This window comes from Delphinus delphis, chromosome 11 (assembly GCF_949987515.2).
Source record: "Delphinus delphis chromosome 11, mDelDel1.2, whole genome shotgun sequence".
Taxonomy (NCBI): Eukaryota; Metazoa; Chordata; class Mammalia; order Artiodactyla; family Delphinidae; genus Delphinus; species Delphinus delphis.
Window position 1 is genome coordinate 94,365,463 of NC_082693.1, and position 60,948 is coordinate 94,426,410.

Consider the following 60,948-nt stretch of genomic DNA (forward strand, 5'->3'; position numbering starts at 1 on the left):
AAGGGGAGGAGGCCATCGTCTCTGTAAGGAAAGTTGGGAAATATAGTATTTAACTGTGTACATAGTCACGATTCAGCAAAACAGGAGTTTTGTCACTAATGAGGATTTCACACCCAAAAGTCTATTGTGGTTCTAGAGGATTAGCCCCCAAAGACGCTATCACGCAGGCTCAGTAGTTGTGACTCACAGGCTCTAGAGCGCAGGCTCAGTCGTTGTGGCACAGGGTCTTAGTTGCCCCACGGCATGTGGCATCTTCCTGGACCAGGGACTGAACCGTGACCCCTGCATTGGTAGGCGGATTCTTAACCATTGGACCACCAGGGAAGTCCTGGAACTTTCATACATTGCTGGGGGGAATGTAAAATGGGGCAGCCACTTTGGAAAACAATCTGGTGGTTCTTCAAATGATTAAACATAGAGTAACCACCTGACCAAGCAATTCCACTTCTAGGAATGTACCAAAGAGAATGCGTTGTACCCAAAAGAAATGAAAATATATGTCCAGACAAAAACTTGTACATGAATGTTCATAGCAGCATTATTCACAATAGCCAAAGGATAGAAACAAACCAAATGCCCATCAACAGATGAATGGATAAAATAATGTTGTATATTCATAAAATGTTATATAGTCATAAAAAGTAATGAAGTACTAATGCACACTACAACTTCTATGAACATTAGAAACATACTAATTGAAAGAAGCCAGTCACAAAAGTCCACATGTTATATGATTCCATTCATATAAAAGTCTAGAACAGAGGTCTCCAAAGAGACAGAATGTAGGTTAGTGGTTGCTTACCGATAGCAGGGGAAGGAATTGGGAGATGAGGGAGTGGGTATGGGCTTTCTTTCTGAAGTGATGGAAATGTTCTAAAATTGACTGTGGTGATGGTTCCACACATCTGTAACTTACTAAAAACTACTGAATTGTACACTTGAAATGGGTGAATTATATGGCAAGTGAATTATACCTCAATAAAACTGTTTAAAAAAAATTCAGCATCACCACTAAGGATGAGCTCATAAATAAAAATAGAAAGAAAGGGACTTCCCTGGCAATCCAGTGGTTAAGACTCCGTGCTTCCAATGCAGGGGGCACAGGTTTGATTGCCGGTCGGGGAACTAAGATCCCACATGCTGCATGGTGTGGCCAAAAAAAGAAGAAGAAAAAAGATAATAGAAAAGTGACTGCTTAACTTACTCCAGATTTTAGTTGGTCATGACTAAATTCAGTTCTGAACCAAGTTCTGATCTGGGGGAATTTGGTGGTGGAATTTGGTAGGTGGGGGAAAGAGCACCAAGTTCATGAGTGGAAGTAGAATCATGGCAATCTGCAGCCACTACCTGCTGGACCTAGAATGCTCAGGGAGGCCATTCTGGGTGGAAACAGTATTTTGGAACTTAGTATAGCACACGTAAAGCCCAATCGGCACCTCAGATAAAGAAGATACTGTTTATGAGGATGGTGAATCAACTTTAGAAATCGAATTTATGAAGTTTGGGCGGAAGAAAGGCTGGTCTCACATCACCTGCCACATAGTCTAATACAAAGACCCAAAGCTGAGGGAAAAGTCTCAATCATCATAATAATATATACATATACATTTAATATAAATTCCCTTAGTTGGCGACTTTATACTGCATTCGAGCCCTTTTCTATCTCTGCATGGCTTGGTGTTCTCCTGCGCTGGTATTCTACCGCCTTCCTCATATCAGCGCTTGCACACATTGCTTGAATACTCTCTCTCACACGAAGGCTGGTAACTAAAATATCTTTAGAGTATGTTAGCGCTACCTGCTCTACCTGCTCCCTACGTTATACTGTTTACAGCACTTATCTGTACCTAAAGTCCCCTTACTGGTTTGTATGCTCCTTGCTATCTCCTTCCATCCCAACCCAAGTCCCACAAGAGCAGGGACCTCATCTATTCTGCTCACACTGTATCCCTATTGTTTAGCAAAGTGGCTGGCACGTGGCATATGCTCAAAAATTCTTTGTTGACTTCTTGATTAGCAGAGTACCTTTGGTACAAGGCAACAATACTTATTAAGCACCATTATTAAGTCTCCTGTTAGGTACCGGAGACACAAAAATGAAAACTGCACTCTAGGACCAGGAGCACAGATGAAAAACATGTGAGAAGGATGATGCCAGCATTCTTGTTTTAATTACATAGTATTCTTTCTGCTTACATAATGCTAAGCTTGTGCATCTGCTTCTCAGCTCCCTTCTGCCTGGACACATCACACACCTTATTCACTTCAGACTAAGGAATACAGGTATCATGTTGTATTTAATGTGGGGAAATTGCCAAGATGCTAAATCTTGGGGAAGCCACGTCTTACTTTCTGTCAAAATACATACTATCCCGGGGATTGCAACTCTAGGTACTCTGGCTTAGACAAACCTAAATTCAACACTATACCCCACCTCCCTCAATATATATACTCATTGGACAAATATTTATAGAGTACTCATAATAATGCCTGGGACACAGTAATGGTGATGAGAAGTATGGGCCTTTAATCTATCCAGGGAGGTAGGGAAGTAAACAGAGAAATACAACTTAATGCAGAGGTTACTTGATAAGAGCTCTAGCCAGTGTATTATGTTCCAAAACTACCAAAGACATAAAAAGCACACAGTGAACTTTGTGTTAGAGACATTCTTACCCAAGCTTGACACACAAATGATGGTCCTGTTCTTTTTAACATGGGCATTACTGCATAAATCATACCTGAGGGAAAGATGCAGGGACTCAGAGACTTGAAAAAGTTAAATTCTTAGTAAATATGTCAACCAAGTAGGAAAAAAGATTCCAGTTTTTTTTTTTTTTTTCATTGCCTGCATACTGAATCTACCTTCCATTTTTGGAAAAAACAGAAATAGTACTGGTAAGCTTTTGAACTTACGTGCTAAGTTGCTTATTAAACTAACAATCAAAACCACCAAGTGGCTATAATGTATGTACTTCAAACCCTGGGTCCTCTGGCGTAGTATATCCCTCAAGTCCTCCTTTGAGAGTAATAGGCTCACTTCTTCTAGGAAGACAGCATGGTGTTGTGGGAAAGGATGGGACTTGGGTCAGAAGACCTGTGTTTGAGTCCTACTCTGTCACTCTTTGTGTAACCGTGAACAAGTCATTTCACCATTTGAACCCATCTCCCCACCTGTAAAATGGAGAGCTATCATCTGCCCAATTCATCTCAGCGGTATGAAGCGAGTACCAAGTAAGACAGTGGATGCCAGATTGTTTTCTAAACTATAAAGCGACATTAAGATTATTATTCATATCTGTATGCCAGTGCTTATCAAGTGCCCAGTACGAATGTACTCAAAAATATCTGTGAGATAAATTAGTATCTTAAACGCTCCTGCGGCACAGATCAATGAGAGCTCTAGTTGGCTGCAACTTAGAAGCCTCAATACTTAGAAAATTTATTTCAAATTATGTGGTAAGATTTACTTGTTTACATTTTCTTTAAAAGATTTTTTTCTGTGGACCATTTCTAAAGTCTTTATTGAGTTTGTTACAACACTGCTTCCGTTTTTTTATGTTTTGGTTTTTTTGGCCCTGAGGCACATGGGATCCTAGTTCCCAGACCAGGGATCAAACCCGCATCCCCTGCATTGGAAGGCAAAGTCTCAACCACTGGACCGCCAGGGAAGTCCCTACCTGTTTACATTTTAAAAAATACTTGTCTAGTAAAGATTTAAATTGATTTTCAAATTCACAAGTTATCAAAATGCCTTTTACATCTTTTCTTTCCTGCTCTGCCTTTTAGTCATTTTTCTGCCTATTGGCACTTCTATCAGATGGTGAACAGAAACGAGGGAGTCATTCAACTGGGGATCAGTCAATTTTGCAAGTTTTTATTAGTGTCAGTAAAGACCAGTAAAGAGGTGGATGCTACTGGACAAAGGCTCTGTCTATTGTTTCTCTGCCTTCAGTTTCTATAGAGATTGAGAGCTGCCAGCTTTAATATCTGGCCAAGAGAAGATTATAAATTGTGGATGACAAATTAAAAGTTTAGGCATATGCTTGGGGAAAGGAAAAAGTAAAAGAATATAATTTCAGCAAAATGCTACCTACTCCATTCTTCGCTTTTATAGATAAAAAGGGTGCTTCAAGGTAGTGCTCCACCAAGTTCAAGCCACAGGTCCTATGCAGATTGCTCATCGGGTCTAAGAATGCTTCTCTTTTTGGTTAAACTGGGAACAATTTTCACTAGGCATCTCTGACAGCAGGGATTTATAGTGATGATAAAGGAGGCTGACTGCAATGCCCTCTGGTGGCCTAAAGGTTTCGCCATATCTGCAGCTGCATAAAACAAAAACAAAACAACAGCCATTTTCTACCAAATAGCTTACTTATAAATTAAAAAGTCAACAAAGATAAATTGTAAAAGTCTTCTTTGCTTTTCATAACGATCATAATCATAAAGCATCTTACAGAGGCACTTGCCCAATGTGACCCCATGTTCACGGTGATTCAGAAAATGATCAATAGCAAGTCCCTGTCCTCTAAAATTTGCCATCTAACAAAGGCACAGGAGCAAGGATACAGACTTGGAACCAAGGTTCAAAGGGGAGAACTGTGGAAAGTACACAGGCTTTAGAACCTTTGTAGAAGGATTAAATAAGATAATTTATGTAAAGCATCTAGTATGGCAACTGGTGCATGGTAGGTGCTCAATAAATTATTATGTTTTAGCATGTGATATTCAATGATCCAAGCCATCTGCTGGAAGAAATCTAATTTTCAGCAAATCTAAACTCCTATTATGATTACTTTTGATATACCTCATTTAACTCTGAATTTCATAGGACTGTTATGAGAATTAAATGAAAAAGCATGTAAAGCTCAGCCCCTGGCATACAACTCTTCTTCCCTTTCACACTCAGAATGGAATTCTCCTGCAGCTTGCCAAAGGAGACGTGAGGAGAGAAAGAAAGTGTTTCCAAAGTGACAAGGAACATAAAGGAATAGATAGGATGAAGTTTTAATTTAATAACATAATTCACAGGAGGCATACCTTTTGACCTGGTAACTGGATATTCCTGGAAATTTTTCTTAAAGAAGTAATCAGAAAATATAAAAGGAATCATATATTAGGGATTTTATCACATTATTTATAATAGCAAAAAGTTGGAAACCACCTAGAAGTCCATCAGTAGGAGTCTAACTAAATAATGATACATTCATACAATGCAATTCTATGTAACAAATTATGACATAGATATTTACTGACAGCAAATTATATTTGAGATGAAAAAGTTACAAAATTAGGCATAGTTTGATCTCATTTAAAAAACCCTATATTCTGTGAATGTATATATTTAAACAAGTCTGAAGATAGATATAGTTAAATATTAGCAGTGATTTCTAGGCAGTAAGAATATAGGAAGATATATAAACATATATATACAGGAATATATCCTTACTCTCTTCATTCTTCTTTTCTGTATTTTCTGAAAAATTTTTAATGACTGTGTATTATTGTTGTTAAAAAAACCTAAAAAAGCTAAAAGAAAAACTTTAAACCAAAATGAAAACAGAGATACCTCCAAGCAGTACAAGACAGTGAAAGATTACTGGATAGAATATCAGGAGGTCTGAACTCACGTTTTTGACTCCCAATCCTTTGCTATGTGACCTGAGCCAGATCTGCGTCTCCATTTCCCCATCTATACAGTATAAAAGTAATTAAAGTAATTCTTACAATAGAGAGAATAAAGTGAGAATGAGTGCATTAAGAAAAAAATCTGTAAATGCCACATCTATAAACCAGTTGTAAATTAAAAGAGAAATAGAGAGGACTTTCTCAATTTTTAAATTCCCCTTCCCTTAAGCCTTCACTGCTTTTATAATTTTTAATACACGAACAAACGCACAATAAAGTACTTAGGGTTTTATCCTCAACTAGGCTCAGAACTATTTTCTAAGTAAACATGTCCATATTGATCCAGATAAAGTGCAACTCCAGACCTTGACAGTCACAGCAATTCACGATACCCTAAACTACTCTTGCTGGCCCTTCTTCATAGAGGTGGAACAAAATGATTCATGTTATGTCTAATTTTCAAAGTATGTTTAAAATTAGATTTTAAATTCATGGAGTACAGGGAATGTATCTTCTTTGTTTAGACCCAAATCTAACCATAGATAAAACTGTTAAGCAGGATAAGGATCCTGATCGTCTCTTCTTCCTTGTTGCAGGTTCTCAGTAGCCACCACCATTCCAACATGTGTCCAACTCAGAGATCTAGGTTGGGAAGCTTCTGTATCCAATTCAAACCAATGTACAAATAATAAAGCATCACCCTCGTTCTACTTTGCAAAACTACTTATTTCCTCTGTCAGGAAGGTCCTCTAACTTCCCTGGTGGTCCAATGGCTAAGATTCTGTGCTCCCAATGTAGGGGGCCCGTATTCGATCCCTGGTCAGAGAACTAGATCTCACATGCCACAACTAAGAGTTTGTATGCACAACTAAAGACCCCGAGCAGCCAAATTAAAAAAAAAAAAAAAGAAGGTCCTCTACGCATTACTTGGTGTGCTCTTTTTTAATTAAATTTATTTATTTATGGCTGCGTTGGGTCTTTGTTGCTGTGCGCGGGCTTTCTCTAGTTGTGGTGAGTGGGGGCTACTTTTCGTTGCTGTGCACGGGCTTCTCAGTGCAGTGGCTTCTCTTGTTGCCAAGCATGGGCTCTAGGCATGTGGGCTTCAGTAATTGTGACACACAGGCTCAGTAGTCGTGGCGTACGGGCTTAGTTGCTCTGTGGCATGTGGGATTTTCCCAGACCAGGGATCGAACCTGTGTCCCCTGCTTTGGCAGGCAGATTCTTAACCACTGCACCACCAGGGAAGTCCTACTTGGTGTGTTCTTAATTCAAATGTTGCCTTCTGATTACACAGACCAAGACAGAGGTGGGCCCAGCCTCTCCATGCTCCCGAAGCAACTCCTGAATATTTACATTACTTTTTTTTTTTTTTTTTTGGCAATGCCGCGTGTCTTGTGGGATTTTAGTTCCCCAACCAGGGATTGAACCCAGGCCCTTGGCAATGAAAGCGCAGAGTCCTACCCACTGGACTACCAGGGAGTTCCCTCCATTACATTTCTTATGAGAACTCATTAGTGGTAGAATTCCAAGTTGTTTTTTGTCTGACCCCCATGTAGAACAATGAGCTACATAAGGGCAGAGACTAAGTATTATTCATCTGGGTAATCCCAGCAAACTGCCATAGTGCTTGGATATGGGAGGTAATCAAAAACGATTTCTTGAATAAATGAATAGAATGTTAGTCCTAGAATAGGAATGTGCAATTTAATGAGGTCCTACATACCACATCCACATAGGGGAATCACCTACTTGGCTGGCCATCTACTCTGTCAATAGGTTCTACAGAAGCTAAAGCAAAACAAGAATGAAGTACACGTGGAAGAATTAGATAAGCGATACCACTACACTTAGATAATTTTGGTGACTACAATTAAAGCAAAGAAATAATGGATCTTTAAGGCTTAAAAAAGCCAAATGACTAGCAAAATAAAGTATACTTCCAAAAAGTGTGAACTAATTAAGGAAAAGAAATATGAAAAACTGATAATCAACGACCAAGAAAATGCCAAAGGACAAGGATTCTAAAATATGTAAACTCATAATTAACAGATGCACTTGATTGGAGAAGGGTCAGCACTATCTTTAGCCAAAAACACTCATGTAACAACTGAGTGCCTACCCTGAGTGACACTCTACTTGAAAGTCTCGTTTCCTGCGCCAGAAGAAGTTGGTATCTAAGGGAAGACAGAGATACTGCGATTCAAAACTCAATGGAGTAGGTCAACGATAGACATATGTACAAAATAGTAAAGAAGTACAAAAGTCTTTGGAGGTGGGTGAGTAGGAGGAAGCAAAGTTCCAGAAAGGCTTCCAGGAAGAGCTGATGCCTGATCTGGGCAGTTCACCAAGAATAGTAGGAAGAGATTCCTGAAACTATAAACACAGGCACTGAAGCAAGAAACAGCATGGATTTATGGAGCCACCCTTGGATACAAAGGCCACAGGCTTTCCTTGAGACTTGTAGCATCATACTGGGGTTCAGATAGTTCATTACAGAAAGAATTACATATCTTCAATCATATGCCCCTCTAGGTTGTAGAAGGGAACCATGCCCTGGCTTAGAAGTCTTACTTTAAAGATGTCTGAGGGATGTAGTGTGGCAATGTAGAAAGTCCTGGAGTCAGCCTAAATTTTAAATCCTGACCCTCAATCGTTGAGTGACCATAGATAAGTTACTCTTGAAGCCTTAACTAGTTTATCTGTTAGTGGGAATGAACCTCATATATTTAGAGTTGTTACAAAGATATCAAGACGTATGTAAGTTAATTGTGCCTGGCATTTACCATGCACTAATGCATGGAAGTTCCATTACCCATTTTCATGGTTAGTTCCAAACCGAGTTTTCCTTCCCTTTCCCCAGATTGGACCTCATTGGCTGGGTTCCGCAGTTCACTGCCCAGTCTATGAACATTTTTTGAGCATGTCTCCTTGAGTGCTGTGCTAGGCACTGGTGCCTTGTCCCTCCCTCCCCATGAACCTTCTATCCATCTCCTAATCTCTTCTTCACTCTGTCTTTACATAGTAATTTTCTTTCTTTTCTTCTCTCACCTAGCCCATGGGTGAGTTATTTTCTTGTCTATGTCCCAGTGAACATAGTTTTCAGGGGCTACCAGTATGTCCCATAAACATCAGCACTAACCCAAGGCCCTTTCATTTCTATAGTGGTAAAAACCCTGTGGGGGTCACATTAATTACATTCACTGCATATATAAATATCTGCAAGTGAATCTTCATATATATTTGGTATTCTGGTGACAGTCAACACTGCCAGGTAAGTAATTTACCTGCCCAGAGGGAGGGCTCTCCAGAGATGTGTGGCATTTAGACCCATGAAGTCACAATTCTTTAGCTTTTCCAGAGAGCCAAGATGAGACGCTAGCTCAGCCAGGGACTTTCGGCTACTGAACGAGTTCGTATTTTACTGATGAACTGATAAATGTTTGGGGGCCTTAATCTGAATACTGGATAAAACATTAACTTATTGGATTTGGCTTCACTTTTGAGGAGGTACACAAAAGCCTCCCAGAAAAGAAATGTTCACAATTAAAACAAGTGGAAAGAGGAAACACTGCCCCAAAGTAAAACCTAGAAGGTTCTCTTGGTTCAAACAGCATTTATCTGATGGATGTTTTAGTGATAGATGTTTACTAGACTTACTGTGGTGATCATTTTGCAATATATATGTACATCAAATCACTATGTTGTACATCTGAAACTAATAAAATGTTGTATGTTAATTACATCTGAATAGAAAACCCCGGCATTTATTAAGCACATTTATACGTCATGTACTCTGCCAGATGTATATATATATATATATATATATGTATACCTACATCCTCATCTATATATATATATATATATATGCCAGATGCATATATATGTATATCTACATCCTATATATATATATATATATATATATATGTATATCTACATCCTGTTCTAAAGATTAAAGAAGGATTAAAGAAAAAATTTTTAAAATATATAAAACAGTCTTGTGCGGTAATCATTTCTATTAGACAAATAAACACATAAAGACTAAGAAAGGTGAGGAAATGACTTGTCTGTGGCCACCATGCTTTTAAGTGATAGAATGAAAATCTGAACACAGATCTGGCTCAAAATCCAGTGTGCTTTCCACTGAACCACGGTTGCATCTATTCAAACAGTCATATCCCTCATCAATAATAATAATATTATAATAATAGTCATCACTAACATTTATCTAGCTTTTCTCATGTGGCAAGCCCTGTGCTAAGAAATTTATGTATATGATCTCACTTAATCCTCACAATCACCCTATGAGGTAGATTTATCAAGATCTCCACTTCACAGTTGAGAACACTGAGTTTTATAGCAGTTCAGCAATTGCTTTGTTCCCACAGCCGGTAAAGAGCAGGATCAGAGTAGAACCTAGGTCTGTCTAATTCCAGAACCTATTCTCGTAATCATCACACTAGACTGCAGGAAACTCAACTTTAGTCCTGACTCCAACCAGGCAAGTCATTTGATAGTTCTGTCTCAATTTCCTTGTTAATTAAACGGGGATACCGTTACTCGTCCTTACCTATTTCACAGAGATATTGGGGTTATAAAATGAGAAAGTGTACAAGCTTTAAGAAGGGAAATTGCTATATAAATCTAGGCTTGTCACAAGTTTCACTCAGATCTTCCCTCTCCCACGATCATAAAGGGAATTAGCTGACATCATTAGCTCTCAAACATCCTCTGAAGTGGGTAGTGAGTATTATTATCTCCACTTATCAAAAAGCTGAAGCACAAGGAGATGACGTAACTTGCCAGTCAGTGACAGAGCTGGGAATAAAACCCAAGATTCTAACTCCCACTGCTTTTGTTCTTATGGTAAATCCTATTTCTGCATTTCAAACTTAATTGTAAAATAGACAAGGGTGGACATATTAGTGTCCACTTAAAAACACAGATTAAGTTTTCTACTGAGGTGACACTAACATAATCCCTAAGGCTCTTAATCCTCACGTTCTAAAGAAACCTCACAAAGAATCAAAAAGAAAAAATTTTCCATTCCCTTAGTATAGACTTCGGCTCCTTAGTTTTCTCAAGTAACTATTTAATAATCAAAGATTACAAAACCGGGTGACTCATTACCTAGTTTCAACTATGCAGTGAGTCTGTAAAGCTTCCAAAGGGAATATAAACCACATTATGAAATTGTTCCTTCATAAAATCAGAAAAGAAAGAAGCATCAAATACATTCTCACATCATAAACATCTAATATAACTATATAACCTGACTTGGAAATTATTTTAACATACCAACAATACACGATACCCTGAGCTCAAAATTCAAGTTCCAAAGTGGACATCAAAATTAAAATAGTAACAAAAGTACACATGGTACCTTTATGATCATTCTTCTCCCATGCTCCCCACCCAAGCCTCGCCATCAACACAACACATACCTTAATATAAAATAAAAAGTAGTAATGGGGCCAGTTCTCTGTCTTCAGTTCTCTAGCTTAAATAAGCGAGTGCTCAGGCTAGTTCCCAGATTATCAGTTCCTCTTAGTTCTTGTTTTCTAGAACAACACAATGATCTTTCAATTATTAATAGTTTAATAATCACATATTTTGAAATTACCACAGGGACGAGAGGAGAAATAAGAGAAAGAAATTTCCACTCTCAAAATTGAATTTAAATACTGGAGTCCACAGACACTTGATTATTACTCTCTCTGACTCTGAATGAATTAGACTTACAAATGAAAAACCTGTCATTGTGTTATAGGGACAAAAACTAAGTCAAAAACTAAGTCAAACTAAGTAGAACTAAGCTGTTGTTCTACTAATGTCAAGGGAGTTTGCTTCTTGAGTGCCTTGAGATGTCTAAATTCATTGCTGGCCACATAACAAAAGTCCTACGAACCTGAACATGTGCTACGAGGTGAAAGTAAATGATGACATAGGACTCCCAGTTTTTTCAGAGGTTGCTCTAATACATTAGTCTATCTTTCCTTTGAGAACAATCTTTGTCTTGGTTTCCATAATTGAAACCAACTGTATCTTCTGCAGGGTCAAGAGCTCTAAGGTCTCTTGAACTTTGATGTGAGTACAAATTGCCTAGATATCTTATTAAAATGCGGAATATGATTCAGAAGATCTGGGACTGCATGTCCAATAAGCTCCCAGGTGATGGCGATGCTATTGCTTGAGGCACCACTCTTTGAGTAGCAGGACTCTAAGGAATGTTTCCAAATAGAAATAACCTCAATCAAGTTTATTCTCAAAATATACAGTCTCTACCAAGAGTTTATAAAAGAAGATAATATTCCAGAGCCTAAACAAGGTATCTGCTCCCTCTTCTGTGATTTTTACCAGCTGCTTGTAAACTCAATGCAATACTATAAAGGGCAACTTTTAAGAATGACTTTTGTGCCGACAATTTATTGGGGCCCATGTGGATGAACATAAAACCTCAAGTTTTGTAGTGAAAAGGTTGATTCAAAATAAATATTTTAAAATTATGTCAAATACTAAATAAGTGATATTTACAAATAGTTTATAAGAGAATCATTTGGAATTAATAATTTTCATTTCCCCCACAAAATAAATAGCTCACACACTAAAGAAGATACCTTTCCTTAAGCAGGAGGAAAAAAATGCCAAGAAAAATAAAGTCATGCTTATGGCACAGTCATAACATTTTTAGTGAAGAAAATACCAAGATGAAGACATACAAAAGTATATGAGGAGAATCACATGGTAGCAAATTTGCCCTAGGACCTGGGGGAGGGTTCAGGGAAAGGGACCATCTGGCAAATCTAAAAAAAGACTCTACTTGGAAAAGATTATACATGAGAGCAAGAGTCCATTCCCCTCAAAAAAACCCAATAAACCCCCATAAACTTTCATTTTTAGGTTTTCAATAATGTTTTCTTTTCATATGGCCATTGCCCCAACCTCCCCCACAAAATTCAACCAACCATCATAAAACTAAGTTGGTAACAGGTCAAGCTGGCTATACTCCATGTGTAAACTCAGATGCATTCCAAGCCAATGAGGGTAAAATTCTCAGTGGAAGGAGCAAGTAAAAGGGGAACCGCTTCTCTTCACAGAGAAGGATCCCCTGTCTTGAGCATCTCTGAGTGCCTGGCGGTGGAAGGTGCCTCAGCGCTTGTGTGCGCTCTTCAGCCCCATGACCGTGAAGGTAGCAGCCGTCAGTTTCTCATAAACGAGGAACATGAGAGCAGCAGTGAGGGCTGTCTGCAGCAGTTTGGCTTCAAGGCCTTTGTAGAGTCCCATTATTCCAAAACGCCTAAAAGGAAAAAGGTGAGAAAAAAACAAAAGGTTTTCAAAGAAACAATACTATTTTGCAAAGGTTTATTCTTAGGATCAAAAGAAGCTATGGAAGTTTTAGATATAACGGACTTCTGTTGTTTAAGTACTTCTTATCTTTAAACGTATTTGGGGATTGATGAAAGTTTAGTATTTCTTCACAGCCACCATTAATTAGTGGAATGCTGACAGTATCCCACAGATAGGGTACAGATCCTAAAATCCTAAAACCATTTTTATGCCAAAATCTGGGATCTAACAAAGAACTTTTAGATCTTGACTTTAACACTCTCCCAACTCAGTTATTTCAACCTAACAGTCCCTAAATGGTGGCAAAGCTGCCAATTGGTTTAGATCATTGTAGCCGCAACAAAACGAGAGAAAGTGACAGAAATGAAAAGCTCTCCAATTCTGAGTCTTCCCATACATTTGATCTTCTTTTTTAAAAAAATTAATTAATTAATTAATTTTTGGCTGCATTGGGTCTTCATTGATGTGCACGGGCTTTCTCTTTGCAGCAAGTGGGGGCTACTCTTTGTTGCGGTGCGCGGGCTTCTCACTGTGGTGGCTTCTCTTGTTGCGGAGTACGGGCTCTAGGCGCGCAGGCTTCAGTAGTTGTGGCACGTGGGCTCAGTAGTTGTGGCTTGTGGGCTCTAGAGCGCAGGCTCAGCAGTTGTGGTGCCTGGGCTTAGCTGCTCTGCAGCACGTGGAATCTTCCCGGACCAGGGCTCAGACCCGTGTCCCTGCATTGGCAGGCGGATTCTTAACCACTGAGCCACCAGGGAAGTCCACATTTGATCTTCTAACCCAGTGGTTCTCACATCTAGCATACATCAAAATCACTGGAAAAGCTTGGTGAACCACAGATTGCTGGGTCCCCTCCAGAGTTTCCGATTCATTAAGTCTGGGATGGGACTCAAGAATTTGCATTTCTAACAAGCTCCCAGGTGATGAGGATGATGAGGCCAGCCTGGACACCAGCCCTTTAGACCCACTGCTCTAACCACAGAGAAGAATGCTTCAGCTAGAACCAGGAGTTCAGAGTAAACGATGTCTCCAAAGCTACTTTTTGAGAGTGAATTAATCTCATACGCTAGTTCATCAGCAACTCCAGGGCTATATACGGCATGCAGACTGAGAGATTAAAGCTAATCAAGCGCTCCATTCAGAAACTATTCTACATTTTATACATTTGCTATGTGTGAAAACTTATCATTTGGAGCAAATCCTGTGATAAATAGGAATGAAAAGCCTTGACCCATAAATTTCTAGTTCATTGACTAATTTGAATTGTGTTCCCCCAAGAAAGCCAAGCAAGTCCACTTCAATGCTTCTCAAGGTGAGGTCTGCTGGGAGATAACAGAAAAAATATATATTGGTCTCTGTCCTCAGTTCCTGGCACGGAGCTCCTAAAGCCCTTGTAATTTCCTAAGTGATAAGAGCACTAGGTGCGTTTCTTATTCTAATATTTAGTCTTTGATCCTAGTTCCTGATATAGAGTTCCTAAATTCCTCAATTTCCTCGGTGATAGTAGGGTCTTCTGTTCTAATGAGGTGATTCTTGGTGGGCTCCTGGATGGGGCTGGTCACCAGAAAGACCAAGCTGTGATAAGAAACTTGGAATTTTCAGCCCCACTCACTATTCTTGAGAGCAGAGGGGGCTGGAAATGGAGTTAATGATAGATCATGCCTACATAATGAAGCCTCCATAAAAATCCCAAAAGTATGGGGTTCAGAGAGCTTCCAGGTTGGTGAGCACATCCATGTACCAGGAGGGTGATATACCCCAACTCCTCGGGGACAGAAGCTCCTGTGCTTGGGACCCTCCCAGATCTCTTTATATGGCTACTCATCTGTATTCTTTAATAAACTGGTAAACGTACGTAAGTGTTTCCCTTTCCCTAAGTTCTGTGAGCTGCTCTAGCAAACAATCATACCCAAGGGGGAGGAGGTTATGGCAACCTCCAATTCGTAGCCAAGTCAGACAGAAGTTTTGTGTAACCTGGAGACCGACTACCTGTGACTGTCATCTGAAGTGAGGGTCAGCATCCTAGGACTGAGCCCTTCCTTAACCTGTGGGATCTAATGCTATCCCCGGGTACGCAGCATCAGAACGGAGTTAAATCACGGGACGCCCGGCTGGTATCACACAGAACTGCCTGGCGCGGGGAACCCCCCACGCAACGTCTGGTGACCGGAGGTGCCAGGAGTGAAGTGCTCTGTGTCAGTAGTAAAGGAAAGATACACAGTAGTGTTGATTTTCTTCACATCCACTCACATCAGAATCACCAGGGTCTGTTTAGAAATGAAGATTGCCAGGCCCCACTCCAGAGGGGCGGCATGAATCTGTATTTTAATAAGCACTTCAGGTGTTCTTAATCAATCAAAAGTTTGGAGAGGCCTGGCATGGTATACTGCACTGTCCGATATGGTAGCTACTAGCCACACGTGGTCATTTAAATTTAAATAAAATTTAAAATTCAGTTTCTCAATTGTACTGGCAGTATTTCAAGTGCTTAACAGACACACGTGGTTGGTGGCAACCCTACTGAACAGAACAGGTATTTCCATCATTGTAGAACGTTCTAGTGGATGAACACTCATTCAATGGTCCCTGAGTGCTTACTGAGCGTATGAGTTTGAACATCTGGCTCTGCCTGCATCTCTCTGGTGTTGGGCAAGTCATTTTCTCTAAACCTGCTTCCTGATCTGCAAAAATGGGAATATAGTCACCCTTCCACACGCACAAGGCTGAGTGAGAACCAAGCAAGATGAAAGATGTAAAAACACGCTGAATTTCAAAACTATATAATTCTAAAGATTTCCTGTTGACACTACCTTCTTAACTTTCTTAACTACATCTTTCTTAACTCTCACAATGCTGGCAGAAATGGAAATGGGTATCATCTTTTTGGGTCAACATGGCAATACCTATCAAAATTTTGTATGTTTAAACTTCTTAAGTAATTCCACTTCAAGGAATTTTCTCTACAATTATAATAACTGAGGTATACAAAGCTAAATTTATGGACTATTCATTTGTCAATGTTTGTAAAGGCAAAAACCTGGAAACAAACTAAATATTTATCGTAAGTGTATTGGTCAATAAATTATGGCATATTATATAACAAAAAATGCAGTCATTTAAAAAAACTAGATAAATGTACAGATATTGATGTGAAGGATTGTTTGTAACGTTTTTACAAAAAGGCAAGGTACAAAACAGTATTACCATATGATTCCATTTGTATAAAAATGAATACCAAAAATATATGTTTTATACAGTATTCTAGAAATACATGCACTTTTTGTTAACAGTGACTAGCTCTTGGGAAAGAGACAGGAGAGAAAACACAGTAGGTGTGCACGTATTTATAGCTTTATTGAAGTTTAAATGACTTCAATTTGATGAGTTTTGACTGACGGGTACACCCATGAAACAATCACCACATTCAAGGTAGTGAACATATCCATGACCTGAAAAAGTATCCTCACGTCCCTTTGCAATCACTCTCCCTCCACCTACTCTGGCCCTAAGCAACCACTAATATGTTTTCTGTCACTGTAGATTATTTGCATTTTCTAAGTTTTATATAAGTGGAATCATACAGTATGAAATCGTTTTCATACTGACCTCTTTTACTCAGAAAAATTGTTTTGAGATCCATCCACATTTCTGCATGTATCAGTAATTATTTCTTTTTCCTTTCTGAATAGTATTCCACTGTATAGGTATACCACAACTTGTATCTACTCATCTGATGATGGACATTTGGGGTGTTTCCAGCTTTTGACTCTTACAAATAAAGCCGTTATTAACATTTATGCACAGGTCTTTGTATAGACGCACTTCATTTGTCTTGGGTAAATACCTTGAAGGGGAATGGCTGGGTCTATGGTAGGTGTATGTTTAGCTTTATAAGAAAATGCCAAATTGCGTTCCAAAGTGGTTGTGCCATTCTAAATTCCCACCAGCATAGGAAAGTTCTGGTCGCTTCACATTCTTGCCAACACTTGGTATGGTCAGCATTTATTTTTTACTTTATACCAATTCTTTATCTTTGATTTTATTTTTTATCCCAAGTATATTCTATCTTTATAATAAATTTATTTTAAAATATCTTACATCTAGAAACAGTAATAAAGTTACAGCAGCTTTTGCTTCAAAGGTGCTGATCTATTTGACTTCCCTAGGGGTCAGTTTCTTTAAATGAAACGGGGAAATGACGACAGTACCTGCCTCATAGGGCTGTTGTTAGGATTAAGTGCGATTACCCAGGTAGAGCGTCTGGCTTAGTGTCTGCCACATAGCAAACACTCAACAGTGTTAGCTGCTCTCATCACCATTATCACTGTTGTCATCATTATGATGATAATTGTTGTAACTCTTCCTACTCTTCCCTCCCTTTCCCGCTATGACTGCTGCTCTCTAATAGCTGCTTATTTCTATCTATGAGAGGTCATAGGATATGTCATCGATGGAGGACTACTCAGCAGAGTGGTCTCTATATTAGATTACAGCAGGGCTCTCTTTTTTAAAATTATGTTTCAGGTATACAGCATTATAATTTGACATCTGTATACACTACACAGTGATCACCAACACAAGTCCAGTAACCAACCATTACTGTACAGCTGACTCCTTTCACCCATTTTGCCCACCCTTGAATCCTCTTCCTCTCTGGTAACCACTAGTCTGTTCTGTGCATCAATGAGTTTGTTTGTTTGTTTTTAGATTCCACATATGAGTGAAATCAAATGTTTGTCTTTCTCTGCCTGACTTACTTCATAATACCTTCAAGGTCCACCCATGTTGTCGCAAATGGCAGGATTTTATAGGAGGATTCCCTTTCTAAAGGAGTACTGAATCTTTGTAACTAACAAAGAATAAGGACCTAAACTCCTCCATAATTTCCCAAAATGCTGTCATATCTCACTTAGCCCCTAAAGTCAGAAATGTCTGAGCACAGCAGGCAAGGGAGAGGTTTCTAGGCTGCCACTGCCAAGGCAGAAGTGCAAGGTAAGCAAATCCAACCACTTCTTGGCAGAGAGGGCTGTTAAAAGAGAGAACAGAGGGCTTCCCTGGTGGCGCAGTGGTTAAGAATCCGCCTGCTAATGCAGGGGACACGGGTTCGAGCCCTGGTCCGGGAAGATCCCACATGCTGCGGAGCAACTACGCTCGTGCTCCACAACTACTGAGCCTGCGCTCTAGAGCCCGTGAGCCACAACTACTGAGCCCGCGTGCCACAACTACTGAAGCCCACACGCCTAGAGCCCATGCTCCGCAATGAGAGAAGCCACCGCAATGAGAAGCCTGTGCACTGTAACCAAGAGTAGCCCCCGTTCACAACTAGAGAAAGCCCACGCACAGCAAAGAAGACCCAACGCAGACAAAAATAAATAAATAAATAAAATAAATTTAAAAAAAAAAAGAGGACAGAATGTGAACCATCTACAAAGCTCACCTTACTCGTTGGTGAAGAAGATAGAGAATGTTCCGAAGACTCCCCAGTGTTCTGTTTTCTGGGTTCAGTCTGTGATGCCCGAACTGGGGAAGAAGAAAAAAAGATAAATAATTACTGCTTGCTACTGCTTTCTTTATCTCAATTTCCGCTTGCAGAGGAAATTATGTTGGAGTAACATGTTACAGCATATGGTAATAAAAATATCCATCAGTATTTAGATTTAATTAATCCTCTTATTTCAATGAAATAAGTGAAAATAAGAAATATTTTTTCAATGAAGCAAGCATGAGAATTTTCATTTTACAGAGAGTCATGGGGAAAATTCTACCTCAAAAGAAAAAGCCATGCCCACGATGAAGATTTAGATATTGATGGTATGGCTTCCAATCCTTTAAGAAGTTATGATAAACACTAATTAATTAGAATCTCTGCAATTTGAGCTTTTCACATTATATGTTTCTATTATAAAAGTGTCAAAATACATTCATTTGACTGCTACTGAATTTCTTTATATTAAGTACCAATTTTAAAATAGTACATTAGTAAAAATACTTTTAACAGAAGGGAATAATCTTTTTGAACTGAAATACTTTCACTTCCACCTTCATTTTACCCATCAGTAAGTCCTTTGAATTTTTTCTCCCAAACAGACCTTGAATCTCTCCTCCCCACTGCTACCACCATAGTCCAGGCCACGCTCACATCTTACCTGTATGACCGAAATAGCCTCCTAACCTGACAACCTCCTTTTCTCTTAGCCTTCTGACCAATTCACCACTGAAAAGTCACAGTAATCTTCTCGAATTGTAAATCAGATCACATTACTCTCCAGTCTAAAGCCTTGCAAAGGTTTCCCGCTGCAGAGAGACTAAAATCTCATCCTTACCTATAGGCTCCCTGTTCCTTTTCTAATCTCCTCCTGAGCCACCTCCAGCCACAATGGCCTCCTTTCAGTTCCTAGGATTCACCAAGCTCTCGGTACATCATGTTCCCTCTACCTGGAATGCTCTTTCTTCTGCTCTTTGCACAGCTGGATCCTTACCTTCCTTTAAGTCTTAATTTACATATGGCTCCTCAGAGGAGCCCATCTCCAATCATGCCACCTGAGAAGACCCCCACCATGCCCCTCTCCACTAAATCATAGAATGCTGTTCACTTCCTTTATAGCTCTTTCCTCAATCTGCAAAATATCAAATAATGGAAAGAATGCATGAGGACTGCTCCGGACTACTTTATTGCTTTATTAAATAACATTGCTTCAAACAGGGAAACCAAGTATATGAGAATGTTGTTTGACTAAATGCAGGGAGAACCCTGGCACTCACCCTCAGAATTGACTGTACTGTCTGCAGAGGATAGGTGACCGTGGTGGCAATGGCTTTGGCTATTGCACCAATGATGAACACGTCCACAGAGGAAAGCTGGAAAGCAAAGGAAGAACAAACTGCATCAATCTAAACAGCAAGAAGGTGTCAGGGATTGTCTGCTGCTTTCAGAATCAGGGCTTACCTTCATTCGTTTCTTTAAAAGCTGCCGTTTTAAACCTTCATAGAACATGAATTGGATGGCAGGATTGAAGACCAACAGCAAGGAGGGAAATGTGCCATTCCATAAAGCCAGGATTCCTTCATCGCGAATGATCTGGTGAAAAGCATCTGAGCAAGAAATCAAGGACCTTTGATGACAATCCCCTAACTAGAGAAGACAATGTACCCAGAACACAAACCTCATTCTATCAGTATTCTATCACACTGATTCTATCAAGATTTCCTTCTCACAATGACAAGTTAATCAGTTAACTACTTTTGAATAATCATCAGATACTGACCATCACCAAGTTATTGAGAGACCAATTTCACTCATAGGCAACCTTTCCTGACAAATCTGGGGTTAGCATGTCAAGTTTTCCTAAGTAATCATCACCACCACTGGGAACTCTGTACTACACAGAATTGTGAACTGATAGCCCATGTGTTTCACAACAAAGGTCAGTACAGAAAAAGATTAGAGGTGACTTCCCTGGTGGCGCAGTGATTGGGAATCTGCCTGCCAACGCAGGGGACATGGGTTTGAGCCCTAGTCCGGGAGGATCCCACATGCTGCAGCGCAACTAGGCCTGTGCACCACAGCTACTGAGCTACTGAGCCTGTGCTCAGTAGCCCGCGAGCCACAGCTACTGAGCCTGTGTGCCACAGCTCTTGAAGCCCTGCTCCGCAACAAGAGAAGCCACCACAATGAGAAGCCTGCGCACCGCAACAACGAGTAGCCCCCACTTGCTACAACTAGAGAAAGTCTGTGCGCAGCAATGCAGCCAAAATAGATAAATAAATAAATGTATAAAAAAAGATTAGATAGTTCTCTGGAGTCCATTTTATAGGACTGCCTTATAAGAAAACCCCTGTTCTCATTACAAAGATGGAAGCATGGGAAAGGAGAACCTGGCAATGTAATACTATTAAAAAGCAGAAGCTCAAGGATTAGCATCTGATGATGCTAATCTGGTATCCTTATCTAAAGAAAACATTAGGGAAAAAAAAGTAGCAGATTGCTCTTCAGAAATATTCATCCCCTCCCACCTATGCTCCATGGGATATACTCCATGGGTGTATTTCTCTACCCTTTATCTTCTTGGGGCTTGGCCATTGGTTGTGCTTTGGCCAAGAGGATGTTAGCAGACAAAATGCAAACAGGGGCTTGAAATATGCTTGTTATGATTGGGCATGTCCTCTTGTGCTTTTGCCATCACCAAGAGAAGAATATGCTCAGGTTGGTCCCAGGAAAAGGAAGAGAGACACATGGAGCTGAGACTCCTAGGCTGGAGTCAGCCTAGATGAGTCAAATCCCTGTCAATCCAGAGACACAGGAGCTAAACAAATACTTACTGTTGGGCACTGAGATTTGAGGTTGTAGCATTATCATGGTGATAAATTCCAGATACAAAGAGAAAAGAAAATCTTTACAAAGGAACTCACCCAAGAGACACTCACCAATAATACCATTGTAGTTGGTTGGTACAATGTCTTCATTCCTAAATTTCGCCCCTTGCAGCTTCAGTCTGGTGTTTACTACCCAGAGTGGAGTTGTTAGCAGCACATTCACCACTCCTTCAAAAAGAAAGGGGGAGAGACAAAGGGAAAGCAAAATGTAACCTTTTAAGCTTTGCCGTCTTATGTTAAAGCTACACACCAATGTTTCAGTTATACGTCTGCCACTGACCTACTAGGAGACCTAAGGTAAGGTGTCCCTTTGTGCCAGGGTACAACACAAGCCACTACTGTTAGAAGCAATGCAGAAGCCTTGCTGATAGCAGAATGGCTGGCAGCAGTACTTCTCCACATGAAGAGAGTACTGAGTTTCCTCATTTGTATAATAGGAGGCAATCTGTTTGTCAATTTATATAACCACCAAAGTAGCAATTTTGATATAGTTTTAAGTACAGTTTTTAAAAACAGCTTTAAGACAGGGAAGTGACTTGTTGATCACATGCTAAATAAGTCCATGACAATATCACATAAAACACACGATTTACAACTCTCATGTAAGTAGCTCACATGGTTTTAAGTGAGTATGGATCTAGTACAATAAATGAGAGAAAGTGTGACATTTGAAAGTGCTTCAACAGGGACTGGAGGCTCACAGAAGACTTCTTCATCACTTGGGGAATTAGGATAGGCAGGCAGCAAGCAGTAGTTATGAACCATTACAAAAACACCTGAAACAGTTTCACAAGCATCATAATCCTTACAAGTTTAAGGATGGGGATCTTGGCTGCCCAAGGTGGCCTCAGAGTGGAACAATACAATGAGCCAGGTGCTTCTTTTTTGAAAACACATGATCCCAATTTAATACCACCTTGAGTTATTAAAATATTCCTCATCAGTCCTGAAATGATTAGAGAAAAATACCAGACAGACTTGTAACAAGGTGCCTGACACACAGTATATACTTTATAAATGTTTGTTAAATAAATACTTAACAAGTAAACTAATGAGCAAACTCAGCAAACAATGGTATATCAAGCTATCTGGCTCTAGCCATACTCTGAAGAACCAAGAGGCACAATTATAAGGCAGAGAAATCTTCTTTTACTAAAAGCCATTTAAATACAACAGGATTAAGAATGTTTTGATTTAAGAAATCTCACAACATACTATATCTAGAAAACACCAAGGCTAAGCTTGGTGAAAACACCAGGAAATTCAAATTCTAAATTTTCATTAGCTGAACGCAGTTGCAAAAGTAAGATATTTTGGCACCTCTCTCTTAGAAACATTGTGAGAACACATTTCTCAAAATAAAAAGGCATTATCAAATAATTTTGTGAGTTGTATTTGTTATATTTTTCCACATAACACAAAGGAGTCATCTTTAGTTATGACTCAATATATTCATACATTGTCACTTGAGGCATTGATCATAATCTGAAAAAGTCTTAACTAGAGATTCTTGCTAGTCTCATTTTACAAAAGCACAAGTGCCCAAAAGGCCAAGATAGAAGACTATCAATACACGCCCATCTGCCCAGACTTTATAATGTATTCCTATTCAATATAATGTACACATCACTTAACAAAAAACAATCAACAGCCAGAAAAATCAGACTAGAAAGTGCTACTAAGCAGTCTACTGCTTTTTTTTTTTTAAAGATGAAGACAGGAGAGCTCAGAACCAGAGATCACAAGCTTCTGTGGATACTGTAGACAGGCACAGTGTACATACCTTTCTAAACAAATGAAATAGGTTGCCCATTAAATAAATTCTTTGGCAATCAAAATTCCCTTCATGTTCTATTCAAGAGGTAGGCACACACAAAACATTTCAGAGGCAATGCAGCAAAGATTAAGATTTAGCCACTATTTAAAATTCTGCTTACATATCCCCATTATTAACACAGGCTGAAAGATGGAGAGGATTCTAAGGACACTGTCAAGTACAAAAATGCATCACATCATTTAAAGAAGAGAATATAAAGTCCTTGTAAGAACATTTTGTATTTCAAAGCTTTCTTTCTGAGAAGTTCTTTAATGCTCTAAGCCAAAATAGATGGAGAGGTATTTTTTAACCACTATCATTTTATGAGTTCTGGGAAAATACCTGAGGATCCAAACTTTACTAAAAACTTGCAACCTATATAATCAAGCAAAGGACAACATTCCACGGAGGAAAAACAAGCTGCAAACGAATGTGATGAGTGATTCCGACTCTGACTAAAGCACGGTGGATATGGCTGCAGGATAGATAAAGCTGTCTGCTTATTTACGTGTAGAAAATTCTTCTGCCAGTTCCAAGCCATGGCTGTTCCTTCCGCTTTAAGATGGGAATATTAATACCTTACCTACTTAAGAACAGGAAATTGTTTTCCTTCCAATTCAAATGATTCTGTTTTCTTTCTTCATAAAAAATCATTTATAAAAAACAGAACCAAAATTAAAAGATGAAGAACAGTAACTGAACACACTCACTAAAATCACTCACTGACTCAAGGATACGTGAAACACAGCTGTTTACTTCTGAAATATTAAAAACAAAGTTTTATTAGTAGTGAGTCTCCTGAGTTAAGGACAGAAAACAAAAACAGAGAATGCTAATTGGGTGCACTTCTGGGGAACACGTGCCATGACCACTGAGATAAGAAAATGGCAGATCAGGGTCATAAATCTAAGTGCTTGGCTCCTTACAAAGGAATGCAACTTGATACACTACAGGAACAAACCTGCCTTACCAGATTTAAGGCCTAAGGACAGGAAATTAATTTCACTGTCACAACAATGATAACACCGTTGGCATTCAAAAAGAGTTATTGATAAAAATTCCAATTTCATAAAAATGGCAAGTATCATCTTCATTTAAGTTACCTGTAAGGTTCTGATCTCAAATTCTTCCCCAGGGTATTAAACTATTTGGGCTTTCTTCTGTGAAAATAAAATAAATAGTAATAACTCTCTAAGTTCCCAGAAGTGGAGTAACAATACTACTACTCCTAGTTCTCCCTGGCGACAATGCAACTCATTCCTACAGTGACTGGAACACAATGGCAGGGTTCACAGCAGGAAGAGAAAAAGCTGTTTTAATTATCATAAAAATGCGGTAAGCATTAAGATATAAAAACATGAGGAGTTTAAAACTCGCAAAAGTGATTTCCAAGGAATTCCCTACCCTCAGAAAAAGAGAGGACCTATAATCGGAGAATCACAGAATTATAAAGGACTATAAAATTCATTTGATCAAGGGTCTCTCAACTGTGACATCACTGACATTTGGGGCTGGATAATTTTTAGTTTGGGGCAGGGCAGGGGTGCAATTGTGTAGGATGTTTAGCAGTATCCCTGGCCTTCTACCACTAGATGCCAGTAGCATCCTCCAGCTGTGACAACCAAAAATGTTCCCAGACATGGTCATATGTTCCCTGTGGATCCACTGATCTAATCCAATCACCAGGTGATTATTCATTTTATTTTTGAAAATCTCAAAAGATAGGAATTCATTCTCACCCCAATAGCCTATTTTTTACAAGAGCTGTTAGAAATTTTATTTTTACTGATACTAAATCTACCTTCTTAAAGCAACTGGAAACATAAAACTAGCTAATAGGTGTTTTTTTATCTGAGGTATGAATTAGCAATTCTTAAATAACTTTATGTGTATCTTAGGATAAGTAAATGATTATGACCTGCAAGTCAGTCATCCATGGTCTGCTCATCAAGTACGTATTGTGTGTCTAGTATGCGCTAAGTAGGTGCTGATGATACAGAAGTAAATAAAAAATGAAAATCCCTGCCCTTTTGATGCTTATGTTCTAATGGTGCAAGACAGGATAAATGAGTAAAATATGTAGTATGTTAGAGGACAAGGTTAAGGAGAAAATTTAAGCAGAGAAGGGGGATAAAGTTTTGCAGGGTAGAAGGGGGCACCATTTTCATCAGTGTGGCCATTTAGGGAAAGACCTTAAAGGAGGTGAGGGAATGAACCACACAGTAACCAGGCAGAGGAAACAGCAGGTACACAGGCCCCGAGGCAGAAGCATGCCAGGAGTGTTCCTGGAGAAGAGGTCAGTGAGGCTTGCAGTGGAGTGAGTAAAGAGGACGGGCAGGCCAGGTGACACAGGGTTTTGTAGGACAAGGTAAGGACTCTGGCTTTTACTCTGAGTGAGAAGGGAAGCAATTGGAGTCCTTTGAACAGAGAAATAATACAATCTCACTTATGTTTTTTTAATTAATTAATTTATTTTTGGCTGTGTTGGGTCTTCGTTGCGGTGTGTGGGCTTTTTCTAGTTGCGGCGAGCGGGGGCTACTCTTTGTTGCAGTGCGCAGGCTTCTCAATGCAGTGGCTTCTCTTGTTGCAGAGCATGGGCTCTAGGTGCATGGGCTTCAGTAGTTGTGGCACGTAGGCTCAGTAGTTGTGGTTTGCAGGCTCTAGGGCACAGGCTCAGTAGTTGTGGTGCACGGGCTTAGTTGCTCCGTGGCATGTGGGATCTTCCCGGACCAGGGCACGAACCCGTGCCCCCTGCATTGGCAGGCGGATTCTTAACTACTGCGCCACCAGGGGAGCCCTCACTTATGTTTTAACATGAGCACACTGGCTGCTGTGTTGAATACATATTGAAGGGGACAAAGGAGGAAGCAGGACATCAGTTGGGAGGCTCTGAAGATAATCCTGGCAAGATTTAGTGGTGGCTTGGACACAGGTGGTAGTGGGGGAAGGGGCTGAATTCTAGAAACCATATGAAGAAACAGGCAATAGGATTTGCTCACAGACTTGAGGTGGGGTCAAAGAGAAAGAGGATGAATTCGACTTTTGGTAGGGCAACTAGTAAAATGAGGAAGATTACAGGAGGAGTGGTCCTTTAAATTGAATTCATTCAATCAACATTTAATCAGCACCTTCTGTGTATCAGGCACTGGGGATACCGAGATTTAAAACAATGTAGTCTCTGCCCTCAAGGAGTTCACTGTCTAATAAAAGATAAAGACAAATATGCAGACTATTGTTATCCAGCAGAGTAAGCACTGAGACAGAGGTATATACAGAGCTGGAGCACAGAGGGTAGGCACCTAACCCAGAATACAACTTGGGGGTGGTGGACATGAGAAACAGGGAAGCTTCCTGAAGAGGAGGTGGCTTGAGATGAGAATAAAAGGATGACTAGGAATTAATAAGATAAAAAAAGCAGTAAGGCTGCTTCAGACTGACAACAGCAGCTGTAGAGCAATGAAGTTACTAAGGGCTCGGTCTATTCAAGTAATCGCAGTTTGGCACAGGAGAACAAGAATAGAAAAGACCAAGATAGGGAGGTAAGCAGTATCACAGCAGATCTCATATGTTAGGCGCTTATCCTGCACGTGTACGAGGGGGGCCTTTTCTGCTGAGGGTGCCGCGACTCCATCCTACACGCAAGCGGCAGACACTGAAGGGTCTGAAGCTGGGCACAACATAATCAGATTCGGATATTAGAATAGCAGTTCTCAATCATTTCTCTGACAAGACATGTAACAGATGATGTTCACAATCAACACAGACCCACGGGTTCTCCCTGGACGTCAAGCGTAATTCCATTCTTTTCTCACGCTCTCAAGAAAACATTTCAGAATGTAAATGAATTAGAATGATATTAATACAGTGGGATCTCTTTTAACCAGTTCCATATAATGGACTCACCAGATAAACCTGTGTTCCTCTTTCCCTTTACAGGACACACCGACAGATGCCACGGCACGCTGATAGCTACGGCCAGTAGGCTACTCCCTAGTGTACCCGTGCTCTTCTACTTCCATCCCACAGGGGTTTAGGCTTACCAGGAGTGAATTATGTCTTTTCTCAAACCTGCTTATGTCGGTCATATCTGTTACAGTAGGCAAAGCATTTACAGGTATGGGGTATACAAGAAAAAAAGTACAAAACTTCCATCAGTGAGTGGATATGTCTTGGCCATACAAAAAATTGGATAAGTATATATTCACATATCTTAGGTTAAAATAAAATATTTAAGGCATGTAGGCTATTTATGATAGTCCCTACTTCCATTGACTTTTTAAAACTAACTGCCCTACCATACCAGTCTAGCTGTTTTAGGTATGGGAGGATCTACTGTAATTATAAACTGCATAAGAGTTAGAAAGAAAATGAGCAGAGCACAGTGAGAGAGAATAACAAGGGGTTGTGTGTACCTAGTAGATAATGGGATGCCAGATAACAGCAAACAAACAACTTTGGACACCTAAAAAGAAGAAGATTTAATCATATACTTCATAAACTAGTAGTTTCGTGGGAAGTTATATGAGTTAGTCTCTGACAGTGAGTCATAACCTTTTAAATGTAAATACATATGAACCACGGTAATCTAAAAAGTATTAAGGGACTTCCCTGGCAGTCCAGTGGATAAGACTCCGCACTCCCAATTCAGGGGACACGGGTTTGATCCCTGGTCGGGGAACTAAGATTCTGCATGCCCCATGCCACACAGCGCGGGCAAAAAAAAAAAAAAAAAGTATTAAAATCAAGGTATTACCAATACTTGGTGTCAAGTATAAAACATCATACCAGATTGCCATTTGTTGCAATTATGTAAAAAAGAAGATTCCTCCTCTACAGGTTGGATCTATTCTGATATTTTTTCAAGTGAACAAATCTCAAACTTGAGTTCTTTGAATTATGACATTGCTTGAAAACCATTCTTCTAGAAAGGCTACTTGAAGCACAACTATGCAAAGTATGTTAGTGAGAAAGACTTGAGAGGCAAAGAGATCAGAACAGAGCAATGGTCCAAGGGAGAGATGATGGCACTTGATTTTGGGAAACGGCTACGGACATGGAGACGAGGGAATGGATTCAAGAGATATTTAAGAGACACACTGATGGTTCATGAAGACCAGGCAGACATGGAGGGTAAGAGAGCACCCTCTATGAAGACTTCCAGATTTCTATCCTGAGTTACCTACCTACAAGTATTCACTTATTACCCCAGAAAATGAAACCCTGTGTGTTATACTCTTTATGTGAAAGTTGGTCTGGTGGGGGTTGGGGGTGATGAGGGTGGTCAAAAGGCACAAACTTCCAGTTATAAAGTAAGTCAGTCATGGGCATGTGATGCACAGAAGGTGACTAGACTTAATAATACTGAACTGCATATTTGAAAGTTGCTGAGAGTCGATCTCAAAAGTTCTCACCACAAGAAAAGAAAAAAAATTGTAAATATCTGTGATGATGGATGTTAACCAGACTTCTTGTGGTGATCATTTCACATTATACACAAATATTGAATCATTATGTCATATACCTGAAACTAATAGAATATTATGTCAATTATATCTCAATTAAAAAAAAAAGTTGGTCCAAGTGAAAGTTCATTATATCAAAATCAACTTGAGACTAAAATGAGAGTACTAAGCATAAGAAAGGCTCAGAGACCAAATAAAAAAACAGCAGTGGTCTCATATAGGTGAAGAGGAAGAATTGGGGGCCATGAATACTCCTGGCCTGGTAACTATTTTTCAATCAAATCATTTTCATTTCAAATGGACATTTACATTATTCAACTGTGTGGCTCCCAAATCAGTAATTTTTCAAAGAATATATCAATAAGTGAGTCCACAAAATACTAACACTAAACATGCAACATTTAAATAAATTAATTTAGATATAGACTAGATAAACACAAAAAACCCATAGGAAAGAGATCTACTTTTTTCCCATCTCTTTAATAAAACCCTGATTAATTCAACAAATATTTTGTTTATTTAGCAAATATTTATTGAGCTCCTACTACATGTTAGGAATTGTTCTTACTGAAAATTTAGCAAGGCAGGGGGGAACAGATATATATATACACATATGCCACAAAAGCAGGTATCATATGTATTCGTTATCTTATATATGTATAGATATAACAATTACACATATATAGAGATAAATTTATAATTGCAATATATATTGTCTAATTCATGTAATATATATCTTTAACTTTCTTTTTCTTGGCCACACCACGCGGCATGCGGGATCTTAGTTCCCTGACCAGGGATTGAACCTGTGCCCCCTGCACTGGAAGCACGGAGTCTTAACCACTGGACAACCAAGGAAGCCCCTATATCTTATATATATAAAGTATATATAAGATACTACTCTGCATCTTATATATATCTTTGATATACCATATATAGATAAAGATGCCTGCTCTTATAGAGCTCATATTCCACTAAGTAGAGACAGACAGTAACTAAATATTCACAATATCAGGTTAGTGGCTCCTTAGTGCTTCTGAAGTCTCAGATGACAAGGATCCAAAGTCTTCTAAAATTGGGCTCCTATTCAACTCTCCAACTTTATTGCTCATGTTCCTACACTCACTCACAAAATTATAGAACTCACTGATCTAAATGTGGTCCTGTATTCTCTCAGTTTGCTACCATTCTCTCCATCCAGAAACCATCACCACTTATCTCCAAGTGTTACTAATTCTGCCAAGGCTCAGCTCAAGAGGCACTGCTTCCTATAAGGAGATACCTCCCAGCCAAAAGTGACCTTTCTCCTATGAACCCCTAGGGTACTAACGACTATGGTGATACTGACTACACTGGGCTGTGCACTAAAAACTCTTTGTCACATCTGACTAAATGCTTTCACACTCATGGTGGGCTTCATGAGTGTGTAACCTGTCTTGTGCTTGGTTTAATGCTTTAGTGTCAACCATCTTGAAATGCTTAATAAATTGTGAACAAGGAGTCCTGCATTTTCATTTTATACTGGACCCTGAAAATTATGTAGCCAGTCCTGTTCATGTTAAACATTGCATGCAATCCTCAGTCCAAAAAAACAAAACAAAACAAACAAACAAACAAAATCCCCCCCAAAATCCCCAGAAAGTAAGCAGGAAAGGTATTGTAATTTTCATTTTTAAAAAAAGAGACCTTATGTCCATAAATTCTGGGTACAGGCTGCTAAACAGGGATAACTGACCCTCCTCTCTGGATTAAGAAGATAAAAATAAGCCAAGTCAGCTCAAAAATAAAACTTTGTGTATATGGTCAACTGATCTTCACAAGGGTGCCAAGACCATTCAGAGGGGGAAAGGACAGTCTAGCCACATCAACAAATGGTATTAGGAATACTGGATTTCCACATACAAAAGAATGAAGTTGGATCGTTATCTTACATCACACACAGAAATTAACTCTAAATGGATTAAAGACCTAAAACTATACAACTCCTAGATGAAAACATAGGAGGAAAGCTTTCATGGCATTAAACTCAGCATGATTTCTTGGACATGACACCAAAAGCACAGGCAAAAAAGGAAAAATATGCAAATGGCACAATATCAAACTTAAAAACTTGAGCATCGAAGGACATATCAACAGAGTGAAAGGCAACCTACAAAATGGGAGAAAATATGTGCAAATCGTATATCTGATAAGGGGTTAATATCCAGAATACATAAAGAATACTTATAGTGCAACAACAACAAAAAATCAAATAACTCAAAAAATGGGCAAAAGATTTGAACAGACATTTCTCCAAAGATGCTCAACATCATAGGAAAAGATGCTCAACATCACTAATCATAAGAGAAATGCAAATCAAAACCACAGTGAGGGCTTCCCTGGTGGCGCAGTGGTTGAGAGTCCGCCTGCGATGCAGGGGACACGGGTATGTGCCCCGGTCCGGGAAGATCCCACATGCCGCGGAGCGGCTGGGCCCGTGAGCCATGGCCGCTGAGCCTGCGCGTCCGGAGCCTGTGCTCCGCAACGGGAGAGGCCACAACAGTGAGAGGCCCGCGTACCGCAAAAAAACAAAAAACAAAAACACGGTGAACTATCACTTCGCCATCATTAGGATGGCTACTATAGAAAAAATAGAAGATAACAAGTGTTTGTAAGGATGTGGAGAACCTGGAACCAACTGCTGGTGGGATTTTGAAATAGTGCAACCAGTGTGGAAAACAGTATGGTAGTTCCTCTCAAAATTAAAAAAAGAACTACCATATGATCCAGCAATCTCACTTCTGGGAATATATCCAAAAGAACTGAAAGCAGGGACTCAAAAGAACTATTCATACAACCCATGTTCATAGCAGCAAATATTCACAGTAACCAGGAGGTGGAAACAACTCAAATGTCCATCAGTAGATGAATGGATAAACAAAATGTGGTATATACATACAATAGAATATTATTCACCCTTAAAAAACCAGGAAATCCTGTTACATCCTACAATATGAATGAACCTTGAGTACATATTATGCTGAATGAAATAAACCAGTCACAAAAAGACAAATACTGCATGATTCCACTTATACGAGGCATCTAAAGTAGTCACATTCATAGAAACAGAAAGTAGAACTGTGCTTACCAGGAGCTGGGGGGAGGGTGGAGAGGGGAGTTGTTATTTAGTGGGTACAGAACTTCTCATGTATAAAATGAAAATGTTCTGGAGATCTGTTTCACAATAATGTAAGTAAACCTACTACTGAAATGTACACTTAAAAATTGTTAAGATGGTAAATTTTATGTTATGCATTTTTACTACACACACAACACACACACACACAGAGTCAAGTCAGAAAACTAATTACATTCTTTGTAGCATTACTTTGTGTTAAAATAACCTCTCGGGGTATATGGACCACAATATAAGCAACAAAATATAAAAATATCTTATATTCAGAAAACTTAGTTACCTGCAACAAATCCAACTACCAGATCTTTTGCAGTAGTAGAATGCTGACCTTTGACCCAGACTGCTTTGAGGCTATTAAAAGTGTAGAAATAGACAAAATTGGAGCAGCAGAGACTGGAGATAACTGGAAACCACCCTCGATATGGTGCCAGGCTAGGGGAAGAACACAATAAGCAAAGTAAAAATGCTGAACAAAAGGCACTAGAAATGAGAGTCCTAGAAAAGGCTGATCATCATTCACATATTCTCAAAGTTCACTCCTACACTACAATGTACTCCAAACTGTACACATATTCTACATTCTGAGGAGGCCCAAACCAAGAATTCTTTTCTAGCGTTAATGATACCAAAGAAACAACATACATTCTATGACTGATTTATTGATTTCCCCCCTCGATTTCCTTTAGTAAATTGCTATGTAAAATTAAAGGCAATTTCCTCATGGCTGTTAGTTAATATAGCATCATTCACATTTCATTACAGGGCAAGAACATTTAAAATGAAGTAAATATAGAAGTGCAAAAAAAAAAAAAAGTGATGGGGGCATGTTATAAGGGCACAGGAACCAGACTGAAGGAGCTCACACTGGCCACACCTGGGACAATTTGAGCACCAAAATAATTAAGTAATTAATTGTAAACCATTGAATTTCTGAGTCTGTATGATACTAAATTATTTCCTCATAGACTGCTTATAGTTGCAAAAGAGGAAAAATAAAATTATTCAGTGCTAACTTGAATCTAAGAAATCATAATTAACCAATGGAGGGCAAGTAGACAATATGTGACTCCAATGTGACGTCCTGAGGAGGACACAATTTCAACTATACATTATTCTGGCCAAGAATGCATAGACTCAATCTAATCATGAAGAAACATGAGGCAAACTTAAAGTGAGAAAAATTTTATTTAAGGAAAAATAAGGGGAGAAGGTCCACATCTTTGAAAATGTCAGTCGTAGGGGTAAGGGGCTTTGATGTATGGTATGTAACTTACTCTCAAATTAATTCTGAAAAAATCTGTGTGTGGTGTGTGTATGTGTCTGTGTAGTAAAGAAAGAAGGAGGGAGTGGGGAAGGGAGGGAGAAAGCATGAGCACAAACGGAAGAGTGTTAACAACAGGTCGATCTGGTTAAAACACATACTGGTATTCTTTGTACTATTTTAGTTTTGCAACTTTTTGTAAATTTGAAATTATTTCCAAATAAAAAGTTTTTTAAAAGGTACACAGGTCTGAATGCATCTGATAGAATGAGCTGAACAACTATTACCTTCTTCAGTTTATTGTTCATTGGTTTCATGTAAGACGCCATGATCAAGAATCAAAATGGTCAACCACAGAACTTTAAGGAAATGAAAACAACTATGTATTTACTTACAACTCAGGCAATTACAAATTCACAACACTGTGAGGCTTTGAGAATGGATAGAAAGTGAGTGTAGGTATGATGGACGCCCAGGAATCTCCTAATGAGCTGCTCTACCTAACAAGGATGAACAAGGTAGTACTCACAGGCCTTCTTCTTTAATGATCTCCAGGAGCACCATGTGTGTCGTTTTGGACTTTCTTTTCTCATCAACTACAAGACCAAAGAGTACATGTTTAAACTAAATCCTTTGAGAATTGTTATCTTCAGCATCAGCAAGTTTCACTGAAACGCCATTTACCTCACATGAGCAGTCTCTCACCCTATTCTTTGCGCTCCCTAGTTTGCCTCAGAACTCAATGATCCTCCTCTGCTCCCATGTGCTAAATTTCCTACTATTGATTCCATGGTTTCATCTGTTATTCATGAACCATAAAGCATTTTAATTCAATACCTAATTTCCAAAGTAAAAAATGTAACAGGAGAAATTTATTTCTTATATTTCATAGGGCTCTTTAGGTTTTTTTCAAAGTTATATATTCTCCTTTTTATCTTAATATCTTATAAAGTAGAGAGGAAATAAATTACCATTTCCCTTTCAGAGAAGAGGTTACAGACACAAAGCTGTGAAGGACACATGTAGTTGGCAGCAGAGCCGGGATTAAAATTCAAGTTTACAAAGTTTTAACCTTGTGCTCTGTTCCCTAATCTAAAAAAATAAAAGGTCTCAAAAAGATGGGAACTCTGCTTTTCTTGGCATTCTAAATAAAACAAAACGTACCTTAATTAACTTCAAATTTCCTACCCACATCTGAAGACTATTTTGAAAACATAAAAATAGGAAAATGAACCGATTTCTTAAGAATTAAAATTGGTACCTTTATGGCTCATGGGATGCGAAATTAGGAAACCCCTGTACAAGGCAATCTAACAATAACTATCAAAATTACAAACATTTGCCTTTTGATCAAACAATCCTATTTCTGGGAATTTACCTCATAGAACTTACAGAAACAAATTAGCATATGGGGAATTCCCTGGTGGTGCAGTGGTTAAGAATCTGCCTGCCAATGCAGGGGACGCAGGTTCGAGCCCTGGTCCAGGAAGACCCCACATGCTGTGGAACAACTAAGCCCGCGAGCCACAACTACTGAGTCTGCACTCTAGAGCCCGCAAGCCACAACTACTGAGCCTGCATGCTGCAACCACTGAAGCCTGCGCGCCTAGCGCCCATGCTCTGCAACGAGAAGCCACCTCAATGAGAAGCCCATGCACTGCGACGAGAAGCCCACGCACCGCAATGAAGAGTAGCCCCCGCTTGCCACAACTAGAGAAAGCCTGCACGCATCAACAAAGACCCGATGCAGCCAAAAATAAATAAATTAATTAATTAAATTTATTTTAAAAAATCTAGAAACAATAAATGCTGGAGAGGGTGTGGAGAAAAGGCACTGCACTGTTGGTGGGAATGTAAATTGATACAGCCACTATGGAGAACAGTATGGACGTTCCTTAAAAAACTAAAAATAGAACTGCCATATGACCCAGCAATTCCACTACTGGGCATATACCCTGAGAAAACCATAATTCAAAAAGATACATGTACCACAATATTCATTGCAGCACTATTTACAGTAGCCAGGACATGGAAACAACCTAAATGTCCATCAACAGATGAATGGATAAAGAAGGTGTGGCACATATATACAATGGAATATTACTCAGCCATAAAAAGGAATGAAATAGAGTTATTTGTAATGAGGTGGATGGACCTAGAGTCTGTTATACAGAGTGAAGTCAGAAAGAGAAAAATACCGTATGTTAACACACATACATGGAATCTAAAAAAATGGTACTGATGAACCTAGTGGCAGGGCAGGAATAAAGACCCAGACGTAGAGAACGGACTTGAGGACATGGGGAGGAAGGGGAAGCTGGGACGAAGTGAGAGAGTAGCATTGACATATATACACTACCAAATGCAAAATGGACGGCTAGTGGGAAGCTGCTGCATAGCACAGGGAGATCAGCTTGATGCTTTGTGATGACCTAGAGGGGTGGGAGAGGGAGGGTGGGAGGGAGTCTCAAGAGGGAGGAGATATGGGGATATATGTATACATATAGCTGATTCACTTTGTTGTATAGCAGAAACTAACACAACATTGTAAAGCAATTATACTCCAATAAAGATATTTAAAAAATGCTGTTAAGTGAAAAATGTAAGATATGGAACAGTGTGAAAAGTATGCTTTTTGAGTAATAAAGAGAGGAAATTGAGAATATATATTATTTGCTTGTTTTTCTACATAAAGAAACTCTCAGGGCTCTTTGAGAGACTAATAGAGACATTATCTACAGGGGAGAGAAAAGGAGACAGTGTAGAGTGAGATATTTCACTGTACTGCCTATCTTTTTATGTATTTTGGTTTTTGAGTCATATAAAATTATTACCTTTCCAAAATCTCTAAAATTAATTAAAAATAGTGGCCATGAAGGATTTTAATATAGGAATTAGTTTATTCAAAGCTAATCTTACTCTTATCTCTTCATCTAAGTTCTGGCATAGGTTTATAATTTAAAGTTGAAAAATACTGAGGAAAGAACAAGCATAAGTTACAGAAAGTTGCATAGCCCTGTAAAGTGAAAGAGGGAGACTAGGACTACGTACCCACGTGAGCAGTGACAATGGTATCTGGCTCCACCATGTTTCCTATTCTCTGTTCTCTTTCCAGAAAATCTACCCCCAGTAAAAAAAAATCTCTACATTGTGCCTTTCAAAAGTCGTATTGTTTATTAGAATGAACTGTAATGATTCAAAATTACTAATGCAAGCCCACTCAGGTCTCTCAGATTAGAAAATGGCTGAGGCTATGACTCATTCACAAACATCAAAAGTATTTAAAGTTAGTGAAAATGGACAACAGATTTCTAATGAAATGGGAAATCCTATGTTAACTTAGAACTTAGTAGAGAAGTATGTTTGCTTCCTGATACCAAATGAACAGGAATATGATGACAATAAGATACTTACCTTGAAGTCGAAGTCGAGCTGTATCCAAGGGAAAAAATACTGTCATTGCTGTCATGCTTCCCTGAAAAGTTTGAAAAGCCTTTAGCCATTACAGTATCACAAAAATAATGAGCCACAACTTTTAAATGAACAAAAAGTTCATTATTATCAATGGGTCAGATGAAATTTTCAGTGAACAAATATACAGAATATTTTTATCTATTGGGATCATTAGTGTTCAAACTTCTGTAGTTATATACTTAAACAGACGTATTTAATTTTCCAGAAGAAATCTCTTTCTCTCTGATATTGAAAAAGTAAATGTAGTGGGTCCCTGGAGATGACAAACTTAGGGATTTACAACCTAGGACACATGTCAAAGACAGCAGGTAAATGGATTTTTAACCTTTTACTGGTCAGCTACTGCTCCTATGCTCTCCTCTGATACCCCCAGAAACCAAAAAATCTAGTGATCAAACAGATATGTATTTCTATACTCTCTGCTTAATCAATGGCCGCTGAGCCTGCGCGTCCGGAGCCTGTGCTCCGCAAAGGGAGAGGCCCGCGTACCACAAAAAAAAAAAAAAAAAGAGGGGCAATATCTTTGCTAAAAATTCTATAAATAATTTATCCAAGATAACATGACAAAAATTATGACTGGAAAAAAAAAAGAAGCCAACAACCAGTCTTTTCATTCATAAGGCCCTGTGACAGATAAAAACCACAAGTATACAGTTAGGGATAAAATTATATGCATAATATCTCCAGGTGGGTTTATGGTTCTCAACCTAGATGCAGGCCCAGTGGTATATATTCTCAGGCATAAGGTCAAGTTTTAAGCTACTGATAGAATAACAGTAACATACATATTTTTATCATGATAACAATGGGAAACTAGGTCAACTTTATAGATAAGAATAAAAATGTGCTAGGTCTCTTATCTATTTAAATAGATCAGCCTATTTGACAAGGAAGAACACTGTATTGTCCCATTAGTTACTCTTCGAAACTCAGATTAAATGTTAACACCCTACCAATCACGTTCCTCTGTGTTCCCACAGCACTTGTTTATATGTCTCTTAGAGCACTCATATTGCAGTGAAACCTAACTCTTCCACCGGATTGTAAGAATATCCATTTATCTCTTGGTATACCATAGATTCTTAAATAAATGTTTATTAAATTCACTCTACTTTCAGTTATTTATACAACTTAGATGGCTCCCACATAAATGATCTTTCCTAGTAAGAACTAGATAATACTTAATATTTCAAGAAACACTGGATCTGTAAAGGTTTACAGTTTACAAATCTATTCTTCCGGCATCCTTGCTCACCTTACAGGCAATTTCCAAGAAAAATGGGGGCTGCAAAGCTGGAGAACGCTTATCAAGGTTATTAAGGCCTTTACTTCCTATCACGTGGTACTAGCACACCTATGCAAAAAAGTCCTGCCTGGAAACTACTTTTTCATACAATTGGATTACCTCCATCCCTCTTCCCTGTCAGCTTTAAATAGACACCTGAAGTTTCCTAACTTAGAAGACCCTGCCCTACCTACCTTGAAATCTTAAAGTACATTTTACACCAAGATAAAGAGAACAGTCTGTCCAAAGAGCTCAAAGATCTATTACCTCCTCAAGGACTAGCATAAAAAACTCAAATCTGTAAAAATAAAAAACACTTAAAATTGTATTAGTACTGGAAAGACTGGATCCAGATGGTGAACTGAAAACCTACCATTGCCTCCTCCCCATTCCAATCACTAATAATGAGAGAAGATTTACATATAAAAGTGTTGTGTAGAAAAACAAAAGGGGTCTGAATGGTGGACCAGAAATTAAAAGGATAGCAGAGTGAGGCTGTTCTGAAAGAAGAAATCACAGACCAAAACGCACAGACAATAGCTATGGCAGGCAGAAAAATGGCCCCCTGAAAGATGAACACATTCAAATCCACAGTACTTGTGAACATGTTACATTACATGGCAGGTTGCTAATTGGCTGATCTTAAAATAAGGAGTTTAGTCTGGATTTTCTGAGTGGGTCCTTAAAAGGGTCCTTAAAAGTGGAAGAGTAGGTCTTCCCTGGTGGCACAGTGGTTAAGAATCCGCCTGCCAGTGCAGGGGACATGGGTTTGAGCCCTGGTCTGGGAAGATCCCACATGCCGTGGAGCAACTAAGCCCGTGCGACACAACTACGGAACCTGCGCTCTAGAGCCCGCGAGCCACAACTACTGAGCCCGCGAGCCACAACTACTGAGCCCGCACACCTAGAGCCTGTGCCCTGCAACGAGAAGCCACCACAAAGAGAAGCCCACGCACCGCAATGAAGAGTAGCCCCCGCTCGCTGCAACTAGAGAAAGCCTGCGCGCAGCAACCAAGACCCACCCAACGCAGCCAAAAAAAAATAAAATAAAAAGTGGAAGAGTAGGTGGGAGTGAGGCAACGGAGGACTCAACCCATCATGGCTGGCTTTAAGATGGACAAAGGGGCCACTAGCCAAGGAATGTGGGCAGCCTCTAGAAGCCAGAAAAAGGAAATGGATTTTCTCCTAAGGGCCTCCAGAAAGGAACATGACCCAGTTGACACCTTAATTTTAGCTCAGTGAGCTGTACATCAGACTTCTGACCTACAGATATTAAACTTGTGTTGTTTTAAACCATTCAATCTGGTAACCTGTTACAACAGCAATAGAAAACTAATAAAACAGGATTACTACAAATGGTGGGGACCAGCCCGGGGAAGCAGAAGGGAGCTCTGGGGTGACTTTCCGGTTGACTAGCTGGTACCGTGACAACCACAGCCAGGCAGTCCCCACCCCAGGCAGTGACTGTGAATATGGAAACCTGAACTTGCCTGAGGTGAGCAGAAACGCTGAAACCTAGCCACTGTCACACCTTGCCAGAACACATGCCACCTTTATACCACAATTCCTGGAAGCCGCCAGCAGTAAACAAGTACAGGCAGGGGGAGGGGCGCGCAGTGGCAAGGAAATAAAAAGCTTACTAGTTTTACCCTATTTAAGAAGAGGATATACACATACACACATGAATTTATTCTAGGTTTTGGCAAAAAACCTAAGTTTAAATGTAAGAGTTAAAGATGTAAGGGTGAAATGGGGGTTTCCACTGCCAGCAATATGCTGGCATACACCACACACTACAAAATACCTAGAACTGTTAACTAAAATATAAAATATTTAAAAAATTTAAAAATAAAATATAACACGTACCCTTTAAATGATTAGCTGAACCTCCTTGGGGCCACAAAGAAGAGTAGAAACTCATAGGGTTAAGCAGCCTCCTTGGTGTTCATTGAGAGGATTTTTTTTGCGAGTCTAAGTGATCAAGGGGCTTTGTTATTATTATTTTTTTAACTGAAGTGGAATTCCCATAACATAAAATCTACCACTTGAAAGTATACCATTCAGTGACATTTAGTAAGTACGTTCATAATATTGTGTAACCACCACTTGTATCACGTTCCAGAATATTTTCATCACCCCGAAGACAACCCTGTGTCTGTTAAGCAGGCATGCCCCACTTCCCCCTCCCCTCGGCCCTGACAACCACTAACCTGCTTTCTGTCTCTACAGATGTACATATTCTGGACATTTCATATAAAAACAATCGTGCAAGATGTGACCTCTTGTGTCTGGCTTCTTTCACTCAGCACAGTGTTTTCAAAGCTTATCCACTTTGTAGTGTGTATCAGTTCTTCTTTCTTTTTTATGGCCGAGTAAAATTCCCTTGTATGTATAATATGACATTTTGTTTATCTATTCAAAATGCTTTGTAATGAGATAGAGGTAATGGTTGCACAACACTGTGAACAGACTAAATACCACTGAACTATACAATTTTAAATGGTTAATTTTGTTATGTGAGTTACATCTCAATTTTAAAAAAAATTTAATCCTCACAACAAACATATGAGGTAAGTACTATTATCCTCTCCATTTTATAGATGAGGAAAAGATACTAAGAGGTTTTGCAACTTTTCTCAAGTCATACACTTTGCAGGTGGCAGAATCAGTATTTGAACGTAGTCCGTCTGGCTCCAGAGTCCATACTTAACAAGTGTTGTAATTAAAACTTAAAAATTTACTAATATAGAACTAAAAATTAGCTTTAAAATAAAGGCAATATAGTAATATGGGATCTACTATGTGTCAAAAAAAAATTTTTTTTTTATGGACTAGTCTGGAAACCCAGCAGAGAGCCTGGCATAGCATAAGCCCTGAACTTGTTAATAAATGTATGACTGTATCCACCTACATATAAACTTAATATCTACGAGAAAGTGTATTGCAAATGCTAAAGGTAAATTTAGAACATAGCTATTCTGTACATTGGGGATTTGCTATATTTGTCTCCTGACCAAGCAAACACACAGATAGATGACTATTTTCGTAAGCAGCTGTTACCTGAAGGAAAATATTTATTATATATGCAAGTCTTATGCTAAGCTATACAATCATATGATTTTTCAGAATTTGAATTAAATTCCTCTTTTCATAAATACTCAGTGTTGTTTTTTTTCTCTAGGACTGCCTGTTTACTTATATAAAATTAGAAGGCAAAAAATAGTAAGAAGGTAACTACAAGATACAATACTGTTGTGCCAGAGAGGCATACAAATCAACCCATTATTGTGAGTCCCACAGAATTCTAACCATCTGAGTGGGAGTTCTATTGCTGACAACAATTACAATTTAAAAGACTCTATTTCCAGAGAAACAACCTTCTTGTATCTCACCAAAATCAAACATTTTTAGTCACAACATTCTACCATCCCCTACTGGCATTTAACCATTTGGTGCTGGGAAAGCAAATGAATTCCTACACCGCACTGGCACCTGGAGCTGGAAAATCCTTCAGAGATAACCTAGCAGTGCAGACCCTTCCCCTGTGAACTGAGAAGTCTTGGACAGGGTTGTTAAGGTCTGCCTAAAGCCAGAGTGGCAGAGGCGGAGTTAGAACCTAGCTCTCTTCAACTCCAAGTTCTACTGTTCACCGTTCTACCTAAGTTCTCAACCTTTTTGCAATCAAGATATGTGACTTTTCATTTTTCTCTTCTAATTGTAAAAGTATACACAATACAAACACACACACACACACACACACACACACACACAAAATCCGGGAAATTCTTAACAGGGACTATACAAGGAGAGGAAGGAATTAAAGGTGGCTTCCATTTCTCTTGTGATGCATCTCTGTATAATTATTATTTGTAAACAATAAGTATGTGTTAGTTTTAGTTTTGAAATTAACCATTTTAAATTGTACAGTTCAGTTTAGTTTTGAAAGTTCTTTTTCAAACTTGATTTAAATGCTACTCATTTCCCTCGAGGTATTTTAGCTGTATCTGACAAGTTTCTTTCTTTACAACTCAGTGGTCTTTCATATATCCACAAAGTTGCACAACATTCACCACTACCAACTCCAGAACATCCGTTGCAGAGCACAGGCTCCGGACGCGCAGGCTCAGCTGCCATGGCCCACGGGCCCAGCCGCTCCACGGCATGTGGGATCTTCCCGGACCGGGGCACGAACCCGTGTCCCCTGCATCGGCAGGCGGACTCTCAACCACTGCGCCACCAGGTAAGCCCCTCCAGAACATTTTTATCACCTTAAAAGAAAATCCATACCCATTAGCAGTCACTCTCCATTCTCTTCCTCCCACACCCTGGCAACCACTAATCTGTTTTCTGTCTCTATTTTGCCTCTTCTGCACATTTCATGTAAACGGAACCAAATAACACATGATCTTTTGTGGCTGGCTTCTTTCAAGGCTCATTCACGGGGACTTCCCTAGTGGTCCAGTGGCTAAGACTCCATGCTCCCAAGGCAGGGGGCCCAGGTTTGATCCCTGGTCAGGGAACTATATCCCACATTCCACAACTAAGAGTCCACATGCCTCAACTAAGGATCCCAACGAAGATCCCACATGTCTCAACTAAGACCCAGCGCAGCCAAATAAATAAATATTTAAAAACAAAAAAACTCATCCATGTTATCAAATCAGAACTTCGTTCTATATTATGGTTGAAAAATATTCTATTATATGGATATACCACATTTTGTTTATCCACTCATCTGTTGATGGATTTGGGTTGTTTCCACTCTTTGACTTTATGAAAAATGCTGCTACGAACATTCCTGTAACAAGTTTTTATATGGATGTCTTCAGTTCTCTAGGAGTGGAATTGCTTGGTCATATGGTTCTATGTTTGACATTTTGAGGAACTACCAAACTGTTTTCCACAGTGACTACATAATTTTATATTCCCACCAGCAAAACAAGGTTTCAAATTTCTCCATATCCTTTCAACACTTGTCATTACCTGTGCTTTTTGATTATAGCCACCCTAGTGGGTGTGAAATAGCATCTCATTGTGGTTATGATTTGCATTTCTCTGATAAGTAATGCCATCCAGCATTTTTTCATGTGTTTATTGGCCACTCATATAACTTCACAGGAGAAACGTCTATTCATATCCCTTGTACATTTTTTAATTGGGCTATTTGCCTTTCTATTATTGAGTTGTAAGCAGTCTTTACATATTCTGGATACCAGACGCTGTATCAGATAAATGACTTATGAATGTATTCTCCATTCTGCTGTCTTCACTTTCTTGATAGTATCTGAAGCACAAAAAGTTTTAATTTTGATCAAGTCCAATTTACATATTTTTTTATTACTTGTGCTTTTGGCATTATATATAAGAAACCACTGCCTAATCCAAGGTTGTAAAGATTTATGCCAATGTTTTCATCTAAGAGTTGTGTAGTTTTAGTTCTTACATTTAGGTCCGTGGTTCATTTTGAGTAAATTTTTGTGTATGGTGTGAAGTAGGGGTCCAACTTCATTTTGTTGCATGTGGATGTCCAGTTGTCCCTGCACAATTTATTGGAGACTGCTCTTTCCCCATTGATGTTCCTTGGCATCCTTGAACACAAATTTGTAGGTTTATTTTTTGGACTCTCAATTCTGTTGTTGATCTACCTGTCTATCCTTATGCCGGTACCAGTCTCTTGATTACTGTAGCTCTGTACTAAGCTTTGAAATTGGGAAGTATGAGTCCTCCAACTTTTCTTTTCCAAGATTTTTTTGGCTATTCTGGATCCCTTGCATTTTCATATATACTTTAGGATCATCATCAATTTCTGCAAAAAAGCAAATTGGAATTTTGACAGGGAGTATGCTGAATCTGTAGATCCTTTTAGGGAGTGTTGCCACCTTGACAATCTTGGCCTCCAATCCACTTATTCAGAGGATGCCTTCCCACTTACTTCGGTATTTTAATTTTTTTCAGTGATGACTTATTTTCAGTATAGCTACAAGTTTTAGTATGCACCATCTGTGCTATCACTCAGTTTTAAATGCATTCTTATTTCCATTATGATTTCTTCTTCTTTAACCCATAGATCATTCAGTAATGTGTTTAATGCTCAAACATATGTTTTATATATATATATGTATATATATATTTATATTGTAAAGTTACCTTTTTGTTACTGGTTGCTAGCTTAATTGCACTGTGCTTCAAGCATTCTCTACTATTTCAAAACTTTTTCAAAATTTAAGTTTTGCTTTACAGCCCAGTAAATGGTCAGTCTTCATAACTTTTCCATGTTTGGCTTGAAAATAATGTGTATTTTGCAGTTGTTGGGTACAATGTTCTGTATGTATCTATTAGGTCAAGTTTGTTAAATACATATTCAATCTTCTATATTTTTTCCCTCCTTTTTTGTTCTATCAATTACTGAAGGATATATTAAAATCTACCACTTCGATGATGGGTTGGATATTTCCTCTTAAAGTTTTATTAATTTTTGCTTTAAAGATATTGAGACTATATTATTAGATGAACACAAACTTAAAACTGCTTTATTTTCCTGACATACTGAGCCTTTTTCTCTATGATGTCATTCTCTTGATCTCTAGTAGTGACATTACTGTAAAGTCTATTTTGTCTGATGTTAACAGTTTTGGCTTAGTATTTGTCTAACATGTCTTTTCTCACATTTTTACTTTCAAACTTTCTGTATCCTTTTCTTTTAGACATATCTTTTATAAATAGCATTTTTCCCTTTTGAAAACCAATCTAGCACAATTTCTTTTAACTAAAACACTTAGTTCATTAACATTTATTTGGATTTATAGTTGTCATCTTTTTTATAGCCATGCCATGTGGCTTGTGGGATCTTAGTTCCCCGATCAGGGATCAAACCCAGGCCACAGCAGTGAAAGCTCAGTGTCCTAACCACTGGACTACCAGGGAATTCCCAGCTGTCATCTTATTTTGTGCTATGTGTCATACATGCTCTATGTTGCTTTTTCTGCCCTTTACTGCTTTCTTATTTGACTAGAGTTTCCAATAAATTTTAAGTTATAGTTTCTAATTCTTTTACAAGCTATCTAGTAATTACAACATATATTCCTAACTTATCAATTCTAAAAATATTCATTAGGTTTAGAATTTCTCCAAGTGAGGATCTTGCTAGTGGCAAACTGCTTTTGATGATCTGAAAATGTCTCTCTTTCATGTATGTTTTTAAACTTTTCACTGGACATAGCATTCTAGGTAGGAAGTCATTTTCTCTCAGCAAAATGTAGAAAACATTCCAGTTTCCTGACTACAATCATTGCAAGTGAGAATCAGGTTTCAGCTAAATTATCCTTTAGCTCACTAATTCTACCTTCAGCTGTGTCTAATATGGTATAAAACGCTTGAATTTGAACCCATCACTCAGCTTCAACAATGATCAATTCATAGCTATGCATTAAATATTTTAATTTTAAATGTTTATTTGATCAAAGGAGAGCATGCATATACTTTAAAAAGTCATGTAATATAAATGACAAAATAAGTAGTTCCTGCCCATTTTATACAATCTTCCTCCCCAGAGGAAAGTATTTTCTTTTAGCTGTATCTTTTGTAATTTACACATCTCCATATAACTTTAAAATATCCTGGTATCTTTTGATTCATCAGTTTTAGACATTATTCACCTTCTATTACAGAGGGTAAGAATTTAGCTCTCATATTCCCCTCTGCTTCTTCTGCCAGCCCTCTAGGAGTTTTGATTTTTGCTTAAATCAATATTTAGTGTTCCCATGACTATCACACAATCAATTTTTAAATTTCAATTATTTTACTTTCCATTTCTAAATATTCTACGTGGTTAATTTTCAAATCTGCTTGGCCAATGTTAGTTTCTTGTTCTTTGCACATATTTTCTAGCCTTTTATTTTTATACAGACTAAATAGCTTTTTAGATTGTGACTGAGAAGTCCATTTTCTGATTGTTGCTCCTGTCTACTGTACTTGTTCACATTGCCTTGTTTCTCTGTTAGTTTCGTTAATTTGGATTGAGCTGCTCATTTCCCTTAAAATTTTATTTTTGGGCTTTTTTTTAGACCTGATAAAGGTAAGTACCTCTGGAAAGGATTTCTGCCAGGCACTCTGGGGACCCACCAACCTGGAATCGCTCTAAGTTACTCACTTTAGGTTTTCCAATCAAATAGTGAGAATTCAGGCTGCAACCTAAGGGAGGACCTGTGGCTTCAAAATGTCAGTGGTGATTTCCTCTCTCAAATTAGTGCCAAGGTTGGAGACAGCCGATTTTCCTGGGGAGGAGTAAGTTTATTTCCCATTTACCTTTATAGCGCATTCCTTTGGGATTTCAGGTTTATTCGGTGATCCCCTACTGGACTTATCTTGGACAGAATGGACTCTTTCTTTTCTTCCCTGTATCTCTGTAAGCTACAAATCTAAAGCTCGTGTCTACCTGGCTAAGCAATTCCTACAGGGCAAAGACTGCTCTCCTTGACTCTGGGTCCTGACTTCACTCATTCTCTATTTCTAAAAGTTCCTTACCTTCCTGTCACCTTATTAATGCTTTTAAGAAATAACTGTTTTGGGCTTCCCTGGTGGCGTAGTGGTTGAGAATCTGCCTGCTAATGCAGGGGACACGGGTTCGAGCCCTGGTCTGGGATGATCCCACATGCCGCAGAGCAACTAAGCCCGTGAGCCACAACTACTGAGCCTGCGTGTCTGGAGCCTGTGCTCCGCAACAAGAGAAGCCGCGATGGTGAGAGGCCCGCGCGCTGCGATCAAGAGTGGCCCCCACTTGCCACAACTAGAGAAAGCCCTCGCACAGAAACGAAGACCCAACACAGCCAAAAATAAATAAATTAATTAATTAAGAAAAAATAAGTAACTGTTTTTTAAAAAATATTTTATACAGATTTTTTTAAATTATAAAGGGAAGTTTTCAGGAGAAAGTTTGATAAGCTCCTTAGAAACAGGAATCCCATTTTAGGTATTTTACAATGGACTGTTGCTAGTCTTAGCAAATAAATATTTAAAAATATTTGTGAGTGTGTTTATTCCTTTGCTATTTATTCTATTTTGTTCTTATTTCATAAGATTGTATACGGGCAGGTTGGTGACATATTCACATTTTGAATCTATTACCCCATAGCATCTACCACCTCTCTTCTATGTTCCTTGCATATTTAACAATTGAACTAAGAAATTTATTCTTAACTTAATCACCCTGCCTGCAAAAATTTATAAAATTTTGTAGTGTAACAAATAGTAAACAAAAGCAAATCAGAACAAACATAAAATAGCTACCATTTCACCTGGACGTGAAAATTAGGAAAATGACAAAATCAGGGAGAAAAAAAACCCAGAAATCTTAAATTAGGCCCTTTGTACACAAGTGTCTGATTAAAAGACACACCAAAGGCCTTTTAGGGAGCCATCCAAGTAACCTTAAAAGCTTTCAACCTGAAAGACCAGAGCACAAATACAAACACTGCTTTAGCAAAGTACATCTGATTTAAAATACTAAGGCCTTGAATCACTTTGAGTGGTGGCTAGGAAAACAGAGAAGGGATATCTACCAGAAGAACTAAAAAAGAACTATAAAAGAAAGAATCAGGGACTTCCCTGGTGGTCCAATGGCTAGGACTCCATGCTCCCAATGCAGGGGGCCCGGGTTCGACCCCTGGTCAGGGAGCTCGATCCTACATGTCAGAACTAAAAGATCCCGCATGCCACAACTAAAAGATCCCGCATGCCACAACTAAAAGATCCTGCACCAGCAACGAAGATCCCGCGAGCTGCAACTACGACCCAGCGCAGCCAAATAAATATGCAGTCAATAAATATCCAGTCTACCTTTTTTTTTTTTTTCAGTCCACCTTTTAATCTGGCTGTGACACAAACCCACGTGGTGTGGAACTGAAGCACCCAACACCACAAAGTCAGAAGGAAGCAGTAGGGCAAACTTGGTCAAGGCTTGGTTCTGCAAGCGTGTGCCATCTTATGGGAATGACAGACAGGGACACACATAAATATAGAAGCAGAGTATCACACCCTTTAAGTACGAACAATGACGGCCTACTAACCAAATTCAACCATTCCCAAAATGCTACTTCACCCCTGAAGGATGAAAAATAATCCAAAAAAATGCAATGCTAGTTCCAAAGTCAATTTCCAGAGGAGTCCAGAAATGGTGGTTGAGTCACAGGAGGACAACTGAAATCAGTGTACAGCATCTCCTGATGGAGTATATGGCATTACTGGACAGAAGATTATTTTTAAAAGAAATCAACTAAAATACACTGTCAGTGGTAGATCTGAGCTAATGAAATTCCAAAGATGAAAGCCACTTATTGTGGCTTTCACATTCAAAAATGTTATTCACCTAATCAGAGTTAATGTAAGTCTTTCCCCTGATACAACAAACAAGCTAACTCTCATACCCATTCAAAGATACACAAGTTAAACAAAAGGCTTAATAGATAACACACCTGAGTGCCCAACGGAAAAAGCATGGGCTCTGGAATAAAATAAACTGGGGTTCTGGTCCCAGCTACAGTACATACTGTACAATAAATTACTTCAAATCTCCATGCCTCAATCTCCCCATTTGTAATTTGGGGACCAATAAAAAATGTGGAGGCTGCTGTGAGAAGTGAGAATTAACTTATGGAAAGACCCAGCATCATTTCAAGTACACAGTTGGCATTCAACAAATGTTGCTTCCTATATATCCTTTTTACAGCATTTTTTAGCAGTGGGGCTCAATATTAATCAAGGTCCTAAAATTAGCAACGGTTACTTACACTCCTTCCAAAAGAGCAACTGTCATTTAGTAAAAAATAAAGGGACTTCCCTGGTGGCACAGTGGTTAAGAATCCACCTGCCAATGCACGGGACACGGGTTCGAGCCCTGGTCCGGGTAGATTCCCACATGCCGCGGAGCAACTAAGCCGTGTGCCGCAACTAATGAGGCTGCGCTCTAGAGCCTGTGAGCCACAACTACTGAGCCTGCGCTCTAGAGCCCGTGAGCCACAACTACTGAGCACGTGTGTCACAACTACTGAAGCCCACGCACCTAGAGCCCGTGCTCCACAACAAGAGAAGCCACCACAGTGAGAAGCCCGCACCCCGCAACAAAGAGTAGTCCCCGCTCGTCACAACTGGAGAAAGCCTATGCGCAACAACGAAGACCCAATGCAGCCAAAAATTAATTAATTAATTTTTTTTAAAAAAGAATAACTGCTCTTTCAGAAGGAGCTTCAAGAAGGTAGGAGGGTCAACAGTGTAAAATACTACAAAGAAGTCGAATCAAATAAGAATGGAAAAAGTCAGTAGACTAAGTCAGCAGAAAGTCAGTGATGGCCTATGGAAGAGCAGTTCCAGCAATCAGAGTAGGATGAGGAGGAGAGGCAGGAAGTACAGAATAGTCATTAAATAAACTTAGCATAAAGGGAAGGAGAATGAGCGGCACCTAAAAAGGCAGTGTGTAGACCCGATTGGTATGGTTTTATTACAGGTCAGGGCTGAAGGGAAAAACAATGGAAAAAGATTAAAGCTATAGGAAAGAAGTGAAAATGAATGGAGCAAAGTCCCAAAAGATAACTGTGGGTAGTGTAAGTTGGGCAGGGGGGAGCAGGAGGGCGGAATCAAGATAGCAGAGACCAGCCACATCTGTTTTTCCTGAGATCAGCACAATGTAGGAAATACTGGGTACAATTGCAGTTGATTCTGTAATAGAAAAAACAGAAACGTTAGAAAGCTCATCCCAAGTAGCCTCTATTTTATCTAGAGCAAAAGCCGAGATCATCTGTTACAAGTGAATGGATACAGTTGACTAAACAAGATGAGAGAAAATTTCAATTCCACTGAATTTCTAAAATTGGGTACAAATATCTCTGAAGGGCTTCCCTGGTGGCACAGTGGTTGAGATTCTGCCTGCCGATGCAGGGGACATGGGTTCGTGCCCCGGTTCGGGAAGATCCCACATGGCACGGAGCGGCTGGGCCCGTGAGCCATGGCCACTGAACCTGCACGTCCGGCGCCTGTGCTCCGCAACGGGAGAGGCCACAACAGTGAGAGGCCCGGGTACAGCAAAAAAAAAAAAAAAAAAAATCTCTGAAAAAGAAACGAATGATTATGGCCTTACTACACTATTACAGGTATTGCAATAGGTACTCCACAAGTGTTACCACATTGGCTTCTCAAGAGAACCCAGTAAGTAAAGTGTTATTGTTTTCATTTTACAGCTCAGAAAACTCAGGTTCAGAAAGAAAACATAAATGACCCAAGATGACACAGATAGTTACGTCTTACTCCAAATCCCTTTTTCAGCTATTCTACCATATTTGTTCCTTTAAAAAGATTAAGTCATATAAATACTATATGATAGCTCTTATATGTGGAATCTAAAATATGGCACAAATGAACTTATCTACAAAACTGAAACAGACTCACAAACACAGAGAACAGATTTGTGGTTGCCAAGGGGGAGCAGGGAAGGGAGAGGGATGGGCTGGGAATTTGGGGTTGGTAGATGCAAACTATTACATTTAGAATGGATAAACTACAAGGTCCTACTGTATAGCACAGCAAACTATATGCAGTCTCCTGGGATAGACCATAATGGAAAGGAATATTTAAAAAAGAACGTCTCTATGTGTATAACTGAGTCACTCTGCTGTACAGCAGAGGTTGGCACAGCATTGTAAACCAACTCTACTTCAATAAAAAAAATTAAGTCATAGACTACTCAGGCACAAAGCAAATTAAAGTTAGAAAAATAATTCCAATCAAGACTACATAAGAACCTTTAAGATGAAGAGAACTGAACTGAAATGACCCTATTAGCTAAAAAGTTTATTGGGGTGAGGGGGGGAGATGAACAGGCAGAGCACAGAGGATTTTTAGGGCAGTGAAAATAGTCCATATAATAATGTAATTGTGGATACATGTCATTATAAAATTTATCCAAACCCACAGAATGTACAATACCAAGAATGAATCCTAATATAAACTATGGACTTTGGGTGATTATGATGTTCCAATGTAGGTTCATCATTTGTAACAAACGTACCACTCTGGTGGGGGATACTGATAATGAGGGAGGCTGTGCATTGGCCAGAGGGGAGTGCTGGGGGGGCCCAGAGGACACATGGGAAATCTCTGTACCTTCCTCTCAATTTTGCTGTGAACCTAAAATTGCTCTAAAAAACTAAGTCTTGAAAAAAAGTTTATCAAGATATCAAGATATATTTTAGATGAGTAGTGAGGCAAAGAAGTCCTAAAGATTAAAAGCTATATAAGAATTCAATCAAAAAAAAAAAAAAGAATTCAATCATAATTTAGTGGAAGCCTAAATGAAATAAAACAGCAAGGAAGTAAAGACAATGAAGACTTTTTCTAATTACCTCCTTTTAAGGTTTCTAAACCAAAGTAATACAACGCTCTCAGATGTATACTAACCTAAGTTAATTCTATGAGAATCTGACTAGATTCAAACTATGGGTCTGGATGAGCCAGCTGTGGAAAAGAAAACCCTTCCAAAACGAACTTAACATTTAAATTGTTCGATATGTGGTTTAAAGTGCACCTGATGAACAATTAATGTCCAAGTGCCTCCAGTTTGATTATACATGTATATATGTAATATTTAATGTCACTTTTTTCTGAAAATCTAAAGATGTTCAGGGGCTAGTTTTGAATTAAACAAAGGGATGGGGAAAAGAGACAAGAAGTATGAAGGAACAGGCAGCTAGGCATAGCAACAGAAGAGTAGCAGAGAAGGGAGACCTGGGTTCTTGCCCCAGGCCTGTGACCAAATAACTTACTGGTAATCTTGGCAAAAACACTTAACATACCTGTTTCCATTTTCTTGTCTCTATATGAGAATAAAGATACTTGTCTAAGAGCCTCAGAAACAACCCTATGAAGTGAGTACTATTATCTTCCCCAGTTTATAGATGAGGAAACTGAGGCAAGAGAGATTGAGAGACATGCCCAAGGTCACACATGTGATAAGTGGCAAAACTGGGACTTGAACTCAGGCAAGTCTGGTTTCAGAGGCCATACTTTTAACTACTTGTTATATTGCCTACCTATCAAAGTTGTTAACAGATGTGAGAAGATAGGGAATTCTTTAAGTACTAAATATTATTATTAAATCTAATATTAAATTAACTAACTCAAACAAGTTAGGATGCATAGAAAATTAGAAAACATAGTTGTGGACAAAAATATTAATGGCTTTCACTTATTGGGCCCCTATTATGTGTCAGATAGTATAAAAGCTGTTTTAATTAAGTTATTTTATTAATATTCACAGAACCCTGTGAGGTTGTTGGCATTTAACAAATTAGAATCAGAGTTAACTAAACTGAATCTGAAAATTTAGGTTTTTGTTTCTAATCTATAAATCAATGAGTAACATTAGGAAAGTCACTTAACCAAGCAATCCCATAGTTTCTTCATAATGGGGTGCTGGGAGGTCACATTAACATCTATACTAAATATTTACCACAGTGAAAAGCTAGAAACAACGCAAATGTCCATAAATTATGGGATACCCATATGATAGAATATTTTATACTAAAAAGCCAATGATTTTTCAAGTCTTTTTAACAACATGATATAGTGGATATCTGATGTTTTGGGCCACACAGCAACATTCCCTTTTCCTGATTTTCTTTACCTCTTCCCACTGTGCACAGTCTTGGTAATATGTCAACGTTGGGGGCTTCCCATTATCTTCACAGGGGCAGCCCACCACTTCTTCCTAGGTACCACCAGGGGTCTTATCCACACCACCACTATACACCTAAGAAGAGCTTCCTGAGGACAGGGACTTTTCCACTGATAACCTTTATATCCAGAAGACCTTGTACAGAAAATCAACAAGTTCTACTTGGTTTCTACTTCTAAAAGGCAGGTAGTGAGTCTATATGGTAGAAAGTCCACTGTAATGTTAAGTGTATGAGTATGAGCTACAGAGTCAGATAGTTGGGCCTAATTTTCTCCTTTGATACCAACTGGAGAAAAGTGCTCCGAATAAGCCTTTTTACACAGTTCTAAGGAGAGGTATGTCTGGGATTTGAGTCACAGCACAATAATAGGTAGAGTGGAAGGAGAAAGAACTCTTTCATATTTCTGTATGACTTGAATTTTTTAATGGTCAGCATTTATTCAATGAAATGTAATTCTTTTAAAACAAATTATGCAATTAAAATTTAAAAAACAATTTTTAAATAAACAATAGGGAAAAAAGAAGACCCCTGAAAGTTACTGATTAATAATTATCATTACAATTCCAAAGTCTGTTTTGGCATCTAAACCCCCTAGACAATTCCAACCAATCTCACTTTTCAAATTCTAGACTAATAAAATCTCTTTTAATTACAAATGTACACTTCTACAAATAAAATCTATCTTTGGAAGCTAATCTGAGAACCAAAAATATAAAATTATAAACCTAATTATACTCAAAATTTTGAGAAGTATTTACATGCGAGGCCATTAATTGTATCAGACAATAGTCATCAACTGGAGATAAAGCATTCTCCTGAAACAGCACAATTCTGATTTTCAAATACTTGAGATTATCTGCACTTATACCAAAGTGAAGCATAAAACACTCAAAATCACTAATCTGTTTATTTTAATTTTTAAAGTGTGTGTGTGTGTGTGTGTGTGCGCGCACACATAACACCACACTTGGGGTGAGAAAGTGTAGGACCTGGAAAGAAGTGAATAAGCAAACATGAAACATGTCAACTCAAAAAGGTTGTAGGGGCTTCCCTGGTGGCGTAGTGGTTGAGAGTCCGCCTGCTGATGCAGGCGACATGGGTTCGTGCCCCGGTCCGGGAAGATCCCACATGCCGCAGAGCGGCTGGGCCCGTGACCATGGCCGCTGGGCCTGCGCGTCCGGAGCCTGTGCTCCGCAACAGGAGAGGCCACAACAGTGAGAGGCCCGCGTACCGCAAAAAAAAAAAAAAAGGTTGTAAATCAACATCTTAAACAATGACCCAACAATCTTTTGGGGAGAAGCCACAACTAATTACTCCAGGCAACTCTGGAGTTTATACCAAATCCTGAAGTTTATGCCAGGATTCCGACCCAGGCTGCCTAGCTCAAGTCAGGCATTCAAATGCTCTTAACTACTGTGCTCTCCTGGATCATCTCAAAGCTTTGGTTGAACATCATGGCAAAGGCATTTAATTAAACATGAGCCATTCATTACCACAGTACTATACCATTAAAAGCAATGCCATTTTTCTCGTCAAACGTCTCATCAAATGTAGTGACATTTTGTGGTGAAATTGTTTTCCTTTGGTAGCAACCAGAAGAAAGCTGGGTCCATGTTGTGTGGTTTATCCTTAACTCAAAAATTTGCAAAAAGAGTTTGAGAACCACTCTTTGGCATGAAAATTCAAAAGAATAACAAAACACAATGCAATTTCTCATTTAGACATGTGCCAGGAACAGTACTGCCCCGAGGGAAGCAAGAGAAAAAAAAATTATTTTTACAAAAGTATATCTATTAGATAATCTAACATAGCTTATGGGAGAAAGAAAAACCACTGCAAATTCAGGGTGCATAATTTCAAGCAGAACTTTTAACAAGAGAAAAATAGGCAACAAGGAGAGAAAAAAAAATAGAAATGTCTTTGCAGGTTAAATAGAGATAGTATCACCTCTACCCCCAATCACTGTCTATAGCAGGGCTCAGAAAACTAAGACCAAGGGCCAACTTGATGCACTGACTGGTTTCATAAATAAGATTTTACTGGAACACAGCTCTGCCCATTCATTTACTTATTGTCAATGGCTGCTTTCAAACTATCATGGCAGGGTTGAGCAGCTTCACCAGAGACGATACACCTATATATTTACCATCTGCCTCCTTAAAGCAAAAGTTTGCCAACACTTATTTTCTTTCATAAAACTTAAAACTATCTAAAATTATTTATTTTTTGATTTACTCAATTATTGTCTGACTTCCCCATTGGAATGCAAACTTCATGAAGAAAGACTTTGTTCTCCACTATACCTCTAGCACCTAGAACAGTGCATGGCACGTAAAAAGCACTCAGTAAAGATGTTGAATGAATGGCATTTATTGAGGGAAAGGAGAACAAACATTTCCCATCTTCCCATTTTCTCTTTGTTGCACTCTATTCTCCCCCCTAATACACCAAAACAAGTCCTCTCAATTAACCACTGGATTTATCATGTTGATAAATCTAATGGTTAATTCTCAGTCCTCATCTTATCTGACTCACCAGTAGCACCTGACCCAGTTGGTCTACACCCTTCTCCATGCGACTCTCAGAACACCACATTCTCTTAGTTTTCATCCTACCCTAGTGGCCCTTCCTTAGTCTCCTTTGCTGGTGCTCTCATTTCCCCAACCTCTTAACGTTGGCATGTTTCAAGGCTAAGTCCTTGAGACTTTTCTCTCAGTCCACACTCATTTCTTTGTTAGCTCATCTAGTCTCATAACTATTCTTAGGCATTTCAAACTTAACTAGTCAAAATCCAAAACCATTCTCATCTTTCCCCCCAAAGCTACTCCTTTACAGTCTTCACCATCTCAGTAAATGGGAATATCATCCTTCCAGTTGCTCAAGACCCAAACTCTTGGGAGTCAACCAACTCGCATCGTGTTACACCCAACATCCAATCTACCATCAAACCCTGGTGGTTCTATCTCAAAATATATTCCAGGTTCATGATCACTTCTCACAACCTCACTGCTACCATCTTAGTCCCTTGAAAGTTTCCCTGCTTCCACCCTTGCTCCCGTACAGTCTACTGTCAACAGAGCAGCCAGGGTGATCACGTTTAAAATGTACATCTGCAAGTTGCTGCAAGCTCAAAAGAACTTGTTCTAATAGCTAGTTAGCTGTCTTTCATGCTCAGAGTTAAAATTCTTACACAATTTGGTCTCCTGAAACCATTTTGCCTCTTTGTTCCCTCCATGCCAGACACACAGGCCTCCAATGCCTATCCTAGAGCATATCAAACAAGCTTCCATTTCAGCGCCTTTACACTGGCTGAAAGCTTGATCTAACTGAATGAACCAGGACTCCTGAATCAGGCACTTCCATGAACTATTGTGTCATCTAATTCACGTAACAACTCTGTGAGGTAGGTGTCAATACCCCCACTTTACAGATTAGGAAAGTGAGGTTTACAGGCCACCCATCTAACAAGTGACAAGTTGGGGTTCAACTCCCATTAGCCTACACAGAACGTGAGCTCTCAGTGCACTTTTGGGGGCCTAGGAGAAGAGGACTCAGTCAGTGATATTCCTCTGAAGTCCCAGTGACTCCACGTGCGTGTTGACAGCTAGAGAAGGATGTGAGAAAGGGCAGGCAGAGAGACAGGACGAGAACCACTGAGGAAGTTACTCAAACCAAGAATGGAAAGTTTCAAGGAAAAGGGAGTGGTGTCAAATGGAAGCGAGAAATCCAGGAGCCCAAGCACCAAGCACATTCCTCATAGTAAACCACATATGTGGTAGACAGCGACTCTGATCTTGATTTAATTTAAAAAAAAAAGTATCTTCTCCTGCCAATGATATTGGCCAGAGATATCCCTGCTAGGTACTGCCACTTGTCTGCAGCAAGTGTGTGAAAATAGGCTGTAGTTAAGAATGTGATTCAGCAACACAGCTTCACACCTAGGTTTTCCTCTGGCCCAGTCAGACAAAGTTTGGGCGTGCGGTGGGGTGGGTTTAGGGGGACGACTGCCCTTTAAATTTCAGAAGGCAAAGAAAACGGCAATGATCTTCTTCCTGACTCCCTGTGGCGGTGTGGGATCACCGCTGCCTACATCCCAGATATTCTGTAAGAGGTCAAAGCGGTAGCCAGGGGCGGAGGGTGAGTGTCGGGCCTCGCCCCAAATTCTTCCAGCAACATTTCGCCTATGCTCCATTCCTCTATGTCCCAGTCACGATACGATCTGCTTCTCATCCCCACCCCCCAGCCATATCCCGGTCTGGCCCCAGAAAACCCCCACACCCCGCAGTGGCCCCGGGCATAAAGATCCCGCCTCACCACGGCTCCCGCCACGGCGTGGACCAGGCTTTCGTAGGACAGCACGGAAGCCATAGGTGCGGTTCCCGCAGACCTGGCCACAGTTTTCTCGCAGGAGCCGCAAACAGGCGGTAACAAGCGCCGGAGCCCCGGGAGGCAACGTCACCAGCTCCAACCCCTCAGGTCCACCTCCTCCAGAACTACTTCCGGGTCGCAGGGCGCCCGCCCAGTCTCCCGGCCGTCGGCCGCAGGGGAAGGAAGAGGGAAAGACGGGACTGGGAACGCCCCTTGGCTCTGATTGGCACCCAGGCCTTGCGCGGGGCGGGGCAGCACTGTGCTGCCCCTATCACGCGGAGCGGTGGGTCGGGCCGAAATTCAGTACGGGATGGGTCAGCTTCGACTTCCGCTACGTTCTCGGGACCTGGCCAGTCGTACTTCACACCTACTGCAACACTGGAGACTTCAGAAAACCTGGACAGCCTCATTTTTCCCCACTTCTCTCCATAAGACAAGATGGAGACAAGCAAGATGGGGGACTCATCTTCCTGTTTCTCTTTTGAGACTTTACTCGTATTTGCTCTCGCTAGTATTTTTAGTCACATTTTGGTCAAGAGGAAATAAATGTTGATTGGGCAAGGTTCTCCCCTCTGAAAAACCCTGGTGGGAAGAGAACTTGAGCTTCAGGAAATCAAAATGATCAGATGGAGGTGGGGACAAACTAGTAGGCACCCAGGAAAATCATTTGACCTCTTGGTTTCCTCCTTTGTGGAATGACAAGTGTTCATACCGTGAGGATTAGAAAAGTTAATTTACGTAGACGTACTTTATAAAATACCGAAAAAATTTACCATGTTACAAAGCGAAAACCCAAACTACACAGAACTAGAAAAATCACATTCTAGCCCTCACCCACAATTACTCGAGCACCATAGCTTTGTGCGTCTGCCTGTTTCAGTACCAGTAAGTTTACTTTTATAATATCTTTGCTGATAGTCCTTGACTGCTTGCTACAGCCAGGCCCAGTGCTTTACGCCCTTTATCACATTTACTCCCAGGAAAGGGCCCCAACAATGTTTACCTGGTCATGTTTTCACAAAACTTGCATAAAATACTTTAAATGCTATTGGTTAAGATTCCTTTCCACTTAAACTCCCTTTCATTTACAGTGGTGCTACAGTGACGACAGCTAAGTTACAAGCAAGTTTGGGCACACAGTTGGATTTAGAGATATTTATATGTATTAATACAGGTTACTGCTAGACATCCTATGTTAGGAATCGCTTCCAGGAATGCTCCCACCACTCCCTAAGGTCATGACATGAGGTGCAGGTCCAAAAGTCAAATGAAGATAGGATTCTGGCAGTGGAACACAAAAGCTTGTCCGCTGTAAAATTTAACCAGAGGACTCAGTTCTCACAGACTCCTACTTAAATTGGAAGCTCTCTCAAGAAAAAACTGGACTATGGAGCATACAGATTTATAAACACACTTTACAAATACTTTCCCTTTATGATGGTAATTGAACACAGTATTTTTCAGAATTACCATTTGTCAGGTATGACCTAGAGCAGACAGCACGTCTATCTGTGTGAAATCTTTTGCATCCCAGCTATCAAAAAATATTTTGATCAAGATGGAATTATCTATTCTATCGAAAACACAAAAGTCATATAATCAGAGTAGGCAGCAGAAAATGTAGCAATTCCATAGGTATATCATTTATTAAATGGAACTATCTCTATAGTTGTGATGCTTGAGATATTTCCAATTTCTAAAAGTAACATTTTGCTCATTCTAAACATTCACTTTCACATCTCAGTATTCCTAATTATATACTGTTTTTCTTAAAGAGGGCTCCCTGAATTATATAAGCACTAAGTCCCACACTACATAAACGATATACTAAAAATTTAGCATCATTCTGTTCACAACCATACCATCATTACAAAATAGTTAAAAATAACCTAGCCATAACTGATTACCTTCCTATTTGTTTATACACTGCCATATGGTCAGGTTACTTACACCGCAACCTGAAAATATCCTCGTGATCTGCGAGTGAACTACTTAAGGACATCCTGATTATATACCAGATACCTAGAATTTCATAGCACTTACACACGAGTTTATGCTAATTCTATTTACCTCCTTACTACTCTGGTTCCACCTAATACTTAGAATACAGTTTTAAAACTTTTGCCAACAAGACATGCCTTACTCAATTTAGATTTGACTTCTTGGAAGTTTACCAGCTATCCTTAACTATATTTTCCTATGTACTTTAGGCGACGCGCCCCCAAATATATGCACTCCAAAGTATGCTTTATTGGTTATAAATATTGGTACATACTAATTTTTTAAAACTTTTTTTTTTTAGATGTTGGGGGTAGGAGTTTATTAATTAATTTTTGCTGTGTTGGGTCTTCGTTTCTGTGCAAGGGCTTTCTCTAGTTATGGCAAGCGGGGGCCACTCATCATCGCTGTGCGTGGGCCTCTCACCATCGCGGCCTCTCTTGTTGCGGAGCACAGGCTCCAGACGTGCAGGTTCAGTAGCTGTGGCTCACGGGCCTAGCTGCTCTGTGGCATGTGGGATCCTCCCAGACCAGGGCTCGAACCTGTGTCCCCTGCATTAGCAGGCAGATTCTCAACCACTGCGCCACCAGGGAAGCCCGGCACCAAACTTTTTAAAACTAATTATTTCTTGTCCCTCTAATTGGGCCCATCACAAGTGGACTAACAGCACAATTATGCCATCAGACTTCTACTAGGAAAAACCCCTGTGGAGGTGCATTGTCAGCACCAATGATATGATATGCCTTATTTAACTAATGCCCTTCAAATGTACATTTAGTTTTCAATTTCTTAAATGAACAGTTCTGCAAGAAGCAACCTAGTACACAGAGGGGAGGCAGCAGAGCATAGAATTTAGGAACAAGACATTTGAAGCCACACGCCTGATGAGAATCTCAGCTCCACAAATCAACTATGTTATCTTGGACAATTTACATAAGTGCTTCAGTTTCCTCATCTATATAAAATGGGGAGGAGTACTCACCCTTGTGGTCATTACCAGAATCAAGTCAATACTTGCAGAATAAAAGTGCTTGGCACAGATTACTACTCACCTGATGTATGTGCCTACTTGGGTGCATTAATTTTAGATACGAGCAAATCTCTAAAATACTGCTTCTCCCTTATCCCATTAGGCCAGTATTTCCTAGTGTGGCAGATTGCTAGTTGTTACTCTGGGTCTTTTCTCCATTTTCTCTGTAGTAGTAATTATTTTTGTTGGGCACATGACCACACAGCTATGGAATATTTTCTAGGTTTACTTGGAGCTAAATATTGTCTCAAGACAAAACAAAAATGACCAATGGGATATCAGGACAGAATGTTACTTCCATGGATTAGCATCAGTATCTCAGCATACACTTCCCTGGTGCCTTCTCCAGTTTTTTGGGGCTAGATGAGCACCAGAGCAAGCATCTTTGAACACAGCAATGGAAGCTCCCTTCTAAATACGGCACAAGTGCTTACCTCTGAACTGTGACCTGAAGAAATGTAAAGCTCTATTTTACTTAAGCTAATATATTTTTAGGGGTCCTTGTTAACACTGTATAATCTAAAGTCTACCGTGCTTAGTAAATACCTTAGGATTAGTGATATAGAGACATAAAACAAATGGAACATGTGCTGAAAAAAAGGGGAGTGGTGGTGGGAAGAGTCAATATCCAGTCTGAAGCCACACTTTATTTTTAACGTAGCTAGAAATATCCAATAACTATATATATATATATATATATTTATTTATTTTAATAATGATGCCATTGATCACTGTGAATCAGCCACGAACAAAGATCGCCATGTGTTTTCTTTTTTTTTTAAACCCCTCATTTAAATATATATATATATATATATATATTTTTTTTTTTTTTTTTTGGCGGTACGTGGGCCTCTCACTGTTGTGGCCTCTCCTGTTGCGGAGCACAGGCTCCAGACGCGCAGGCTCAGCGGCCATGGCTCACATGCCCAGCCGCTCCGCGGCATGTGGGATTTTCCTGAACCGGGGCACGAACCCGCATCTCCTGCATCGGCAGGCGGACTCTCAACCACTGCACCA

General features: G+C 39.4%; 1 protein-coding gene across 3 annotated transcripts; it reads right to left on the bottom strand.

Moving 5' to 3' along the window:
• Positions 1–9,564: 9,564 nt before the first annotated feature.
• Positions 9,565–57,013, bottom strand: SLC25A17 (solute carrier family 25 member 17). 3 transcript variants are annotated; one of them, XM_060025719.1, is made up of 10 exons: positions 56,850–56,906; positions 39,682–39,786; positions 36,471–36,531; positions 33,586–33,652; positions 32,076–32,227; positions 21,394–21,510; positions 19,916–20,061; positions 19,732–19,827; positions 18,407–18,489; positions 11,070–12,922 (listed from the first exon to the last, which is right to left on the bottom strand). In XM_060025719.1, exons 3-10 carry the CDS (start codon positions 36,523–36,525, stop codon positions 12,775–12,777), a joined length of 864 nt encoding a protein of 287 aa, XP_059881702.1. In that variant the 5' UTR covers positions 36,526–36,531; positions 39,682–39,786; positions 56,850–56,906; the 3' UTR covers positions 11,070–12,774. The 3 variants fall into 3 exon arrangements, with proteins under 3 accessions (XP_059881700.1, XP_059881702.1, XP_059881701.1); XM_060025717.1 differs by lacking the exon at positions 39,682–39,786 and having other exon boundaries at positions 9,565–12,922; positions 56,850–57,013; XM_060025718.1 differs by lacking the exon at positions 39,682–39,786 and having other exon boundaries at positions 56,853–57,013.
• Between the last annotated feature and the right edge of the window lie 3,935 nt (positions 57,014–60,948).

Bases quoted from the DNA above. Each gene is read 5' to 3' on its own strand.
- SLC25A17 (XM_060025717.1), bottom strand. From the start codon at position 56,903: ATGGCTTCCGTGCTGTCCTACGAAAGCCTGGTCCACGCCGTGGCGGGA. The intron at 33,653-36,470 runs GTAAGTATCTTA...TTGGTCTTGTAG, and splicing joins AGCTCGACTTCGACTTCAAG to TTGATGAGAAAAGAAAGTCC. The intron at 18,490-19,731 runs GTGAGTGCCAGG...CTTCTTCCCCAG, and splicing joins CAGTACAGTCAATTCTGAGG to TTCGGGCATCACAGACTGAA.